Source organism: Paramisgurnus dabryanus, chromosome 3 (assembly GCF_030506205.2).
Source record: "Paramisgurnus dabryanus chromosome 3, PD_genome_1.1, whole genome shotgun sequence".
In the NCBI taxonomy this organism is placed as follows: domain Eukaryota; kingdom Metazoa; phylum Chordata; class Actinopteri; order Cypriniformes; family Cobitidae; genus Paramisgurnus; species Paramisgurnus dabryanus.
In genome coordinates this window covers 44634847-44706935 of record NC_133339.1, presented here as the reverse complement: position 1 = coordinate 44706935, position 72089 = coordinate 44634847, and the positions used below count along the sequence as shown (strand labels likewise).

The 72089-nt window shown below is 42.4% G+C and overlaps 1 long non-coding RNA gene across 1 annotated transcript; it reads left to right on the top strand.

Annotated features, from left to right (window-relative positions):
* The first annotated feature begins 36304 nt into the window (after positions 1–36304).
* LOC135745007 (uncharacterized) lies at positions 36305–68076 on the top strand. The gene is made up of 3 exons (XR_010530922.1): positions 36305–36374; positions 67750–67934; positions 68032–68076. It is a non-coding gene; the product is annotated as an uncharacterized lncRNA (long non-coding RNA).
* Positions 68077–72089: the final 4013 nt, after the last annotated feature.

Genomic DNA, 72089 nt, shown 5'->3' with positions numbered 1-72089 from the left:
AAATTGTATGTTCTGTGAGGGCCGGGTGAGGTCAGACCTTTATAGTTCTTTAAAATCAGGGAAGATACAGTTTAAAACAGAGCCAAGATAAAGTAAGACCACGCTAAGGCAAACATCTGTTGATGTTTACTGTTTGTGCAGAACGGCACACTACGCTGAGGTCATGGTGGAATGTTCATTATGCCAACGGTGGTATCATCCAAATTGTGTCCAAATACCAAAAAATGCTATTAACTAGGGCTGCACGATAAATCGCATTTGATTGTCACGCGCATCTCGTCAGTTATGCCGGTTCCTTGATTAGTATTAAATCGCCAACAGCTGCTTTCAAGTGGAGCGGCATTAACTGCACAGAGCCGTAGTTCACTGACAATCGGGGCAATTTCGCATTAATTATCGAGGATGTATCGCCTGCGATATGGCCCAAGCTTGTCAGGGAACTACAGCTCTGTGCAGTTAATGCCGCGCCATCTGAAAGCCGCTGTTGGCGATTTAATACTAATCAAGGAACCGGCATTACTGATGAGATGCGCGTGATATCGCATGCGATTTATCGTGCAGCCCTACTATTAACGGTGATGAATTGTAATAATTGTAATAAATTGTAATTGTAATAAATAAATGTACAATATACAATACATTGCTGTTTCTTACTTCTTATTCCTGTAGGCTCCTTATGGAGCATAGGGCTGCAACAATACCACGCCAACGCACTGTGTTGGGCTGTTTTCTTCAGCTGAGTCCATGTCACTCCGGCCTCCTTTATTTCGCACTCGACTGACATTCTCCATGTCTGTTTGGGCCGTCCCACTTTCCTTTTTCCTTGTGGTTTCCAGTCTAGTGCTTGCCTTGCAGAGGTGTAAAGAGTAGCTGAAAGCCATACTTGAGTAAAAGTACAAATTCCTTACTGTAAAAATTACTCCACTACAAGTTACAAGTCACCAATTTAAATACGACTTGAGTAAAAGTATTAAAGTAACCCAATTTAAAAGTACTCAAGTATTTTTACTCGTACTGAATGTTGGCTCAAAGATGCACTAGTCCTCAACACAAAGAGACATTGTAGGTCTGGGCAGTGAAAACTAAGAAAGTTTATTTATGTGGTTTTATTTCATAATATAGAAAAGAAATCAAACACCTCAAAATTTTGACCTGGCAGAACAAACACAGATTAAACATAGTCATAGTCTTCTTTTGACTAAAATTAAATTTAGTTTTAGTCATATTTTTGTCATCTGAATTGATTTAGTTTTAGTCTAATTTTATTCAACTAAATGCCATGAGATTTTAGTCTAGAAATCTACATTAAATTTAATTTAAACCCATTTCATTTTAGTCTAGTGTCATTGTGTACTTGAATGTGCCATGCTGAAAAATATATAGCCTAACGTTGTGATATAAATATATGGTAACAATTTCCAGTGGGGTTCATTGGTTAATATTGGTTGGCTACATTGGTTAACATGAACTAATAATGAACTGCACTTATACAGCATTTATTCATCTTTGTTAATGTTAATTTCAACAATTACTAAACATTAGTTAATGCACTCTGAACTAACATGAACAAACAATTAAAGCTTACATTTTTATTAACTAACATTAACAAAGATGAATAAATGATGTAACAAATGTATTGCTCATGGTTTGTTCAAGTTGTTTAATACATTAACTACTGTTAACTAATGAACCTTGTTGTAAAGTCTTACCAAATATTCTTATATAGGCCTATCCTAAAAAAGATATAATTTTAATATTTAAAAAATTCCAGTAAACTAAAATTACACTAACAGAAATATGATAATGCATATTAAAACGTGAAGTTGTTCATTTGAACGATTAATTGTAAACACATGTAGTACGTAACACCACTATCTCACATTAAGTGCACTACAATTCTTCCGTCATGCATCCCTCTTACAGTAAATACATTACAGCATACTTGATTAAATGTGAGGACAGTGAAATTGTACACTTATTATCAATCTTATAATGTACTTAAGTTACTCGGGCAATCAGTACAGGACCTCGCTGGTTTATTTTGGCTTATATAGTAAGTTATATCATGTTATGTACCAGCTCAGGTTAGCTGATAAGGTAGCATCAGAGTATATAAACATTTGTGCTTGCCTTTGAGTTGCGGGATGACCCTCCTGCAATCGCGCATCACTTTTGTTTTGATTGTAGCATCACATGTTTAACAAAGGGTCCCTTGACTGAAGCAAATGTGATATGCATCCATATGTTTGCTCTTTATCTCTTCTCTCAGACCAGACGCAAACTTTTCTCTACAGTTTATGACATACGCAGCACGCAGATGTCCCGCTACGGTGGCTTAACGCAAGCCATTCAGCGTTTGACATCAAAGTACCTCGAGACCAGACTTCTCCATATGCATTTGATTCGCTCTCGCAGTACTTTGATTTCATACGATTGCTCTGCGCAGAGCCAAATTAAGTCCCTCAGTTGTGTGTGCGTGTTACCTCTCAACCACAGATTCTATCCATCATCACCCTCTGACACTTTCGTCTCGTTTTTATTTGACGAATAAACAATGTAGCGAGTAACGTTAAGTGTAATTTCAAATGTAGTGGAGTAAAGAGTACAAATACCCAATCAAACATTTAATTGAGTAGAGAGTAAAAGTTGCCTATATTTTTGATACTCAGTACAAGTACAAAGTAGCCCAAAAAATACTTAAGTACAGTTAGTAAGTACATTTACTCGAGTACTTTACACCTCTGTTGCCTTGTGACGTTGTCAGTTGGTTTGCGAAGTGTGTGTCCTATCCACCTCCATTTTCTTTCCTTGATGTCCCTACCGATCGGGTTCTGGTTGGTTCTGCTCCGTAGTTCTATATTGGAAATCTTCTTTGGCCACCTGATGTTGAGGATGTGGCGCAAGCACTTATTGACAAATGTCTGTATCTTGTTGGTGATGGTGTTAGTAACCCGCCATGTTTCAGACCCATAGAGGAGGACTGCTTTCACGTTAGTGTTAAAGATGTGGACTTTGTTGCGCTGGGATAAGGCCTTGGAGTTCCAGATGGGCCGCAGGATATTGAACGCTACTCTTGCTTTGCTAATCCGACTCTTGACATCTTAATTTGCTTCGCCATCAATGTTGACCACGCTTACTAAGTACACAAAGCGATCGGTCTCCACCAGGGCTTCTCCCTGTAGTTGCAGTGGGTGATGTAATCGATTGTTCATTCGCATCATCATTGTTTTCTTGATGTTCATTTTCAGGCCAGTCTTCTCTGCCTCCTCCTCTAGCCATGTTAGCTTGGACTGTGCATGTAGCTGTTTGTGGGACAGGAGGCCGACGTCGTCCACAAAATCCAGTTCCTCTAGATCAGTAATTCTCAAAGTGTGGTCCGCCAAAAGATGACCTAAACTAGGCAAGTGTTTATACAATCGTCACTTATTTAAGTAGATTTTTAATGCACTTGCAAAACTGTGATATCAGTTCTTGCCATTCTGTTTTAATAACGTAAAAATTGATCGTTGGCTAAACCAAAGAGGAGTCAAAAGAAGGATCAAGCGTCAACTGAAAGCAGCTAAAATGCACAGATCTATTAGTTTTGTAATGTACTAGTTTTTGTTTCATGTGTAAAATCCCTGTAATTTCAGTGATTTTGGATGTCATTTTTTTAGCATTTTATTGTTACCATAGTTACAACCATAGACTTCATATACCCACCACCTCAGTTTTAAACTAAGGGCTCTTTGGAATGACATTAAGTGGAACCTAGGCTGTTATAGTATGTTTAATTGCAGTTTTTTTTTCATATGTGCAGTTTGTTGTTCATATTAAGCTGTAACTCATTTCACATTTACTTGTTCAAATGAAATAAAAATCATATAATAAAGCTCATAAAGCTGCTGAATGATGTTTATGAGCTTTTGCGGGATTCCGTAGTGCTGCATCAGCTTCCAGATAATCTCCCTGTCGACCGCTTTCTCAAAGTCAATGAAAGTCATGTACAAAGGAGTCTGCCATTTGATGGATTGCTCGATAATAATACGCAAAGTGTGGATATGGTCTATACATGAACGATCTTGTCTTAATCCTGCCTGTTCTACTCTCAGCCTCTTATCGAGAGCTTTCTTCAGTCTCTCTAGGATGATTCTGGTCAGCACCTTACTGGGGATGGACAGCAGCATGATTCCTCGCCAGTTGCAGCACTGGGAAAGGTTTTTTAATGCTTCTTGGGGGATGCCGTTAGGGCCTGGTGCCTTGTTGTTCTACAGGGACTTGATGGCTTTGATGGTCTCTCCCTTAGTTGGTGGATTTGTGTTCATACAGAGGGGTTCTTTTGTTGGTGGTATGTCAGGAACTGTTTGCAGTGGTGGTCTATTAAGAATATATTCAAAATGTTCCTTCCATATTTTTCTTGGCCCCTCATATCTTGTGATGGTTCTCCCATTCTTGTCCTTGACTGACTTGCTCGGGTTGAAGCTCCTCCTTGACAAGTTGTGTACAAATTGTCTTTTGTCCTGTCTTGCACTCTTCCTCACTTCCCAATTTACCTCCCAGTACTGTGTTCTGAGGTCTGTCTTCTGTGGTGATCGCAGCATTTGTTGATTTTCTGTTTTTTTGATTATCTGTCTTCCCATCAGGTGAAGTCCAAGTGGTCTTATGGAACCTTCTGTGATGGTAAATAGTGCCACCTATTACTAGGTCGTTGAAGGAGCAAAAGTCTATAAGCAGATATTCGTTCTCGTTACAGATACCGATGTCACAGGAGTGACGATCTTTTAGGCGGAACCAAAAATTGGGAAGTTTTGGTTCCGCCCGGATGTTTCCGCCCGGGCCGGTAAGAGCAAACACCGGACATCCGGCGGCGTCGCGAACGCTGTAATCAGCTAAACTACACACAGCTGGGAACTATTAAGGGGAGCGCCGGGTGATTGGAGGAGAACAACACCCAGGGGAGTATTTAAGGGCAAGGAAATCATAGTCTGGGCTGATGTTATCCACTGATGTGTTGGTGTGTATTGTGGTGCTGAGTTGAGCTCGCCAAATACGCTATATTCGGATCGTTGTATTGCTCTCTCTCCATGTGTGGATTATAGATCGATGGAAACGAGGACATCGAAGACCTTATAGGTGAAGTACTAGACGGACACTGACACTGGTTGAGAGAAACGGAACGAGAGGAAAACTTACCGCTGTGAGTATATATATCTGTGGGAAAAGTGGTGTTTGGGGCTGGAAAGCGCCCTGTCTAGATGCTTGAGTCACTATTTGCATGAAGACAACCTAGGACGAAGAAAGACAGAGATCGTGAGTAACCAAAACCCTTGAAGTGAGTGTTTATATATATATGTTGGATTGATTCATTGTTTGAGTGTTCTCAAGAGAGATCGAGTGGCCCTACCCCTGTACCAGCGTGGTGGGTGAGCCGAAGGCTTCCGTGGGAAAGCAGCTACAGCAACGATAACAAACAAACGCTAGGCCAGTTACCATCTCCCTATTCTCGCCCAGAGCGATGTGGAAGAGGACGGGTGTCTATTGTTGTGCACTGAGCGTGGTGGGGTGAGTCTTTTGGAAATTTTCACTTGAAGTGGTGCTGTGTATTGCCGTGTATTGCAGTGTGAGTGCTGTGTCCTGTTTGACGTAATCCCGTTTCCAGTCACTCGTCCCGGGACGGTGAAGAGGAAAGAACGGCGCTAGGAAAAACCTGTATAATACTGCTGTAGTGTGCTTTCAATTCCACAGAATTACAGAGTGGCGGCGGAGAACTGTGCGAGTAGCAGTGTGTGTGAGTACTGCATCCATCATTGTTATCTTACTCGTGTTCTTTCATCATCACAGAGTGAGGCAGGAGAGGTCCGCTGGCCCGAGGTCTCGACGAAAGGGCGCCCCGGTCCAGTTTTCGATTGACCAACGGGTCTCGAGGAACGGGCAGCGTTCGACCCGGTGTGCCGGCGTGGTTTTCCTTGCCCCTCTGTTCATCAACGAGTTCGCCGAGAGGGTCTTGGCCCCCGGCGTTTCCATTACAAACCATTGCAGAGTCATCTGTGGAGAGGAAGAGAGCCAACGTGAACGCTGAGATATTGAGTTGTGGAGAGAGCCATACCTACCTAGAAGCTGTAATCAGCGTAGAGGTGAGCAAACGTCTTGAGAACGATTCATTGTGTCCCTGTGTCCTAGCAGCCATCGGTGGAGAGAAAGAGAGCCAACGTGAACACTGAGATATTGAGTTGTGGAGAGAGCCATACCTACCTGGAAGCTGAAACCAGCGCAGAGTCATCTGTGGAGAGAAATAGAGCCAACGTGAACACTGAGATATTGAGTTGTGGAGAGAGCCATACCTACCTAGAAGCTGTAATCAGCGCAGAGGTGAGCAAACGTCTTGAGAACGATTCATTGTGTCCCTGTATCCTAGAGTCATCTGTGGAGAGAAAGAGAGCCAACGTGAACACTGAGATATTGAGTTGTGGAGAGAGCCATACCTACCTAGAGGCTGTAACCAGCGCAGAGTCATCTGTGGAGAGAAAGAGAGCCAACGTGAACACTGAGATATTGAGTTGTGGAGAGAGCCATACCTACCTAGAAGCTGTAATCAGCGCAGAGGTGGGCAAACGTCTTGAAAACGATTCATTGTGTCCCTGTATCCTAGCAGCCATCTGTGGAGAGAAAGAGAGCCAACGTGAACGCTGAGATATTGAGTTGTGGAGAGAGCCATACCTACCTAGAAGCTGTAATCAGCGCAGAGGTGAGCAAACGTCTTGAGAACGATTCATTGTGTCCCTGTATCCTAGCAGCCATCTGTGGAGAGAAAGAGAGCCAACGTGAACGCTGAGATATCGAGCTGTGGAGGGAGCCATACCTACCTAGAAGCTGTAACCAGCGTAGAGGTGAGCGAACGTCTTGAGAACGATTCACGGTGTCCTTGTATCCCGGCAGCCGTCTGGGGAGAGAAAGAGAGCCAACGTGAGCACCGAAATACTGAATTGTGGAGAGGGCCATACCCATCTAGAAGCTGTAACCAGCGCAGAGGCGAGTGAACGTCGGGGAGTCGACTCACTGTGCCCTCGTGTCCTAGTTGGAACCTGCGAAGAGAGAGAGAATAAGGAAGGCGAGTGAGTCAACGAGCAAGGACTTGTGGAAAGTAGGCGGTGCACCGCCGTGCGCCGAGTCAAGGTACACCAACAAAGAAAGACCCATACCAGCACTCATAGTGTTTTTATTCTGCCTCCAGGAAGGAAGAGGAGCGCGCCACGAGTAGAGGGAGCCCGAGGCAGGAGCCCGGTCCCCCACGTACGACCCCCCACCCTTAGTCATTCATTGGGCCGTGGCCCCCCTGGAGGACAGAACCCGAAATTAGTTTTAATTTCCCCTTTCCCAGTCCCCCCTATATTTTAATTATTTAATTCAATAAAGAACATTTTAAACTTACTTGTGCTCGTTGTTGTCTGGTCATTGGGTTGGTTTTGGGGACCTCCTCGAGGTGGACGTTTAGAAGGGGCGTGGTGCATAGCACTAGTAGCCAGCCCCTGGCTTGTGACAGATTTTGGCGTAGTCGGCAGGGCTCCACCTCGAGTTGAGTAACCAGACTAGCCCAATGACCGACAACGCAGGGCCCGCAGCCCAACCCCGTGCGGTGCCTGTCTTTATGGGCAGCCCTTGGGTCCAAAAGTATGGAGGAATAGAGTCGGGAATACGACTAACAGAATGGAAGGCCCAGTTGGAGTATTTAGCCGACCTGCAAAGCCTTAGTGTAGCCCAGCGGCTCCAGTTCGTGTTAAACTCCCTAGAGGGAGAAGCGCGGCGAGAAGTACAGGCCGCCCCTGAAGCTGTCCGAGCCAGTGCCCAAACTATATTTCAGTTCCTTACCGAGCAATATGGTGACCACACCCCCGTAGCTGTCCTCCGTTCCCAATTTTTCAACAGTAAACAAGGCCCCCGACAACCCATTAGAGCGTTTGCCCTGAGACTGCGAGAGCAGTTCACCCGGCTACAGGCCCGGCGCGATCATGGATTGGGAGATGGAGAGACTTTGCTGCGCGACCAATTCCTTCTGGGGATGAAAGAGGGCCCCGTGAGACAGAGTTTGAGGGTCCAGTTTCGCAGGGACCCCGACCTCACATTTGAAGATCTAAGGAAGGAGGCGTTAGCCTTGGAGGGCGACGAGGTCGAGGTGAGTGAGACCCCAGTATGTGCAGCGGTAAACGAAAGCGTGCCACCACCACCAGAGCGCACGGATTGGAAGCAGGCTATAAAAGTAGAACTGTTGAAGGATGTCCGGGAGCAGATGGCAGAATTATCCAAAACTCTTCTGGGAGAGCTGCGCCAAGGTAGGGCGCGGGAGGAGCCAAGGCCGGCACCCCGAGAGCGCGTATACTCGGAGAGGAGCCGAGAGCCGCCGGGACGCCCAAACCGTTATAATCGACCCCGTTTTGAATGGGATGACCAGGGACGACCAATTTGCAATCGTTGTGGTGAGCCCGGGCATTACAGTCGTCAGTGTGGGCCTCGCAGGGCATCTGAAGGGGGTTTTTAGGACGACCGGCCACAGTGGGTCGTGTGGCCGGGACCCCTCAAGAAGACCCGGGAAGAAGGAACGGTTCAAGGCAACAGATGATCGGGCATAGCCCGGTGGCAGAAGTCAAAGTGTGTGGCAAGTGGATTCAGTGCCTGGTAGATACGGGCTCGCAGGTAACGATGTTTGCAGAAAGCCTCTCCAAGGAGATATTCGGACAGGGAGGAGTACAAGGAGCGGAGGCCCCCTGGTTGACATTGAAGGGCGCTAATGGCCTGGAAATCCCCTACATTGGCTATCGCCTAACGGATCTAGAAGTGCAAGGGGTAGTCGTTCCCCAGAAAGGTGTGGTCATTGTGGAGGATAGGTGTTTAGGCACCCACAGAGCCCTATTGGGCATGAACGTCCTCTCTGAGTGCTGGGAGGAGATATTCCGGGCTAGGCCTGGTCCAAGGATCTCGCCTGCCGAGAGGCCCAAGTGGGAGCGCGTGGTGGCTGACTGCCGCCGGGTCCAAATGAATCAGGTGCGTAGAGACCGGGAGGAAGTGGGAAGAGTAATGTGTCGTTTTGCTTTGTCTATTCCCCCTAGGAGCGAAGCTATCGTCTGGGCAAGAGTGCCCCTTCGGGAAGCGAACCCCGAGGAGTGGGTGTTGGTAGAGCCACACACGGATTGTCCACAAGTGGAGGTAGCACGGGGACTAGCGGCGGTCTACCGGGGAAGGATCCCTGTGAGAGTGAGAAATGAGCACCCCTATGCAGTCCAACTATATCGACACCAACGACTGGCCCGATTAACGACGGTCACACCTCACCAGGTGAGAGAAGAAAGGGACGTCAGTTTTCGTCAGGTGTGCCCCACTGTGATCGAGGTGGCCCTGACCCAGATGGATGCCCCGGCGTGTAGCCAGGGGGGAGGTATGCCGAAACATCTGGCGGGTGAGTCACTGCGAGGGGATGACCTGGGACAGGTACAGACGCAGAAACTGCAGGCACTCCTTCGGAAGTGGCAACATGTGTTCGCAAGGCATGATGAGGACTATGGGTGCACCCGGGTGGTGGAACACCACATCCCCACTGGGGATGCGGGGCCAAGCAGGGAGAGGTATCGGCCGATCCCACCTACCTTATATGCGGAAGTACGTACACTTCTGCAGGGCATGTTGAGCCGGGGCATCGTTAGAGAGAGTAGCAGCCCCTGGGCGGCCCCCATCGTGCTCGTACAAAAGAAGACGGGAGCCTGGAGGTTCTGTGTGGACTATCGCAAGCTGAACCTGGTAACAAAGAAAGATGCTTTCCCTTTACCACGAATTGAAGACTCCCTCGCTAGCCTCACGCAGTCAGCCTGGTATTCCACCTTAGATCTGGCCAGTGGATATTGGCAGGTGCAGGTAGCCGAGGTGGACCGGGAGAAGACGGCCTTCACGACCCCATTCGGATTGTTCGAGTGGGACCGGATGCCTTTCGGACTCTGCAACGCTCCAGCCACCTTCCAACGCTTGATGCAACGCTGCCTGGGAGGTCAGTTGATGGAGTCGGTATTGGTATATTTGGATGATGTGATTGTGTATTCCCCAGATTTCGATTCCCACCTCCGGCACCTAGAGGAAGTCTTTCGAGCCATGGAAAGATACGGGCTGAAACTACAGCCGGACAAATGCCACCTGCTGCGGCGAGAAGTGAAGTTCCTGGGCCATGTGGTCAGTGCAGCGGGGGTGGCCGTGGACCCCGAGAAGGTCTCCGCCGTAAAGGAGTGGAATGCGCCTAAGACTGTGAGGCAAGTACGATCCTTTCTGGGGTTCGTGGGATATTACAGACGGTTTATTAAAGATTTCTCCAAGATTGCCAAGCCTCTTAACCAGTTGCTGGTTGGTACGGGACGAAGCCGGGGCCGTGGATCACCCTCTATTAACTGGGGTGATGATTGTGAGAGGGCTTTTCAGAGGCTGAAGCAGGAGTTGATGCAGGCCCCCATCTTGGCGTACGCTGACTTCTCTAAACCTTTTGTCTTGTATACAGACGCGAGCAACCTGGGACTGGGGGCGGTACTGGCCCAACGACAAGAAGGAACTGAGCGGGTGATCGCCTATGCGAGCCGAAGCCTCCATCCGGCAGAGAGGAATGATGCCAATTATAGTTCCTTTAAGCTGGAACTGCTGGCCCTGAAATGGGCCCTGAGCGAAAAGTTCAAGGACTACCTTTGGGGAGCTGAGGTAACGGTTGTTACAGATAATAACCCTTTAGTGCACTTACAGACGGCGAAGTTGGGGGCCGTGGAGCAGCGATGGGTGGCTCAGCTGGCCAATTTCAACTACAAGTTGCAGTATCGGCCCGGACGAGAACATACGAATGCGGACGTCCTTTCAAGATTGCCGGAGGCAGAGAGCCCTAGACGCCAGGGGTATCGAAGGGAGGATAGCCACGAGGAGGGCTACATGATAGGGGTCGTAGAAGCGCCCGGAGGCCAGAAGGAAGCCGTGCCGGGGAACTGGGGGTGGGACCCCCGCCGATGGATAGAGAGGCAAGCCCAGGACCGGGACGTGCGCCAGGTGAAGGTGTGGGTGGAGCAGGGCCAACGGCCCACGCCGGCGGAAAGATTAGCCCAGACGGAGACCGGGAAAAGGTTACTGGGACAGTGGGAAAAGCTGGAGTTACAGGAAGGGGTGCTTTGCCGGAAAATCCGCGACCCGAGAGTGGGAGAAGAGGTGTGCCAGATTGTGGTGCCCGCCGACCAGGTAAATGCATTGGTCTCAGTCTACCATGACCAGTTGGGACACCAGGGACAGGAGAGAACCGTATCCCTACTACGTAGATTCTTCTACTGGCCGGGGCTGGAGGCGTCTGTGCACAACCTAATCCAAGCTTGCCCCCGGTGCATGTTGTTCAAGTCTAGACGAGAGGCCCGAGCACCGATGGTACCCATCCATGCGAAAGCCCCCCTCCACATAATGGCCATGGATTTTCTGACGCTGGGCCGCCCTCAGGACCGTTATCAAAGCATCTTGGTCATCACCGATCTGTTTACTAAATACGCCTGGGCAGTTCCGACGCTTGATCAGACAGCCAATACCACCGCCACAGCCTTATGGCGCCATGTTTTTCAGACGTTTGGATGCCCCGAGTTCCTGCACTCCGACCAAGGGGCGAATTTTGAGTCCAAGGTAATCCGTGAGTTGTGCCAGTTGTATGGATGCACGAAGACCCACACAACGTCGTATCATCCCCAGGGAAACGGAGGCTGCGAGAGGTTTAATCAGACCCTATTGGGGTTACTGGGGACCTTAGACCAACAGCAGCAGAGAGATTGGGTGAGTGCTTTACCGAACCTTTTGCAAGCGTATAATAACAGTGTTCATAGCACAACGGGGTATGCCCCTACTTACCTGATGTTCGGCAGGCACGTGCGAATGCCCACTGACCTGGTCTTGGGGGTAGCAGCAGACCAGGAAGAAGTGAGTGTAACGGAGTGGGTGGGGCGCCATCACCAGCGCTTGCACTTCGCGTATGAACAGGTGTCGAGGAGAATACAGACGGTAGGAGAAAGGAACAAACGGCTGTATGATCGGACTGCCCGAGATGCCCCCCTGTTACCAGGTGAGAGGGTCCTGGCGAGGGATAACCGGCGGCAGGGGAAGGGTAAGCTAAGCGACCGCTGGGAGGCTATCCCGTATGTGGTCTGCAAACAGCAGAGGCCGGGACAACCGGTGTACACCATCCGACCCGAGGGAAAACCTGGCCCCGAACGTGTGGTACACCGGAATATGCTTCGCCCTTGTCCGAACTACCCTGAGGCCGCGATAGAAGGGCCCGCCGAACCAGTACGGGAGGCCCCCTGGATGGAAGGATGGGCTGTGGTACCGGGGAGACCCATGGTAACGTTACCCCCGGCCGCCCAGAGGCAGGCGGAGCTGGCACCCGAGCCAGTCGAACCCCCAGTGGCCCAGATGCAGCCTGAGCTGGCACCTGAGCCGGTTGAGCCCCCGGCGGCCCCGATGCAACCAGAGATAGTACCCGAGCCAGCCGAGCCCGATTCACCCGTAAGGCGCTCCCAACGAGAGAGTCGAGGACGCCCCCCTGCCCGGTACGGTGAGTGGACAACGCCGAGGCATTCTAGGGACTAGAATGTATTGGTGGGGGAGGATGTCACAGGAGTGACGATCTTTTAGGCGGAACCAAAAATTGGGAAGTTTTGGTTCCGCCCGGATGTTTCCGCCCGGGCCGGTAAGAGCAAACACCGGACATCCGGCGGCGTCGCGAACGCTGTAATCAGCTAAACTACACACAGCTGGGAACTATTAAGGGGAGCGCCGGGTGATTGGAGGAGAACAACACCCAGGGGAGTATTTAAGGGCAAGGAAATCATAGTCTGGGCTGATGTTATCCACTGATGTGTTGGTGTGTATTGTGGTGCTGAGTTGAGCTCGCCAAATACGCTATATTCGGATCGTTGTATTGCTCTCTCTCCATGTGTGGATTATAGATCGATGGAAACGAGGACATCGAAGACCTTATAGGTGAAGTACTAGACGGACACTGACACTGGTTGAGAGAAACGGAACGAGAGGAAAACTTACCGCTGTGAGTATATATATCTGTGGGAAAAGTGGTGTTTGGGGCTGGAAAGCGCCCTGTCTAGATGCTTGAGTCACTATTTGCATGAAGACAACCTAGGACGAAGAAAGACAGAGATCGTGAGTAACCAAAACCCTTGAAGTGAGTGTTTATATATATATGTTGGATTGATTCATTGTTTGAGTGTTCTCAAGAGAGATCGAGTGGCCCTACCCCTGTACCAGCGTGGTGGGTGAGCCGAAGGCTTCCGTGGGAAAGCAGCTACAGCAACGATAACAAACAAACGCTAGGCCAGTTACCATCTCCCTATTCTCGCCCAGAGCGATGTGGAAGAGGACGGGTGTCTATTGTTGTGCACTGAGCGTGGTGGGGTGAGTCTTTTGGAAATTTTCACTTGAAGTGGTGCTGTGTATTGCCGTGTATTGCAGTGTGAGTGCTGTGTCCTGTTTGACGTAATCCCGTTTCCAGTCACTCGTCCCGGGACGGTGAAGAGGAAAGAACGGCGCTAGGAAAAACCTGTATAATACTGCTGTAGTGTGCTTTCAATTCCACAGAATTACAGAGTGGCGGCGGAGAACTGTGCGAGTAGCAGTGTGTGTGAGTACTGCATCCATCATTGTTATCTTACTCGTGTTCTTTCATCATCACAGAGTGAGGCAGGAGAGGTCCGCTGGCCCGAGGTCTCGACGAAAGGGCGCCCCGGTCCAGTTTTCGATTGACCAACGGGTCTCGAGGAACGGGCAGCGTTCGACCCGGTGTGCCGGCGTGGTTTTCCTTGCCCCTCTGTTCATCAACGAGTTCGCCGAGAGGGTCTTGGCCCCCGGCGTTTCCATTACAAACCATTGCAGAGTCATCTGTGGAGAGGAAGAGAGCCAACGTGAACACTGAGATATTGAGTTGTGGAGAGAGCCATACCTACCTAGAAGCTGTAATCAGCGCAGAGGTGGGCAAACGTCTTGAAAACGATTCATTGTGTCCCTGTATCCTAGCAGCCATTTGTGGAGAGAAAGAGAGCCAACGTGAACGCTGAGATATTGAGTTGTGGAGAGAGCCATACCTACCTAGAAGCTGTAATCAGCGCAGAGGTGAGCAAACGTCTTGAGAACGATTCATTGTGTCCCTGTATCCTAGCAGCCATCTGTGGAGAGAAAGAGAGCCAACGTGAACGCTGAGATATCGAGCTGTGGAGGGAGCCATACCTACCTAGAAGCTGTAACCAGCGTAGAGGTGAGCGAACGTCTTGAGAACGATTCACGGTGTCCTTGTATCCCGGCAGCCGTCTGGGGAGAGAAAGAGAGCCAACGTGAGCACCGAAATACTGAATTGTGGAGAGGGCCATACCCATCTAGAAGCTGTAACCAGCGCAGAGGCGAGTGAACGTCGGGGAGTCGACTCACTGTGCCCTCGTGTCCTAGTTGGAACCTGCGAAGAGAGAGAGAATAAGGAAGGCGAGTGAGTCAACGAGCAAGGACTTGTGGAAAGTAGGCGGTGCACCGCCGTGCGCCGAGTCAAGGTACACCAACAAAGAAAGACCCATACCAGCACTCATAGTGTTTTTATTCTGCCTCCAGGAAGGAAGAGGAGCGCGCCACGAGTAGAGGGAGCCCGAGGCAGGAGCCCGGTCCCCCACGTACGACCCCCCACCCTTAGTCATTCATTGGGCCGTGGCCCCCCTGGAGGACAGAACCCGAAATTAGTTTTAATTTCCCCTTTCCCAGTCCCCCCTATATTTTAATTATTTAATTCAATAAAGAACATTTTAAACTTACTTGTGCTCGTTGTTGTCTGGTCATTGGGTTGGTTTTGGGGACCTCCTCGAGGTGGACGTTTAGAAGGGGCGTGGTGCATAGCACTAGTAGCCAGCCCCTGGCTTGTGACACCTACGCCATGTCTGCCCATGATGAGTTCCCTGTCTGTGTTGTTGTCACCCACCTTGGCGTTCAGTCGCCCATGACGATCTTTATGTCTCTGCGTGGAGTCCTGTCTCAAAGAGACTGTAAGGAACTGTAAAAGTCTTCCTTCTCTGCTTCATGCGCTGTGTTTGTAGGTGCATAGCAATGGATGATGGTGGTTTTCCTTCCCTTGGAGTTGAACCTGGCTGCCATAAGTCTTGGTGAGACAGGCTCCCATGCCATCAGCACTCTTGCAGCCTCTCGTGAGACTCCTTGGGTGGGATCGTGCTCCATGTCTACATGTCCGGAATAGATGATGTTTTTTTATGAAAACAATCTGGTTTGACCACGCCCATTCCATTGGGTCTCACATAGTTCGAGAACCTTGATGTTATATCTTTCCATCTCTCTGGCCACCTGTTTTGATTTGCCACTCTCGTGTAGGGTTCTGATGTTCCAGGTCCCTATCCTGGTCTTAGCCTTGGTTGTGAGAAGACTTGTCGGCGAGTTAGTTTCCTGAAGGCTTTTACCAGCACGCATCATGGGCCACACTAAAGAGAAGTCTTCCCATCCAGGCAATTGTTGGTATGTAGTTGTTTTCGTTGCAGTTTCTGTAGCTTTTTTACAGGGTGGGGTTGCTAGCCCCACACCCAACCCTTCTCCTTTTGCAGCCGGGCTTGGGACCAGCCTAAGCGGAGTTACATTGCTGTTTACCTTAATTTAAATCTATAGTCATAGTGCTATAGTGGATACAGGTGCATTATTGTTTGAGGCCATGCAATAGTGAGGTATAGAGTCATTTTGATTTAATGGCTTATTTTTATTTAATTTTAATATATTTCAATTCAATGTTCAATTTTGCCAATTGTTGGTCATGGAGAGCTTTTCGTTTTATGGAATGTTTCCAGACATTGGCACAACACCCCAATGGCTGTATTATTTATGCATGTGTGTGTGTATTTTACCTTATATTGTAACACCTTTATTCTTGTTGTGTACATTTTTTGTACTTTTAATGTATGACATTGATCTTGTTTTGTTAATTCAACATTTCGATTGAATAGTTTTCAAACTTATACATTTATATTTGTTCATTTTTAATTGTTGAGTATTTTAAATATTAAAATATGTTTGGATAAACATATTGGACTTAGGTTTATCGTTAACATTTCTTAAAAAGGAACACGTAAACTGCTCAAGAAGAATTTTAGGTCATTTACCCCTATTATTAATTTGAAGATAGTTTTATCCCAAATATCTTAGCATTTTTGTTTTTTGTCATTATAGTTCTATCAACTATAAAATGGATATGAAAGGATAAGTACTAAAATGTAGTGTTTCAACCCCAGTCCATCCATTTTACAACAAAGTTGAGCAGGGACGTGCACAGGATTTTTTAGGGGCAGTTGCTCTGACCTATATAAAGGGCACCCCCCCTAAATTTTTTTTTTTTAACCCACAGCCTATATGAAGGACTGAGAATAACAGGGTCTTTATTAAAATCAGCAAACATGTTTGCCTAATGCCTACCAAAAAAATTGTAGCCTAGGCTGCTTGTCTGCAAGCTATGATAGCTGCTGCTATCTGTCTGATTATTTAGGCTTGAACGTGGCAAACTCAGCCTAGATTCATGAATATTTTAACAGAGGTGGAAAGAGTAGCCAAAAACTTTACTCAAGTAAAAGTACAAGTAACTTAATAAATAATTACTCAAGTAGAAGCAAAAAGTATGCAATGAAAATAATACTCAAGTATCGAGTTACTAGTTACTCATGAAAAAATCAATCTAGATATACAAACACACACATGTTGGTGTATGTGGTTTACGGGGACGTCTCCATAGACGCAATGCATTTTATACTGTCCAAACTGTTATATTCTATTCCCCTAACCTACCCCAATCCCTAACCCCAATGTCACAAAAACCTGTTGCCAGTCTTTAATCTATGATAAACTACCATTTAGTATGTTTTTTTAGCTTTTCCGTTTATGAGGACACTCTCTGTGTCCCCGTAAACCACCTTTATAGCATAATAAACATGTCATTATACACTATTCATGTCCTCGTAAACCACATAGACCAACACACACACACACACACACACACACACACACACAATACAGTGCCCTCCATAAGTATCAGAACTGTAAAGACAAGATTTTTCTGTTTGCTGTGGAGACCAGAAATTGGTAAGATAAATATCAGTATGTCAGAAGTTTAGAATGTCACATTTTATTAACCTTTATTACACGGCTCTCTGGAATGCTTGATTCTGATTGGTCAGTTGAGACATTTGCAGGTTCGTTCTTTTCAAATAATAACCGCTCCAAAATAATAACGCATAGCCGGACTACTTGCACGAGTAAAATCGCTCCGCGCCAATAAAGATCAATAAAGATTACTGTCTGTTTGGCGCCATCTTGTGACAAACACTCGACAACCACGACAAGACACAGACAGCTTACTGAGACTGAACTTGACAAAATAGAGCATGACAGCTACGAAGCCAACACACAAAAAATACAGAATGGGGATTAAAACTTCTCAAAGACTGGCTAAAAGAGAAAAAAATGGAGACAGACAAGTATGAAGCAGAGGATCTTAATAAGGTATTACGATCATTTTATGCATCTGTGCAAAGTTTCGCGGAAGGATAAAAATGTTAATTTAAAACAAATATGCCAATAAAATGTTTCAAATTCATATTCATGTCCAGTTTTTTTTCTTATGTGGCAAGTAGCCGTGTAATAAGCGGGATAATGTAGAGGCAGCTGGTAGTTATTGGGAAATAAGCCCCTTCAGTGTGATACACACTGTCGGGGCTTATTTCCCAATAACTACCGGCTGCCTCTACATTATCCCTTACTTGTTTATGTTTCAACACATACATGCTTTAACAACAAAGAACAACAGCATTAAATGCTGACTTATGTATGTTGTACACAAATGCACATAAGTGAATCAAACTGATCCTACACATTTTATGCTTTTCATGTGTAAACGATCAGGACACAGCTAAGTGACCATAAAAAAAAATAATGTGACAGATTCTGTACTTTTGACTCATGTTCATCTTTTAATGTTTAGACATTTCTTGACTCCACAACAAACAGAAGAATACTTATGAAGGGCACTTCTACAGTATAAACTGCAACATACACAAACAGTACAGAAAAAAGAATACAAACACAGAATAGACAAGCATTTCAAATTAACAAATTAACTCTAGTCTCAATGTTGATGTAGCTTATAGCTGAAATATCAGACAAGTAAACTGACAACAGTTTTGCATAGGTATAAAGTTAGAAATCTCCTCAGATGGTCTGAGGACATTGACAGTTTACACTTACATAAAAATGATTTTAGACAAAACTCATGTTTTCTTACGTTGTCATGTCACGTGTGTTTTGTGAGAATCACTTACATCATACAGCACAGTATACAGCGAATCAGACGTCAATCATCGATGGATTTTCTTCAATCTGTGCTACAATGCTTCTGGAGGTTGCACGCGTTTAACTGTGTCTGACGATGGACGAACAGATCCCGTGTATGTTATGGCGGGTACATGTGTGAAGTTTTGCTTTTAGTTAAAAGATTTGTAAATTCATTTCCACGTCACCCAAACTTATATTCTGCGTGTTTCTACATAGGTTACGAGTAAAACAGCTTCGGACGATTCCGTTTTTGCAGCGATCTAAACAATTCATTTAAACTGATTCGCGAACCAATTTAAACGTTTGGCCCCTTCGCTTTGTAAAGAATCGACTCAAAAGACTCATTTATTTTCAACACTTTGTAAGGATTCGACTCAAACGAGTCATTAATTCGCGAATGCGCCAGAAACACAAGATAGCAAATTAAATAAAAAATACAAATTTCGTAATTAATTAAAATACAGTAACGAAGGAACGCTGCATAGTGTAAACTAAGTAAAAGTACAATTTATTTTTTTCCACCTCGGAAGGGCAACTTGAGTTGAGAAGGGCATATGGGCAGTTGCCCGGGCAACCTGAGCAACCCCCCTGTGCACGTCCCTGAAGTTGAGGCATTTTAGAATATGACTGGTTGTTGTAAACGTGTATGTAGTATGGGACGCACCCTAGAGGATATGACCGTCCATTTTTTCTACTTGTTAGAAATGTCATTTCTGTAGCCATTTAAAGCAAAAAATTGCTTATTTCTCAGTAATGCTGCAGTAATATTGGTCCATTTGAACTGTGTAGTAAGTATAGGACCCCCCTAAAGGATATGACCGTCCACTTTTTTCTACTTGTAAGAAATGTCATTTCTGAACTGACATAATACACAACATAAATGATAAATGATTGTACTGTTCCTTTAAAGGCTCTCTAAGCGAATCTGCGAGACGTTGGTTATTGTTGACGTTTGAAACTGTTTTCAAACAGACGGAGCGTAGCTAACTCCTCCCCCTCCCCCTTCCTTCCGTGGTTTCATGAACACGCCCAACCCCCACCCCCAAATCCTTTTTGTCGTTTATTGGCTTGAATACTTTGTTTTGTTTTGTGATGCTAGGTTTGGCCATTTGTTGATATTGCCGTTTGTGAAGCCTGGGCTGAGATCGCATTTTTTTACAGTTTGATCAGCGGACAGGCAGCAAGCAGATAGTGAGGAGATGTTTCCGGTATGTAACAAAAAATGTTTTATGGTCTAAAACGCTTCAATTCGCTTAGAGCACCTTTAAGTCTTTAAAAATGTAAATAAGCTCAAATGAAATAAATCAGGTTAAACTGAGTTTAACTTAAAGATGGAAGCATAATCTTCCTAGTTTAAAAAAATCACATTACATTTATGTTAACTTGCATACATTAATCTGACTGAGAACTTTAGTGGGAGAAATTGCTTTGTCCTTTCCAGCTAACATTTTAAATATTATTTTCCTCACTTCATGTCTTTCTTTTCCATCTAAAAATGTTTCACGCAGCATCCATGCACTATTTCCCCATCTGTAATGGGCTTGTTATGCTTTCCTAAAATCCACTGTATTTTCAGTGAACACTCATAGGCTCGTTTTTGGGTGGAAGTGAGTGAGGACCCGTGTGGGTCGCCCATACTGGGCTTTTAGTTCATTTATTTTTTGCACCCTTCCCTCGTACTGCTGAGGGTAAGTTTCTTCAAAGTGTCTATGTTTAGTTTCGTAATAGCGTTTAATGTTACCACTTTTGACAACCGCAACAGACTCCGAGCAAATGAGGAAGAATAAATGCGTATTTTTCCACCCACCTCAAAAAATAAGTTATCTATGAGAATGCCATTGTTTTTCACTCTCTGCTCTCTTCACTGCACATCTGTCTGTGATTGTTCGTGTCGGCGCGCGGGTAGGACCCAAATAGCGCTACTGAGCTGCCTTTAAGTGCCTGATATTAAAAGGATTTTATAATAACGTGAACAAGTATTTGCTTTTTATTTATTTCATTGCGTCAAAAGGATTTGCGGTCCGGATCGATGCATCTTGCGGTCCGGATTCGGACCGGGGTCCGCCATTTGGTGAACCCTGGCTTAGATCATTAAAATAAGGCCATAAGAGTTGAGACTTACACATGTGTGACTTACTCCCAACTTTGGTCAAATAAATACATTTTAAATCTCATGAATTACCTAACTCAAATGCAAGAAACATACGTGGCCACGCATACATACACATATTGGTATGTATTTGGGCTCCTGCTTGATGAAGGCTCTGCTGAACTGACATTGGCAAACTTTTTGACACATTTATCTTTGTATCTCACAGCAACGTTTAAAGGAAATAATTTAGTATTTACCCATTTCTCAATGTCCACCCCCATTCCAGGCCAGTAAAACCTAGCTGAAATGGCAAGCTTTGTTTTTTCAGTTCCACAGTGGGCTCCATAAGGGCTGTTGTGGATTTGGTTGGCGTCTTTTGTCCAACCACCAATTTTCTTTCAATTCCATCTGGTTACAGGATATGTGGGAAAGTGTGCCATCTATTGAAATACCTTTATTGTAAATCAATTTTAAACAAGCAACATGCAAGGGACGTTCTTAAGGCCCAAAGGACAGAATTGGCAAACTTAAACTGTAATTGGACAGCAAGTTATTTTTAGGTTTCAGTTTCATTAAAGTTAAAGTATAAGCACAGGCACTACACTTCTGAACAATGGTAAGCGCACACATAAAAATAGCAAACTCTTCTACACCTCCAACATAAATAAACGTTTAACACTTCTGAGTCTTTTTCTTTACTAAAAACCACAAAACTGTTAACCTAAATCTATGATAGATGTTGAATGAACTCAAAAAGAATTGTTAGCAAAACTTTTTGGCACATTTTGAGTACCAGGTTTTCATTATAAGTTAGTTATACTGTTTGGGTTTAATGTGGGTCATCACAATTTTAGTTTGATTGAATAATTATAAAGCCCCTAAGGGAACATGGAGCAAAAATTAAATCAAGTTTAGTTTTGCGTGTTCACATGAAACTTTAACGTGACCACGCAAAACTAAACTTTAAAAAAAATTCTGCACATGAAGTTTTCGAGTGAGCACATCAAAGTTTCACGTGAGCACATGAAACGTCTCGGTTACGGATGTAACCCTCGTTCCCTGAAGGAGGGAACGGAGACGTCACGTCGTGACCGACGAATTGGGAACTCGCTTAGAGAGACCAATCTGCTTCGAATACTACTAAAACGCCAATGAACTTGGCATTGAGATATTTGCATAATGCTGGCGCCGCCCCGCCAGGTGCGTATATAAGCAGCAGGTGCAAATAGGGAAATTAGCTTCTTTTTCGCTGAGAAAGCCGGAAAGTGTGACCGGCCGTAACAGCAGGTGGCAGCACCTGTGGCGACGGGACGTGACGTCTCCGTTCCCTCCTTCAGGGAACGAGGGTTACATCCGTAACCGAGACGTTCCCTTTCAGTCGGTCACTACGACGTCACGTCGTGACCGACGAATTGGGAATCCCTACCAAAACGCCACTAGGGGCTGACCTCTTCCAGTGTCTGCAGAAAAACCCTCCAAATCCCCTCAGGGAAATGGAGAAATAGGATAGGGCAGAAAGGCCGGGCACTAGATGTTCCTTTAACCCACAGAAGTGCCAGCGACTGGGAAGCGCCCTACCTGAGCGGGATAGGAACGCTGCGGAAGCCACCGCCCCTCTTAAGGGCTAATGGTGGACGATAAAAATAAAGACAGCCGTGGCTGTGTAAGCAAAGCAGTGCTCTGCTAAGGGAAACGTGGGCTGGTAGGATTAACCCCACGGAAAAATACTCACAAAGGAACCCGGTGGGACACAATGTGGAGCCCGAGCCAGACACGTAGGTTCGCGAGGATACAGCTAGTGAAAAGCTGACAGCCAATGCTCCGCAACAAAGGCTGCCAAGGCAGCGGAGGAAGAACAATTCAAACCATTACGCATTTTTGCTCTGAAGGCCTTCCATACTGACACAGTTATGAAGCATCAGTTGGAGGCTGCAAGCCGACCTGCGAGACTGCTCTCCGTGCTCCCCCTGGTGAGGAAAGAACACGAGAGGATACAGGCTCGATACGAACACTGTAGAATCTAATGAACGTATTAGGTGTCGCCCAACCAGCAGCTCTGCAGATGTCTGTTAGCGAGGAACCACGAGCGAGAGCCCAAGATGAGGCAACACTCCGTGTGGAGTGCGCTCTCAAATTAAAGGGGCAAGGAATACCCTGAAGATTATAAGCCAGGGCGATAGTATCAACTATCCAATGAGACATCCTCTGCTTGGTGACAGCCTTCCCTTTCTGCTGGCCACCATAACAAACAAAGAGCTGGTCTGAGGTCTTGTGAGGTCTCGCTGTATTGAGCGAGCCCGGAATGTGAATGGCACAAAGGGACATCAGATGCTTCTGACTCCAAAGGAGGAGATGACGAGCGAGATGCGACAGGTGACGGGAGCGCAAACCGCCTTGACGGTTGATATACGCAACGGTCGCAGTGTTGTCGGTGCGTACTAGTACATCCTTCCCTCGCAGCTCCGTAGCGAAGCGTACAAGTCCCAGATATACTGCCCACAACTCTCGGCAATTGATATGCCAGTGCAACTGGGGTGCTGTCCACACCCCTGAAGCTGTAAGCTCGTCGTACGTGGCACCCCAGCCCATGTCGGACGCATCTGTGTGTACAACAGCATGCCGAGAGATCTGTCTCATGGACACACCGGACCTGAGAAACGCGGGGTCCGACCACGGGGGGAATGTTAGGCGACACGCAGGTGTAATAGCTACACGATGGATGCTGGCATGCCACGCTCTCCTCTGGACTCGATCGTGAAGCCAACGCTGAAGCGGTCTCATATGGAGCAGTCCGAGCGGTGTCACGGCCGCTGCTGCTGCCATATGCCCCAGGAGCTTCTGAAATTGTTTCAGCGGGACCGCATTCTTCCCTCGAAAAGAACCGAGGCAAGTCAGAATTGACTGGACGCGCTCTTCTGTGGGGCAGAGTTTGCTCTTTTTCCAGTTGACCCGAAGACCCAAACGGGCGAGATGCCGAAGCGTTAAATCTCTGTGCTCGCAAAGCGTCCGCCGAGAATGCGCTATTATAAGCCAATCGTCGAGGTAAGCCAATATGCTAACACCGCTCTCTCTGAGGGGTTTTAACGCCGCCTCCACTACTTTCGTGAACACACGGGGAGAGAGAGACAGCCCGAACGGTAAAACTTTGTACTGGTATGCCTGTCCCTCGAATGCAAACCGGAGAAACGGTCTGTGACGAGGGAGAATGGACACATGGAAGTACGCGTCTTTCAGGTCTATTGCCGCAAACCAATCTTGGGGGCGAATTGAATTGAATATTTGCTTCGGTGTTATCATCCTGAAAGACCTCTGCAGAGATTTGTTCAGAACGCGCAAATCCAAGATCGGTCGCAGCCCACCGCCTTTTTTGGGTACTATGAAATACGGGCTGTAGAAACCCGACCTCATCTCGGTTGGAGGGACCGGCTCGATCGCGTCCTTCGCCAGCAGGACTCTGACCTCTGCACGCAGTACATGTGCATCGGACGCTTTCACCGTGGTGAAACGAATGCCCGAGAATTTGGGTGTGTGCCGGTTGAATTGTATTTCGTAACCGAGGCGGACAGTGCGTAAAACCCAACGAGACGGGTTGGGAAGCTGAAGCCAAGCCCCCAGGGACCGTACGAGGGGAATTAACGGCACTACCGGTGTACCCGCGGTGGGGCGGCGAAGCGAGACAGGCGGAACTGCCGGTACATCTGCTGTGACAGCATAAGTATCTACAGTATGTGTGTGTGTGACACTGACCTGAGCCCGCTGAGGGTGACGGTCGTCTGGTCTCCTCAGCGGAGAGCGCAGACTCCGATGAGGGTGCTGGTGGTCCAATCTCCTCAGCGGAGAGCTCGGACTCCTCAGGACACCCGCTGGCGATAGAGGAGAGGGAGGAAGAGCATGTGAATGCCCGCTCACATCTCTCTCGATCCTCTGGAGTTCTGGAGAAGAAATAGGAATGCACTCTTTTTGTGGTTTTGTGGGTGCCGGCTGAGAAGCCGGCGGAACAGAAACAAAAGGAAACCAAAGATTCTCCACACGGCCCTCTACCGGTGGAGGGAGCGATGCCATCACCGTCTCCCGTAGAGTGATCCCATCCAAATCCAGGTCGCCCGTCTCAGGGCCGCTTCGATTTCCGTTTACCACGGGAAGCGGGTGGGGCGGGCGGTTGCGGGCTGCCGACGGCTGGAGGGCGCCCTCGGCGAGGAGCAGACGGGGCAGCCGGCACTGGAGGGCGAGATGCAGGTCGCTTGCGCCGGGGCATGATCTGAGCAGTCGCCTCCGTCTGCTTCTGGGCGGCGGAGAACTGCTGGGCGAAAGACTCCACCGACTCACCGAATAGACCAGCCTGGGACACGGGAGCGTCTAAGAACTTGTTCTTCTCCGCATCCGACATGTCCGCCAGACATAGCCATAAGTGGCGTTCCTGGACCACAATCGTGGACATGGCACGACCAATCGCCTGCGCTGTCACCTTCGTAGCACGAAGAGCCAGATCAGTGGCAGCCCGGAGCTCCGAAAGGACAGGCGAGTCGTGTCCTCCCTCGTGCAGATCCCTCAAGGCCTTCGCTTGGTGAACCTGCAGCAACGCCATTGCGTGCAGGGCTGAAGCCGCCTCTCCACATGCCTGGTGGGCAGCGCCCGTTAAACCGGACGACTGTCTGCAAGCACGAGAGGGGAGGGTTGGGCGGTCCTTCCAGGAGGGAGCGGTGGCCGGACACAGCTGCATCGCGACCGCACGCTCCACGGGGGGATCCCCGTATAACCCTTAGCGGCTCCGCTGGTGAGGGAGGTGAGGGGGAGGGGTGAAACGGCCATAATCTGGTAGAAAACGGCGACTTCCAGGTTCTAGTCAGCTCCTCGTGCACCTCGGGGAAGAATGGTACCGGCGGAGAGGGTTGTGAAACCCGGGCAGCTCCAAAGAACCAATCATCCAGGCGGGACGGCTCGGGCTGAGGGGGGTTAACCCACTCTAACCCTACGGTCTCCGCCGTTCAAGCGAGCACGGCCACCATCTCTGGATCGAACTCCGGCGTCCCAACCCGACCAGAGGGAGGAAGGGCGTCGGGGTCCACGTCAGGGGGAGGAGGCCCACCCTCGGATGCTGCGGCTTCTGTGGATTCGGAGGGCGGCACAACAGATTCTAGAGACATCGTAGAACATGACGCTGAAGTCTCCATTGGAACATCAACCGGCTGTGGATGAGGAGGCTGAGAGCAGGAGGACGAATCCCCCGACCGGCTCAGCACAGTGATGCGGAGGTCGTCTTTTGAGAGCTTCACAGCCGCACCGTGGCGGCGCTCAGCACTCGCATGACGAGGGTTGCGTTTTTCCCGGAGGAAAGACAACCGTCTCCGCAAATCCACAAGGGACATATTCTCGCAGTGAGAACACTTACCCCCAGCAAACGCCGCCTCTGCGTGCTCGATGCCCAAGCACGAAAGACAACGCTCGTGACCGTCCTTCGGACCCATATACTTGCCGCACCCAAGATCGCACGGACGAAAAGCCACCCTGAAAAGGACGCTGATCTCCGGATATACGAGAGAGTGGCTGCCTTTAACAAGGCACAAAGCTCTCTCGTATCACTCTTTTAGGGAAATTCACTCAGATGCTCAGTTGATGATGCGCACAGGGAAGGGCAACGCACACACTAAACTCAAAACAAACAAACAGATGTAGAGCCGTGGAATAAGCGAAGCATCCACTGTGGTACTGCCAGTCCAACCAACTTCAGCAATCAAATCCCAACAGAGTAAAGTAGCTTCTCAGTAGCAGATACTGCCGGCTTTCGAAGCGATAAAAAGCTAATTTCCCTATTTGCACCTGCTGCTTATATACGCACCTGGCGGGGTGGCGCCAGCATTATGCAAATATCTCAATGCTAAGTTCATTGGCGTTTTAGTAGTATTCGAAGCAGATTGGTCTCTCTAAGCGAGTTCCCAATTTCGTCGGTCACGACGTGACGTCGTAGTGACCGACTGAAAGGGAACTAAACTTTCAATTTTTTTTACTCCAATGTCACCTTAGGGGCTCGGTAAATAATTGATTGGTTGCTTTATAATAATTGATTCATCTTGGAAGGACATAAAATGTGATAATTATGAAGTTAGTTATCTTTTTAAATAGTGACCATTTTTATCATATATTTAATTCACACCAATAATGTTGGGTTGAACATAAATTATATGTTACTATAGCACCTTTCCAACTCTAATTTGGTATCTGTACTCAGCCAGTTGGGTTATAAGTTACCAAGAAAAGAACAAAATTTACCTTTTCCACTTATGTCATTATTTTAATAAAAAAATTGCTTTCAAACTCTGATGTTTATTGAGGTACAATTTTTTTTAAAATACCAATTTAAATTACGAAACCATTAATGTAAGCAGTACATTTTAAAACAGCAAGACAAAACATGCTGTAAACACATTTTATACATTATAATTAATTATGTGTAAAAAGCACACGTACAGTCTACTAGAATGTCACAGCCCACTACTTATGACCTAATCTATAAAAAAAGAAACAAAACACAACTGAAAACAAAATAACACACACTCCAAATAACTGAAGACAGCTTTCTGTGACCGTATGCATATATAATACATAAAAAAGACATCACTATTTAAATGACCCAACCTGTAACCCAGTGAGGGTAACCCAACACTATTCATAAAGGAAAATTAACATGTAGTGTCAACAAAATATTTTTTATCTATCTGTCAGTAATATCAAGCACTTAATAATTAAATTCACAGAACATAAAATGAGCAGCGCTTAGTTCGCTTATGCCTCGGGCTGGCCCTGCCCTGTTGTTACTTCACTTGGCAACACACCTCCTGCCTCAGAGTGCCTTGCTACTGCTGCTTAATAGAATAATTAAAAATCCTCTTGGTTTGATAAACCCAAAACAAAAAAATAAATTAAAAAATCACATTTTAACCATCAAACACAGGTTTGAGCCAGCGAGAAATTATAAATGACCAAGATCAAACACTGAAGTCTGCTGGGCAAGTCTGGATCTCACTTCCAAATCTTTAAAAAAAAAATGTTTGAATAGGTGCTCTCTTTACTAATCAACTGCAGATTTGAATATTATACAAATAAATTCTTACCTGAAATCATCTTAAAACTATACTTTGTCCAAGAAACTTTAATGTTGAGAAACGGCTATTCCGTCTATTGAGTTATTAGGACATTGCTTAAATATATAGCTGAAATTGAGTAAACTTTTTTTTATAATTATTTTTTGGGCCATTTTTGCCTTTATTGATAGACAGTAGATTTGAGAGACGACAGGAAAGTAGAGGGGGGAGGGAGGGGTATGGAATTGGCAAAGGACCTTGAGCCGGGATTCGAACTCGGGTCGCCAGAAGTGCATTAGCACCATATGTCTGAGCGCCGCCCACTACACCATCGGCTCTGACAAATTGAGTAAACTTACCACACCTAAGAACCTCCTCGTTCACTTTCTTCCAAACAAGATCCTTTTAATTCCTGTTTCTTGTAAAAGTACGAAGATGTCGCTGTACGAGACGATGATTGTCCTCCATTGTTGTTTTGTATTTCTGCCTCTGCTCGCTATGTGTAATCACGTCACTACTATAGCAAGTTCCTGATTTTTCAACGCTTAATTTGCACCACGTCATTTGCACGTATCGTGCCACTGGATATTTACTCGCGTCTTTCCAGTATAACACAGTCTCACCCCATTTCGTCAATATTTGACGACACTTGACCATTCGTCATATGTTGACGTGAAGGGTATACCTTTCGCGTCATTTTTTGACGAACTGGGGACTTCAATACTATTATGTCCGTTGCATTCTCTTTCCTATTTTATTACCATTAGCGCGTCGGTTTAGGGTTAGATTACGCAAAATTAAACAGTGTACGCGAAATTAAACAGTTGTCACCTGGCGTTGGGGTTAGAAACAGTTGTCACCTGGCGTTGGGGTTAGAGTTAGGTTTGGGTAGGGATGTCATTATGTAAATCTAACCCTAAACCGACGCGCAAATGGTAATAAAATAGGAAAGAGAATGCAACGGACGTAATAGTATTGAAGTCCCCAGTTCGTCAAAAAATGACGCGAAAGGTATACCCTTCACGTCAACATATGACGAATGGTCAAGTGTCGTCAAATATTGACGAAATGGGGTGAGACTGGGTTGTCCAGTACCTTAATGCTTCTTCCAGATCTGGTGTGAATGCACTATGAGGATGTCTGTCCTTAAATGTAAACCGTACAGATGATAACAAGTAAACTTCACACATACACTTCTTGACAGTTACAGAAAACCCAGGATGATTAACTTTCCTTTTCCTTGAAGGATCACAGACAATGATGACAATGAAGATAACAGAACGAGACATACACTTTATATCTTGGAGAGGTGATTAAAGTCAGGTAAGTATAAACAGTACACATGGGAGAGTGCAGATCAGATCAATATCAGATGCTGAATAAATGACTGGAGTTTAAATAACGTGAGCTGGGTTATAAGGAACAGCTAGGGGATTTTCTGCAATTCTTAATTGCAAATCCTCTCAAGCTTGATCAAGCTGGATGAGGACAGCAGATGGACAGCTATTATATGGTCTCTACAGAATAGGCTTTGGCTGGGCAACACTAGGACATTTACTGTTTTGTCCAGAAACCTTCGGCCCAGTCTGAGGATATCTCTGTACTTTGCTCCATTCAGCTTTGCGTCAACCCTCCCAGTCTTCCAGTCCCTCCTGTTGAAAAACATCCCCACATCACTATGCTACCACAACCATTCTTCACTGTTGGGATGGTATTGGGCAGGTTGATGTGCCTGGTTTCCTCCAGGCATAATGTTTAAAATTGAGGCAACCTAAAAGTTTTACACTGGGCCTGTTTCGGTTTGATGTGGGCTGGCCCTAGCCCATTGTGCCCACAAAAAGCCAGCAGGGTCTCCGTATGTTTGCAGGGGAGGGCTGTCTGGGCCATCATGAGATTAATGAAGGCATTCTGCTAGAGTGGCCTGCTCACAGAGAGCCAGAAGTGAGCCCAAAGCTGCGTGCTTCACCTGGGCAAGCCCGCACTGAGCCTGTTTGGATTTGGTGTGGGCTGGCCCTAGCCCACTGTGCCCACAAAACGCCAGCAGGGTCCCTGTATGTTTGCAGGGGAGGGCTGTAGTGGTGGTTGTCCTTCTGGAACTTTATCCCATCTCCACACAGGATTTCTAGATCTCAGAGTGACTATTAGGTTCTTGGTCATCTCTCTTACCTCTCTTGTGCCAAACTTATTTCATTTGAGAATATTGGAGGCCACTGTGCTCTTGGGAACCTTCAGTTTGCTGCCCTCCCTGCATATGTGCTGCAACAATCCTGTCTCTCTAGATCCTTTGACCTCTTGTTTTTACTCTGATGCAATGTCAGCTGTGAGGCCTTTAATCAAGAGGTATGTAACTTTCCAAATCAATTCTGATCAATACATTTTATCAAAGGTGGACTCCAGTAATGGTGTAAAAACATCTCAGCAATGATCAAGAGAAATGGGAGGCATCTGAGCTACATTTCAACTGTTGTTGCCAAGGGACTGAATACTTATGGAAATGCAATAATTTCATATTTTTAATACATACAGACATTTCTAAATTTCTGTTTTTACTTTGTTATTATGGGGTAATGAAATGTGTATATTATTGAGAAACAAAATAAATGTAAATTATTTTTGTATCAGTCTGCAACACAAACTGACTGCTCTTCCGAGGGGGCGAATTCAAAATATGTGTTCGGAGTGTCGTGTGTTGCTCCTGTTTTCAACATATGTGTTTGTTGCATCATGTGAACCATGTGCATCATGTGACTTATCAAAAGATGTGTCTGCTGCACACGTTTATGATAAAAGAGACGCTCATGTTCACAAAATTCGATGCAATTCATCACACACATGACAGGCTAAATACATGTTGTGACGAGCTTCGCATCGTGAGCCCTCAAAAAAAAAGTCACAGGCTGCCACTGGGTCTGAATACTTTCTGAATTCACTCCACACATGAGGAAGAAGTCTCTCAGTGCTCAACAGCTTCAGTTCTGAAAAAGAGTTTGTGTTCACGAGTAAACAAACTGACACAATACCTTGAAACTGGAGAGTTCATCATTTTATCCAATGCATTGCATTGTAATTTCTCACAATAGTTATTTGTCTGTGCCTGCTGCACTTGGTGTAAAGAACAAACCTTTGGTGGTTTGTCGTACTTACTGGAACATCTTTATTTGTATTAAATATTTGTTTTTCAAGTACATGACCAGGAATGGATTAATTTAACATAACTTAACAAAGTAAATTTTTAACAGACTGCCTGCAGCTGCAATTAATCCATTAGGATATGAACATCTTTAATGATAATACCTTTCAATTACAAATGAGGATTTTCATAAAAAATAAGTGGTTTGTTGTAACTGGACACTGGTTACTTGCCCTGAGCAGGGACGTAGCAGGCATTTAAAAGTGGGGGGACAGCTGTATGGTGATGTGACTCAAAGTTGATGTTCATATAATAAATTCTAATTTGAATATCAATTGCCATTTTACAGCACCCTAGAGGCAATTTTGGGAACATGCCATGATAGCTTACAGGAACCTATTTTTTGTGAAATCACACTCATTATACTGCAGGACTTTGAGAGCATTGTGAGATCATCTATATTTAATTTTTTATAAAAAAATAAATATATTTTATGATATTTACAATATTTCAGTTACACAACATTTGAACTTTTCTTACGTCTTAACAGTTGAACAAAAACAAATAAAATAAAACCTAAATTAATGTATTTTCAAGTTTTTATTTTTTCAAGATCGAAGTGAGATCTTTAATCCTGTTGCTCCATTACTTTAAACTCTATTTTAAAACTCAGTTAGGAATTAACTTTAAACTTGCATATGGGGAGGTTTAAATACATGTTTTACAATTAAATGTGTGGCTAAATCATTAGAAACAGACACCGCGAGCATGGTGGCGCTATTCAAAGATGTGTTTATTATAACTTCTCAACAGACTGAGTTAGACGGCTCAAAAAGATTATTAACACTACTGGTGACAGCTACCGATGGTCGTATGTGCTTCTCCTCTGTCACGCGCACTCCAGTCAGAAACTGAAGGGCAGTGAATGAACAGACACACGGCAGCGCTTCATGACAAATGTGTCGGCACATCTTGTTCATTCAATATATATCACAATATAATATCTGAGCTTCGCAATATTTCCTGCCACATTGCTTCGTTAATCAATACAGATTGTTTTAAAAGATTGTCAAATGTTTTTATTTGAATAAGATCTTTAGATTACCGATAGTGATTTATAATCCAAAAAATACATTACCTTTGCCTGTATAAACTGTGTATTTTCTTTTTGAATGACAACACATTGTTTCTGTTTAATATTTATGTGTTAAATGTATTTTAAACTGCATTTTAATGTGTGAATCTCAGCTGATAAGGCTGATCATTACTTCTTGGGGCGGTTTCCCGGACAGGGATTTGACTAGTCCTAGACTAAAATAAATGTAAGAGCTGTCCAAACTGAAAACAACTTGCACTGACATTTCTTAAAATACATCAGTAACATTTGTTTTGCCTCAAAATGCACACAAGTAATGTTTTAAGGAAGGAATGTTTGTTAAAATTAGTTATATTTCCTCATTAAACTAAGACCTAGTCCTGGCTTAAGATAATCCCTGTCCGGGAAACTGACCCCTTAATTCATAGCGTTGGTTTCCCGGACGGGGATTAGCTTTAGACAGGACTAGACCTTAGTTAAATTAGGATATTTAAGTGATTTTTTAAAAGCATAATTTATAAATAAACATTACTGGTGTGCATCTTAAGACACAACACTCACAATGATATATTTTAATGTATGACAAAAAAAGTTGTTTTCGGTAAAGACCACACTAACATTTAAGTTAGTCTGGAACAGTGATGGTAATAACGGCGTTATAAATAAACAGCGTTACTAACGGCCGTTATTTTTTTCAGTAACGAAAAAAAAAAATTACTGTTTCCCCCGTTGTAACGCCATTACCGTTACTGAACGCAGTGCTTCCATTGGAAACAATTGAAAACATGCACCGGCCGCGGGTGTTAAAAGCTTTGGTGTGTCCAGCCCCTAATAAGCCAACCAGAGGCAGGCAGAGTTCAAACACAACACTGCACTGCTGCTCGGACTGTGCATGTCAACTTGGTGACTTTGTCGCTAGATTTAGCAACTTTCTAAACCCCTTTAGCGACTTTAAAAAAGCGACTAGGACAAATTTAGCGATCTTTTCTTACGTGGTTGGAGACTGACACGGCGGCACGTATCGCTCTCCAAACCGCCAAAACCACACACACACCCGAAACTACAGAGCGATTGCAAGTACAAGAGCTCAAAGGTAGTTGTCGTAAACACAAAGTATAATAAGCACTACTTTTATACAATAATGTTATGTAAGAAAGGCAAGAATGTTTATGTAACGTGCAACTTATGCCGAGTAAGAAAGAGTCTCTCCACGTCTGTAATTCTGATAAAGCACCTCAAAACTTCACATGCTGCTGTAACGGTGCCACCCCGAACTTATTATAATTAGAATAAGAATTGAAATTTATTTATTTTGGGCACCAGACTTGGAAAAAGTGCCAAGTCAAAATATTTATAAAGTTATTAATGTGGTTAGTTTACGGATAAACTCAGAAAGTGCCTGCGAAACACAATAAAGTATTCGTTAAAGTCATGACAAAAAAAAATGGATTCACATTTTTTATATTAAAGAAAACTCATGAAAGAGCAAACAATGAATAAACCCATACAAATAATAAACATTTTACACTTTAAAACAATTGTTCATTAATGTCCGAAGGCATCAACAACCGTGTTGCCCTGCAATTCTTTCTTTACAAAAATGACCATTCAAAAGGAATTTGTGTTGGAAAAGCAAAGAAAGAGTTGTCCACCAGTTCATACTGTGAGCAAATTAAACACTCTCGAACTCAATTAAAAACAGTTTATAAATGTTGCAAAGTTCAATTTAAAAGTGCAGGTCGGGAACCTGACCAATGAGTATTGCCATTACTCGTAATACTTCGTTTTCATCACTTCCGCATTTAGTGGCAAAAAAAGTATACATTTTATGTAAGGGATAATGTAGAGGCAGTCGGTAGTTATCGAAAATAAGCCCCGACAGTGTGATCAGGACCCGACGCGAAGCGGAGGGTCTTGTATCACACTGAAGGGGCTTATTTCCCGATAACTACCGGCTGCCTCTACATTATCCCGCTTATTACATGGCTACTTGCCACATAAGAAAAAAAACGGACATGAATATGAATTTGAAACATTTTATTGGCATATTTGTTTTAAATTAACATTTTTATCCTTCCGCGAAACTTTGCACAGATGCATAAAATGATCGTAATACCTTATTAAGATCCTCTGCTTCATACTTGTCTGTCTCCATTTTTTTCTCTTTTAGCCAGTCTTTGAGAAGTTTTAATGCCCATTCTGTATTTTTTTGTGTGTTGGCTTCGTAGCTGTCATGCTCTATTTTGTCAAGTTCAGTCTCAGTAAGCTGTCTGTGTCTTGTCGTGGTTGTCCAGTGTTTGTCACAAGATGGCGCCAAACAGTAATCTTTATTGATCTTTATTTGCGCGGAGCGATTTTACTCGTACAAGTAGTACCGGCTATGCGTTATTACTTTGGAGCGGTTATTATTTGAAAAGAACGAACCTGCAAATGTCTCAACTGACCAATCAGAATCAAGCATTCCAGAGAGCGGTGTAATAAATATATATATGTGTACAGCTTCCGTTTAAAATTAATATTGGGGGCATTCAAGTTATTTGAAATATTTAAACTTTTTAAAGTAATGCAATAGTTACTTTCCCTGGTAATTAGTTACTTTTTTAACAATGTAACGCAATTACTAACTCAGTTACTATTTTTGAGAAGTAACTAGTAACTATAACTAAATACTTTTTTAAAGTGCCCATCTTATGACTGCTTTTCCACAAGTTATATAGGTGTATGAGTTCCACAAAGCATGTTTCAAAAGTTGTTTGCTCGAAATAGCTTGTAGGAAAAGATTGTTACCCATCTCTAGTAGCCTCTGTTTCAGGGCAGTTCAGATTGTGCCGTTTTGAGCTAGTCTTACATATTTATGAGCTACTGCTCCTTTGATCACGCCCCACTACTAACGTCATGTGCCCGTGCGTGTGCTCAGTGGTATCGTGAGCAGTACAGACCATACTTTGTTATTATTTTATATATTATTATTATTAACGGTTTATGTTGCCAACAGACAAATCATGCAGAAAAGTATCACTAATAAGTAACGTTACACTACAGGAGAAGAAACTCATGACACACAATGATTCCAGAGTAAATTGTGATGTTACGTTAGCAGTCACAACAATAAACTTGTTTTCCCAGGACAATGCTAACATATTCCCATTATAAAACATTTTCAAACGCATTATTTTCGCAAATTACAGAAATTAAGACGCGGCGGGGGATGTATACTGCTTGTGGAACGCGTGCTAATTGGTAGAAGCTAGCGGGAGGTCTGGACCGTTACAGTTATTAGAGGCTCGGGGGTTAGCCTCGTCAGAAAAGCCGGGGCGGTAAGGCCCGGTCTCGGTGTGTCAAACTCATCATGACACACAAAGATTCCAGCGTAAATTGTGATGTAGCAGTCTGAACAATACACTCGTTTTCCCTGGACAATACTAACATATTCCCGTTATAAACATTTTTAAACGCATTATTTTCGCAAATTACAGAAATTAAGACCCGACGGGGGATGTATACTGCTTGTGGACCGCGTGCTAATTGCTAGAAGCTAGCGGGAGGTCTAGACCGTGTATGTATCTATGCGGACCGTAAAGTTATTAGAGGCTCGCCTCGTCAGAAAAGCCGGGGCGTACGGTCTCGGTTAGTTTGGCAAAACGCTTTTAGCTCTAGCATCATAAATGTAGTATTTTGTGACAGAAGATGACAACATGCAAAATACAACGTGACTTCTTACCTTTTGTGATGAAACAACGCGATCGCGAATCGAATCCAGTCTGTTTCTGATGTGTGAATGATCCATGAAAGTCCAATAAAATACATCCAATTACCATTTTTGTCCACAAATGCTTATAATCCTTGAAATATAGATACATAGTCTGTTGTTTACATCAGATTTCGCATGAAGGTCTTATCGCCTACAATCTGAGGACTGTTTGCGTCGTAACACACTGTATATAAGATTACTCCGAGTTCCAATAACCACGCGTTAAAACTTTGTTTTTAAAAGTAGGTGGGAGTATAATCCATAATATCCAAATAGCGCTGTTATTTCCGTGAGAGATGATAACAGCACAGAGGGTCTCATTCAAGTGACTGCTCTATGCTCTCTAGCTACCTGGTGGGTGGAGACCTGCGAGTGGCGTGGTGGGCGGGAAAATTCAAACTGAATGTGACGAAACGGTTTGTTACGTCACAACGGAGCTGAGTTTTAACTGGCGCAATCTGAGACTCAAGGCAGAGGACATTCAGAAACCTGTATCTCACTCAAAACAGCATGGATGGATTTTTTTCCAAGTTTGTATGCGTGTGGGAGCATCAGAGACACAAAATAACACCCCAAAACCCAGAAAAAGTGAGTTTTTCATAATACGGGCACTTTAAAGTAAAGTTGCCAACACTGGTCTGGAACTACGCTTAGGCCCTGTCTGGGAAACTGCCCAACAGAGATGACTGTAGACAGGAGGTGGAGCGTTGTTTCTCACTCAGTGTATAAATATGAGCAAATGACAGTAATGTGTTTCAAAGTGAATCGTCATCCTACACATCTCTGACTGCCAGCCATGTACCTACACCTGCTATTTCTTTGTCTTGCATCAGTCTGTAAGTCTCATTTTTAGCTACACTGTAAAACATATTTTTGCACTTCAATTTTAAAGTTGAATGAATTAGGATTTCCAAGTCATTTTAACTATCTATAAGTGATGAGTTGCTGTAACTTTTTTAATCAAGTTGAATTTGCTATTGTTGTGTCAATTTTATTTTATAATTTACAGCAACTAATCACTAGTCAATACAGTTAAACTGACTCCAAGTTGATTAAACTTTAAATAATAATAATAACAATAATAATAATTACAATGTATGTGTTTGTACACTCTAAATAAATGTTGGGTTAAAATTAACCCAAATTGGGTTGTTTTGTAACTCCTCATTGGGTTAAAAATGGACCAACCCAATGCTGGCTTATTTTAACCCAAAAAGTTGGGTTGTTGGGCTGATATTTATAACACATCTGTTAGAACTAACTAACTTTTTGTTGGGTTGAAACAAGTCAATGTTTGGTTGATGTGTTTAAAGTTGTACAAAATGTTTTAAAGTATCTTCTTATTTTTGTGAAATTCTGGTGGTTTAAATTGCTTTCATACCTTTCATTGTGGTGTCTATAAATAACAAATCATAAATTTCATTGAGAAAGCATATTTATTGCCCATGAACAATAAAAGAGTACTTAGCCCTACACAAACAATCAAATTTCTGATAAAAAATATATTACATTTCATATCTCATAATCTATAATGACAGATTCCCAGTTAACATTACAATTAGATCAAGTAAAAAGTTGTAAAGGATAATGTATTGGCAGCAGGTCATCACAGAAAAAAGCCCCAACAGTTTCCTCAGGACAAATGTCACAAACACATTGGTTTAATCATTTGTAAATTTAAAGGACAAGTTTGGTATTTTAGACTTAAAACCCTGTTTTCAGATTGTTTATGATGAAATAGAACGCTTTTGACTAAAATTTGGATATATGATGCTGGCCCGAGAATTTTGTGGTGTTTGTGTTTCACCTCCCACCTTTACAATGGGTTTAATGGTGCACTGGAACAATCCTTCCTAAAATGCATTAAACTTTCGTTTACAAAGACGTGAAACTCACCGAGTGGTCAGGGGTGTTCACTGATATGCTCACACAAAAATCGCTGCAAAATACGCATTCCAACAGGTTTTATTGTAGTTTTTGCCAACTCCATTGACTAGTATTAGATGTGCTGTGAGGTACGGTATTACTCCACGCCGAGAACTTTGTTTCTATTCTTGCAATTGGCAAAGGCGGATTAGCGCCACCACCTGGGCTGGAGTGTCTAAAATTCAAGCTCTAAGCGGAAGAATGTACGGGTGTGAGGCGTTTGGAAAAATAGGTCCACAAGTTAACAACGAATGCTAAAACAGCTGTTGGAAAGCATCTTTTGCAGCGATTTTTGTGTGAGCATATCAGTGAACACCCCTGACCACTCGGTGAGTTTCACGTATTTGTAAACGAAAGTTTAATGCATTTTAGGAAGGATTGTTCCAGTGCACCATTAAACCCATTGTAGAGGTGTGAGGTGAAACACAAACACGCGAAAATTCTCAGGGCAGCCGCATATGTCGACATTTCAGTCAAAACCGTTCTATTTCACCATAAACAATCTGAAAACAGGGCTTTAAGTCTAAAATACCGAACTTGTCCTTTAATGTTGAATATTTTATTAATAGACATTGATATTTCATTTTTGTATAATATTAAATTGTACCTGTCAAAATGATTTGCAGCATCTTTTAGTTTTTAGCCGTAGAAAAATGTCACGACTGGCCAATCAGAATCTAGCATTTGAACCGTGTAATAAGAAATGGTTAATGTAACAAATAAGATCAACAAATAGTTGCAACATATGATATTTTGGGTAGTTATATAGTTTTTGCAGACATTTTTTTAATTTTATTTGCCACAGAAAGTTTTAAAGTCACCTTAAGAGCACCTATTGTCCGATTCTTGTTTTTAAATTTCCTTTGGAGTGTAAGTGTGTATTAGTACATGTTAACCATATGGAAAAGGTACAAACCCCAAAGTAAACGATGACGCAAGTTATCGTCTCCAATGTAAATCTCTTTTCTTGGACTACAACAAACACACAGATTGCAGGCAACAGTTTACTTCCTGGGTTTGGTGATGTTGACTAGACCGACATTATCATAATTCCTCCTGCTTCGGACTCACAGCCTGTAAGATAACCTTCCTCAGCAAACGAATCTTTCAAACATGTATGGAACGTCACATTTCCGCCTGACGTCAGAGGTATTCAGACCAATCACAACATACACATTCAGTGTTTCCCACAGATCTGAAATTTACTTGTGGTGGTAGCTGGTGAAAAGGGCAATCATTATTATCCACCGACAAAAAATGGTCTACTATACATGTAACAAAGAACTAATAATGTGTGACACAACACAATACTTTGATTTATAAAACATTCATATTAATTTCACATTATAGTTCATTAATCTAACCACCCCAAACTTTTTTTGCCATAAACAAAGCTGACACTGTTTGTCAAAGCACCACGAAAACACTTTATGTTTTTGCACTAATATATGAAGCAATTTGATGACCCCTTTTATCAAACTCAATTATATACAATACTATGTATACTATAGCCTATATAGACAGTGCAGGTCTATAGATTATAAATGTGACTGATGTTATAATGGTAATAATTTCTATTAGATAGGCACTTTTACTGCTTCTGCTTTCTATTTCTCTTTTGCCGATTAAAAAAAGCTTAATCCACTAATTATTTCAGATTTAAAAGTCTACTTGCTGTCCCGATGACAGACTTTACATTACAGCTTTGCGTTTTTTATATCCTGAGTCAGCTAGAGCTTTGCTCATTCAGTATTAGCACTGCTTTTTGCTACAATCTCTGTGCAAACTGTTTAGATTTTAGTAAAGATATTGTCTATTAATAGTATGATTATAAAAAAATGGGATAAAGAAAATGAAGCGGCGCGTGGTCGTGACAAGAGCCAGTTGCTATCGCCATAGAAACCGGAGGCACGCTAAAACAGCACTCGAGCTTTAGCGCGGTAGCGCTCACGGCTGTTCTCCGATCGACTCGGGTTTTACACACAATATTAATCAGACTTGGGACCCGAAGTAATGAACTAGGACCGACCCGGACCCATCTGACCATTTAAAATATAAACCCGGAACCGTACGGGTCCGGCGTCCTCAGTGAAGAAAGACCTCTAATGGTAAAACTCTGCTTAAGTTCAGAAACATGAAAGGATACTATGTGACACTGAGCTTGCTTCGCGTCGCGCCCAATTCATTGAGAAACAGAGAGCACGTGAACGGACACTCAACCGGAGAGACACAACGTGCTTGCACGCAAAATGAAGCCAACTTAGATGCTATAAACACATATGCACATAAGCATATGCGACCATTTTGGTCGCAGTGTGTTCCCTGGCTGCTCCGTATGTGCTGCTGCAGTTGATCCAGTTGCCGCGCTGGATGATGAGTTTATGACGCGTGCATCATCTTCACGGTCACCCGACCCCCACCTCTCTCTCGCACTCTCTCTCTCGCGCTCTCTCTCTCGCGCGCTCTCTCTCTCTCTCTCTCTCTCTCCAAAACACGGGTCATCCAGTCGAGTTCAGAAAATACGGAAATTCGTAAAGTGATTTTTTTTACCTGGGCGGGTTGCAATTTACCTGGGCGCAGCGCCCAAGTAGAGCCTATGTATGGGAAACACTGACATTATTAGCTGGCCAATCAGGGACACAAAGCTTTTCAAATCTGTTTTTTTCCTGTGTTTCAGGAAGAGAGTTAATCTGGAGCTAAAAAAATGTACAGTACAGTATGTGGAAAATAATTAGTTTTTTAACCATAAACCAGGGGTGTCCACTCCTGCCTGGAGGGCCGGTGTCTCTGCAGAGTTTTATTCCAACCCTAATCAAGCACACCTGATCCAGCTAATCAAGGTCTTACCAGGCAGACTAGATACTTTGAAGCAGGTGTGTTGAGGGAAGTTTTAGCTAAACTCTGCAGGACACAGGCCCTCCAGGACCGACTTTGGACACCCCTGCCATAAACCATGTGAACACATTGTATTATACCAAATAGACAAAACAACATTGTTTTTTAGCAATGAAATAGGTGAAAAAGGTATAAATAATAATAAAATAGTAGTTGTAATACATGGGTTATTAGCTGTGTCCCAATTCGAAGGCTGCAACCTTCTAAGGACGTGGCCTCAGAGGGCGAGCAATCAGTCTTTAAAGGGAAACCAGGCAAGTCTGGTTATTATTACTTTACGAGCTCCCCCTAGTGTCTGGAAGTAAATGCTTTCAAGCACACTGTCGTAAAAACGAACTGTTGTTCCTCCCCCCTTCCAACACAGTTTATCAGCTTATTTCCAATCCAGTTATGCCTATCTAAGTTAGGTAAATTATATTTTCTTTCCAACTGTTATTTTTATTGTGTTGTCATGCATAATAGTATTTTAACCGTGAACGACCGATATGAACAAGGCAAACTACTGCTTTCGTGTTTTATTGGGAGAGTGGGCATGAGAATAATATAATTATAAATAAATAAATAAATAAATATATATATAGACAAGCAAAGGGAAAACATAATTCATCCAGATGAACTTATATAGACCTTACTAATATAACTTTAGAAAAATATTATCCTTCTACATCTATCTATCCATCTATCTATCCGTCTATCTATATATATATACATATATGCGTGCCGTTCTTCCCGGGCGCGTCCTGGCCGGGGTTTCGGTGCGTCTTCTGGAGGTCGTATTTGTTGACAGCATACGCCATTCAGTTAAAAACATAAGACATGCAATGGTAGTTTCATTCTTACCTTAACACTCTGGGGTCGACTGTGGTCAGTGGTGTCAAAAGTATTCATATTCATTACTCAAGTAGAAGTATAGATACTAGGGTTTAAAAATACTTTTTTAGAAGTTGAAGTATCAACTCAAGCTTTTTACTCAAGTAAAAGTGAAAAAGTACTGGTTTCAAAACTACTTAAAGTATAAAAGTAAAAGTAATGTAAGGAAAAAAATGTCATTAGAGAAAAAAGCCTAGGCCGCACCACAGGGGCCTTATGTGCACTACCCTATCTCCTCTAAAAAACGTTTCTAAAGGCCATAATAACTATAGTGTTATATTAAAATGTTGATGATAAAATTTTTTGGGATGCACTAGGGCCAGGGGTAGGCAACGTCGATGTCCTGCAGATTTTAGCTCCAACCCTTATAAAACCTTGCTTACCTGTAGTTTCAGGTGACTTTATAAACCTTTATGAGTTTGTTCAGGTCTGCTTGATTAGACCTGGAGCTAAACACTGCAGGAGTTGCCTACCCCTGCACTAGGCTATCTGTTTCAACCACATACGGTATATGCCCATTAAAAATGAACGCATTTTTGTACAATGCAAACAAATACATTAAAGCAGTGGTTCTCAAACTGGGGACCGCGAGATGGTGCCAGAGCCCCCAGTTTTATAATATTTTATGAAATACATTACTTTATTATAAATTCTGTGTAATTAAACCTCAGAAAAATAAGGCTACTAAACAAAAGCATTTTGTTTAATTCAAATTTTAAGTTTTAGAATGTTTATGTCATACATTTTATTTGGGGGGCCGCAAAGGAATCCACTGTACACAAGGGAGGCCGCAAAAAAAAAGGTTTGATAACCACTGCATTAAAAAACCATATATGTGTACTACTGAGCATTAACATGTGTTCCATAGAGAGCGAGATATGATGACTAGTTGCCTATAAATATTGTAATGGTGCAAAAAGTCAAAACTTCAGAGCAGGGCCGCTGCTGGCAAAACTTTTACAGTGGTGCCCTCTTTAGTTAAAAAACAACAAAATCACACACAACTATAGTATGCGTGAGAATAGAAATATGCTATTGTTATCATTTATAATTGTATTTTGAAAGCAACACAAACTACAATTATACAAATATGCAATTATATTATAGCCTATATTTCTGCATCTGTACTTGTGTAGCTAATGGACTTTAGCTTAATCTAATGTGACAAAGCTGATCTTACATGTCAGTATAAATCCAAGCAATTTTGGAGAATTATGTCTTTCTTGTAAGTAAATTAAAAATCAGGTTTAAGGAAACAGCTGATGTCTATTAACAAAAGCAAAAGTTGGTATGTATGGTTATGTGTTTTGATTGATTTAACACTCAAGCATTCAGCTAAGTAGGTTTTGTTAATGCAAAAAAAATTAGGGCAGTTATTAGCATATACAAAACAACAATGTCTTTAGCATAGATATCTTTGCCATGGCTCAAAACGCAACGCAGCACAATGTCATTTAAGTTGAACAACTGAAGTTACATGATATAAATTGGTATTGTTACACTATTTAAATCACACAGATGAGTTGGTGTCAGCAGCCAGCTATACATTTACACAGGCTTGTGACCTGAAAGTGATGCGCGGGTTTTATATCGTACTTTTCCATTTGAAGACAGAATGCCGCGTTCTGTTACTGTACAGACGGATGGCGGATGATATCAAAGCAACGTGAGAGAAAACTGGTCCGCATGCTTTCTAATCGCTCTCGCAGTTCTTTATGTTTATCTTTGCAGCACTATCGATTCCGAACAAACTTTTGATCATCTGCTGTCAGCTGGGGGCGGGGATTGTGTACAAACCAATAGGGTGTCGGAATGGTGTATGTTTATACTTCTCATCCAACCACAATCACATTCATCCGGATGATGCAATTTATCAAGATAGGTTTTTTTAACGATGAGAAGCCGGAATGTAAAAAAAAGAAAACAAGCCGAAATTAATAGAAGTAACGAGGCGATTTTTAAAACGTAATGAGTAGAAAGTACAGATAATTGCGTGAAAATGTAAGGAGTAGAAGTAAAAAGTAGTCTAAAAAATAATTACTCCAGTACAGTATAGATACCCAAAATATCTACTTAAGTAAGGTAACGAAGTATTTGTACTTCGTTACTTGACACCTCTGGTCTGACTCCGGCTTAAATTGATACGGTTGAACCAACGTGTTTTCAAAGCCTCCCGCTGCCATACTTTCACCAGAGCAAGTGTTTTGTGTTGACACACAGGACGGAAGGGAGGGTGGGGTGAGCGGTCACTCATTATCATTTAAAGAGAAATACACCAAAACGGGTTGCTTTGAACTTGGCGGGGTTTAATATAGCCAGGAAGTGTATTTTTTACAAAACTAAAAAGGAATTTTTAACAAAGTATGATACAGAGATTTCACGAAGGCACTAGTAAAGCATACTAATTTGTTTAAAACTGCCATCCGATGACCCCTTTAACTCCAAAAGTCCAGTCTGTCATTCGTATAATGGCAGTGGATGATAACAAAATCTCAGAGAAAAAAACATGCACAGACAAATCCAAATTAAACCCTGCGGCTTGTGACGACACTTTGATGTCCTAAGACACAAAAGGATTGGTTTGTGCTAGAAACCGAACCGTATTTATATCATTTTTTACCTCTTATACAACACTATCCCCAAAGCAATATGCACGTACACATCACCATCTTATTCTTTTAATGTTTAATGGTGTACCACCTACTGTATCGAGTGCACGGCATGAGGGTGCATATACAACCTAACCCTAACGCAAATTAAACTTTGCTAGAAATTTTATTTTAAGATGAACTATTGCTTTAACACAGGTTTTAAATGTTTGTTTTAAAATATTCAGACATTATACTTAGATATTCATTTTAGCTGATACAGGTGCACAATGAAACTCAGGATAGCCTAGGTTGTGAAGGATCCATTCGTTCTAATGAATTGGGACAGCCTTACTGGCCTGACTGGCAGTCGCGCTGCTGTGGCGCAATCCATCTTAAAATGCAGCCTTCGGAGGTCGCAGTATTCATGTTTGTAGTCCTTTGTAGTTCTGTTATTTTATTGTTTCTTGTCTGATGGTCTTCCCATGTGTGTCTTGTTATCTTTGTAGCAGAATGAGGAATATTTGGGTTGATTATTGGCCAGTGTCATGTGAAAACCTTGAACCTATCAGCAGTCGGCTGGCAGGGTATAAAATGAGGACGCGTTTGTTGCCTGGGATGCGTCGTCATTTGTACCGCCCCTTTACGGAAGTTGCCATTTATGAATGGGAGAGTTCTGAAGTGCCGTCTCGCTGTTTTGCTGCTGTGTGTAGGCTTCCCCTGGCTTTGAGTTTGTCAACAAACAATCCACTGCATGTAATGGTACGGAGATTGGGCATAGTATTATATTACTACAGAAGTTGCCATTTATGAATGGGAGTGTTTCGGAAGTGCCGTCTTTCTGTTCTGCTGCTGTGCGGGGGCTGCCCTTGGCTTTGAGCTCGTCAACAAACAATCCACTGCATGTTATGGTCCGAGACCGTGCATAGTACCGCATTATGAACATCATCTGATGGACTGAAAGGCTCAAGGGTTTCATCTTTATATTATGGGACGAGATGCGCGTTTGCTAATGACTGCACTGCTGCCTTGTCTGTACTGATTTTGTCGTTTCCTTATTTGAGCGAATTTAAACTTTCATTCTAGCAAACCTGGACGTGGCTGTCTCTCGCTGGTTTGCCCTGCTCTTTGAATGTGTCGTCGATTGTAGTTTGTTTTGCTTTGTCTCATTTTGTTTCCAATCATAAATGAGATTTGTTTTCTTTTGTTTTGCGTTCACTTGTGTATTTTGCAATTTAATTTATTTTCTTTGTTTAGTTTAGTTCCCAAAACGAGAGTGACATTAATATTGTTTTTGTTTATTATTTCTTTTTTTTGTTGTGAACTGATTTTCTTCCCTTTGGGGGGCTGGCTTTTGCCAGTTAATATTTATTGTGTGTCTTTTGCGCTTTATATATCGCGTGACGAAGAGGGTTTATAGAGGAGGGGTTTAGCCGCTATTTAACGGGTTCACACTGAGTGCAGTGCATTGAGTGACTTGATTTCACCAGCGTGGGTGTGTGTGGATATTAAGTGTGTCATGTACGGATATTAAGCGTGTGGTGTGTATTGAGGGTCATAGCAGGCCATCACCCTACCCCTTAAGCCTTCTGGTGTTTCTGTTTCTTTCTGTGTTAATTTTCTTTTTTGTAAAGTGTTGCATTTTGTTTTTGAGATGTGGCTATTGAGCCTATGATGTCAATGTGTTGGGTTTTTAACTTTTGTATTTGAATAAAGCTGCTTATCTTTGGTACTCCCTGGCCTATGTCTCTTTGCTCACCCATTTCTTTTGGTTACGAACCTGTGTGTCCCTTGTTTTTGGGGCTGAGTTCCCGGTGTATATACCGGGTGGCGTAGTCGACCACTATATAATTTTATACAGTTTCCTCCAGTATCTGACGCCATTGGCCACATCTTGTTATGCCATGTGTATATATTGCCCTAGTGTTTCAGTTGTTCATTCTGCCTTGTCTTGAGTTTATTTAATAAAACACTGTTTTTGGATCTGCTGCAACTGCCTGCCTCCCTAGCATTACAGAATGACTGAACAAGGACCATCCAAACATTAAGGCAATATATACACATGGAGGCGGATGGAGCAGACGAGGGCGCTTGGCAATCGTTAGCTGAGCTGCTGGCTAACAACACTGATGTTGATTACTATTGTTAGCTTAAACTGCTAGCTAAAAACGGGGATGTAGCATTGCGCGGTTGTTTGTAAATCTGGAAATAAAAGTTGCAGTAGTTCGCTTAATCTTTCCTATTAATGATATCAGGCAGTGAACCAGGAAGTGATTGACAGCTTTTTAAATCTAATTGCGTTGGGCATACTCAGATTGACGGCAACCTAACCCAATGGTGTTTAGGGGAATTATATTTAAAAAAATATCCGGTGCCTCGGCCCTCCTCGCATAAGTAACTTATTTTACTGAGTGTTTCAGGGTATATTTAGGTTTATTTACATCATGCGATTGGATTAGCTGCAAGGGAAATACAGCGTATACCTGCGTATACCTTCACTAAATCACCGTTTAGAAGTGGGTATACGCAAATCCGACTGAAAAAGAAGTAGGTATACGCCGTATAGCTGCGTATACCCAGGACTACAGCACTAACGTGAACCTTATGTCACAGGTAGGGGTGGACCCAGATGTTAATAAGGTCACGCCCCTTTTTCCACCTTGAGGAGGTTCCCAAAGCCACCCCAATGACCAGACACACAAGGTAAGCATAATATTAAAATGCACTTTATTTAAATACTTAAAATAATAAATAGGGGGGACTTCCGGGAGGCGCCATGTGAGAGCAGACGCACGTGAAGGCAGCTCCGCAACTTTTTAGGTAATATACGTGAGCAGAACTAAATAATATTATACTTTCACATCCGCAAGTGTGACCACACATTCAAGATGCCAAACAAACATAAAAAAAACGACAGAAACCCCGAGGGACACCCCGGACGGCGTTAGCGGTGAAGGTAGCACCGATGCTAACAAGGCAGTGCTGGATGGCATAGCTGCTTTACAGACAAATTTCCAGTTATTTAAGTCGGAGATAGTAGATGCTATAGACAAGAGACTAGACCAGTTCTCAATCTCCATCAGAGCTGAACTAACTGCTTTAAAAAAAGAAACGGATGTTACAATCTCATCCATGAAAAGCAGGATGGACGACCAAGCTAAAACAATGGCGGAGCTCGAACGCGGCGCAACTTTTACTTCTGACACGGTATTTCAGCTACAAAAAGAGGTGGAAACGCTAACTAGCAGCATCACCAAACTCACGGAGAAATGTATAGATCTGGAAAGCCGCAGTCGAAGGCAAAACCTGCGCATTTTGAACATTAAAGAAGGCGAGGAAACTGGGCGCAAGACTACGGATTTTATTGCGCACCTGTTGAAGGATGCCCTCTCTATGGGAACTTTACCTCTGATCGACCGTGCACACAGATCACTGAGAAAACGATCCGACAACACTTCATACCCCCGAGCCTTCATTGTTAAGATGCACTACTATCACGACTGGCAGGACATTATCCGAAAAGCATCTCAGCTCAAATCCATCACACACAACGGTGAGAAGCTTCTGATATTTCCAGACCTTCCGGCTGCCATATTGAAACAACGCGCTCGTTTTAATCGAGCGAAAGACCTCCTGCGGGATAAACCAGGCGTCCGCTTCGGATTTTTGTACCCAGCGAAGTTACGAGTCACACATAGCGGAGAAGAAAGGTACTTCATAGATCCCGTAAAGGCGATCGCTTATGCAGAACAGCATTTCGGAGGGAGCAGCGTGTCAACCTCATAATCTCCCCCTAGACTGATACCAGAACAGGGATATTAAACTAATGTGAAGTGCCAACTGCATATTTACAATTATGCATTTGCTGCCTTATCCTTCTGGGCTTGATCTGACTAGGTTTATACACAGTGTCTATTATATGCTCACATCTTGAATCTGTAAAGCTGACCTGCCTATGTGCATGAGAACATTATAACACTCACAGGAACTGCTCACTAACTCCTGTTAGCCAGCTAATGCGAATTAGGCTGTTTATTTTACCGTCAAGGTAATTGTTTCAGGAAAATTGTAATTTGATGCTTAACCTCACCTGGTTTTTCAGGTATGTTCTTATTTTGTTTTTTGTTAGTTTTGTTCTGATAAAGTTTGGTGGGAGGGGATGTTTAATAGGGTTCCGTCTGTGGGTGCGCTCTGTTGTGGGGGGTTACAATAAATGCAATAACTGGGATGGCTGCTACTCAAATTAATACACCTGATAAGGGGGCGGGAGCTTTGACTTTTGCCTCTTGGAACGTTAAAGGCTTAAATCATCCCGTTAAACGTGGATTGTGCTGTCTCATTTAAAATCCATGAATGCTGACATTATATTTCTACAAGAAACACACTTTAAAAATGACTTTCATTCTAAACTAAGAGTCAGGTGGATAGGCCAGTCATTCTTCTCTTCCTTTTCATCTAAGGCCAGGGGTACTGCTATCTTAATAAAAAAGGGGGTTCCTTTTAAACATAGGTCTACAACTACAGATAAAGAGGGACGTTTTATCATAGTTGCGGGAGAAATATTTTCAATGCCGATAACTCTTCTTAATATTTACGGGCCGAATTTTGATGATCCACACTTTTTTCAAAAAGTATTTTCTCGGGTTCCTGATATTTCACAAACTAATCTAATTATTGGGGGAGACTTCAATTGCGTTTTAGACTCATATTTAGACAGATCATCTACTCAGCGTGCTCCCCCCTCAAAAACTAGGGATTTCCTTAATATGTATATTAAAAACTCTAATATTGGTGATGTATGGAGGCTAGCTAATCCAACAGGGAGAGACTACTCTTTCCATTCACAGGTCCATAACATATATAGTCGTATAGATTATTTTCTAGTTGACTCAAAGTTAATTCCTTTTACCCTCAACATTTCCTATCATAATATTGTGATCTCAGATCATAGTCCAGTAACATTTGCTTTAAAAATACCACAAATGGTAAAAACTCCACCAGTGTGGCGTGCAGACCCCTACTTATTAAAAGATAAAAAAAATTGTGAGTATTTGCGATCACAACTTGAGTTGTTTTTTGAAACTAACAACCAACCCAACACATCACCCTCGCTCTTGTGGGATACGTTTAAAGCCTATCTAAGGGGCTGTTTTATCTCTTTTAAAGGAGCAAAAAATAAACAGAATATAGCTGCTTTACTAGAACTAGAAAAACAGCTTAGTAAACTAGATGAGGAAAACGCTACAACCCCCTCACTGGATCTGCTCAAGAGGATATTAGCTCTCAGATATCAATACAACAAGATAACATTTGAAAAGTTTTCAAGATCTTTAATGTTTATGAATCAAAGGTACTTTGAGCTTGGCGATAAACCACATAAATTGTTATCTAGACAGCTACGAAAGCTTGAAAGTGACCGTACAATTCATCGGATTAAATCAAAATCTGGGACTCCTATATTATCTCCTAAAGGAATTAATGATCATTTTAAACAGTATTATGAAACTCTGTACGCTAGTAATACAAATGAAGATTCTGCTAATATACTGACTTTTTTAAATAGCTGCAATCTACCAACGCTAGATCGAGAGGATAGAGAACTACTTGGTGCAGACTTAACATTAGATGAATTAAAAGACACTATAAAGTCTATTAAAGGAGGCAAATCCCCTGGACCGGACGGAATCCCTAGTGAGGTATATAAAACCTTTCATAATTTATTGGCACCCTATATGCTCACAATGTTTGTCCAAGCCTTGGGGGAGGGACGATTGCCTCAGTCATTTAATGAAGCAATAATCACCGTCCTACCCAAGAAAGGCAAGGATCCAGAGGAGGTTGGGGGATATAGGCCAATCTCCCTCATCAATGTGGATCAAAAAATTTTGTCCAAGATATTAGCCAATAGACTCAGTACATTGTTGGGAAAACTGGTGAAACCTGATCAAACTGGCTTTGTTTCGGGTCGCAGTTCTTTTAACAATCTTCGTCGTCTATTTGACATTCTATACTCTTCTCAGAATGATCAGTCTGACCTGGTGATCTTGTCTCTAGATGCCGAAAAGGCATTTGATCAGGTAGAATGGCCCTATCTTTTTACTCTGCTACAGAAATTCCAGTTAGGGGAAAGATTTATTTCCTGGCTTAAAATTCTATATAAAAACCCCAGAGCGCGAATACTCACAAATAAAATTATATCACCTCCCTTTGACTTATTTAGGGGTACGCCTCAAGGCTGCCCGCTCTCCCCTCTTCTTTTTGCACTAGCCATTGAACCTCTGGCAGAAGCCATTCGCTCAGATGAGAGAATTCAAGGGCTTTGCACCAAATCCACTGTAAATAAAATTTCTCTCTATGCAGATGATGTCCTTTTATATGTGACTAAACCTGCAACTAGTATTCCCGCAATATTAGAAATTATAGAAAAATGTGGCTCATTTTCAGGTTATAGAATTAATCTAAATAAAAGTGAACTCATTCCAATTGGCCTTAAGGATCTCTCACAAATTTACCCAATCCGATTTAAAATCGCTAAAGATAGATTTACTTATCTAGGAATTGTTATAACCAGAAAGTTTAGCTCTTTAAGAGAAGCTAACTACACCCCTCTTTTAGAAAAATTAAAAAAAAATATTCAATTCTGGAAAACTCTCCCCATTTCACTAATAGGCAGATTTAATGCCATTAAGATGTTTTTTCTCCCGCAACTATTATATCTTTTTCAAAATACTCCCTTATTCCTATCCAAGTCTTTTTTTAAGCAACTCGACAAAATCATCTTACCATTTATCTGGAACTATAAAAACCATAGAATTAAACAACAGCACCTTTCCAAAACAAGAAGCGAGGGAGGTCTTGCCTTCCCAAACTTCAGCTGCTATTATTGGGCCGCCAACCTCAGAATTATGTCAATAATATTAAATGACAAAAGTGGTAGACTAGACTGGCTCAGACTAGAACAGGATGAATGTGCCCCCCACGATCTTGGCGCTGTAATAATTTCACCAGCACGCTGTAAAAAAGAAATCTACAGAAGCAGTCCTGTCATTAGTAGCTCTATTTGTATTTGGAAACAAATGAGAACTCATTTTGGGGTAGAGTTGCTACCTCTATCAATTCCCATTGCTGGCAACCCTTCTTTCATACCTTCCATTTTAGATAAAGGTTTTTACCAATGGAGAGATGTAGGAATCTACACAATAAGAGACCTTTCTCAGGATGGAACTTTTGGTTCTTTTGAAAAAATTCAGGAAAAATATAAACTTCATAAAAGTAATTTTTTTAGGTTCTTGCAAGTCAGGAACTACGTACAATCACATTTAAAGAGGCTTGCAACAATTACTCCTTCATGTCTTGATACTTGCTTGGAAGTCAGTTTTGGGAAGGTGAAAAATATTTCTTGTATCTACAGTATACTCCAGGCTTGCCAATTACCTGATACCTCATCAATTAAAAAGGTATGGGAAGAAGAACTAGGATCAGAGATTTCAGATGAGTTATGGGCAGATTGTCTGGAAGAAATTAACAGGTGTTCTATAAATTCCAGACACTGTCTTATTCAATTCAAAATCTTAAATAGACTACATTACTCTAAAACAAAACTAGCCAGAATATTTCCAGGAGCTTCTCCAAAATGCGATAAATGCAATACAACTGAGGCAACCCTACTTCACAGTTATGCATTATGCCCTAGTCTGCAAGACTTTTGGTGTAAGATTTTCAGCGTCATCTCTGAAATCTCTGAATGAGTTTCTAATTGTATTTGGGGTCTCAAGAGGTGAGCTTGGTTTGTCCAAGCCTCAACAGCAGTTCCTTTCCTACGGACTCCTAACAGCCAAAAAGCTTATTTTATTATTTTGGAAAAATAAACTGCCTCCCTCTTTTCAGCTTTGGCTTAACGAACTTACAAAGACAGTTCACCTGGAACGTATACGGCTTCTTTTAGGGAATAAGAGACAACAGTTTGCTAAAACATGGGAGCCCTTTATAGGATATTTAGAGGGAGAAGGCAGAAAAGACTTGGAAGAAATGGATGATTTAAGTTGAGTTGGATCTTATCTGTAGCAGTCTTCCTCTTACAGTGTGTACCAAGCAGACGGGAAAGCGGGTGGGAAATGGGCGGGGAACTGTTCTATGTTCTTATTAAAATATTTTGGGTTGTAGTATATATGCATATATGTGTATTTGATTGAAAGTATACTAGATGGTAAGCTCGCATAGTGGGCTAATTGTCTAATTGGGTTGCAAATGTGTATATATTGTGTATGTGAATATGTATGTACTGTACCTAACTATGCAGGCGACAGTATACCTTATCTTGCTTTATATATATATATAAATATATGCATACAGAAATATGGAGGATTTTTGTTTCTTCTTGTAAAATTATCTGTACTTTATTGTTTCTCCAATAAAAACAAACAAAAAAAAAACACAGGCTTCACAGGCTGGATTTCACACAGTTCCTTTTCGTGTCGCTCACTCTCTCTCTCTCTCTTTCTCCACCGGCGACGGCTGGGACACAAGAGGCACAGTTACTTGGACTTGGTTTGCTCTCACCTCTCTGCTGGGCACAGCGTACAGTAAGTACGGGTTTCACACAGTTCCTTTCCGTGGCGTTCTACTCGTTCCAACTTTACACAGCACGTTCCTTGTTCCTAACAAACAGATCCCAGAATATATTAATTTTGGTTACACAGGGTGGCGGACTTACGACACTGATGTCTTCGATGCGTAAGCGGTTTTCATGTGGCGTCGGGGACAAACCCTCTCGACAAGCTCGGCGGTTGCGGGGAGGGGGAAACGTCGTACTGTCTCACCGGGCCGAGCGCTGCCCTTCCTTCACCCTCCTTAGGCGTTCGAATACAGGACAGGGGCGCCCTTTCGACGAGACCTCGGGACAGACGGGATTTTCCACTCTTCTCTCTTCTGCAACGGTAAGTAGCACACAGATGACAATATCCACAATAGTGACTCGTAATCGTACTCACACAACCGTACTACTCCAGCACTTCACCGCCACTCCTAGACCCACTCCAATGTCAGGAATCGAGCTCGTTCTGGACACCACACTGTTACTCTCTACCTGGGACATGCTTACAACATATAATTAATGGCCACACTGAGACCGACAGCCTCTTCGTTTTCCCTCGACGAGGCGTACAAAGGCGGGGGTTTGGTCTGACAAGACACACAGCAATGCACAGCACCACGTCAAAAGTGAAAGTTCCACAGCACAAAGACTCACCCACCACAATCCAGTGTACACTCAAGATGCCCGCCTTTCTCCACTTCGTCGGGGTCTGTTCGGCGATGGTATTCGCAGCCCAGTCAGCAGATACGTCGCCGTGGCTAGCCCCAGCCAAATGTTCTTTAGGCTCTCCCACCACGCTAATTTAGGGGTAGGGCCTTCCTCCTTCACTCAGAGATTAATCGGTACAACAAATTATCCACACAATGTGTAATCAGCTCAGTGTGTTATACTCACGGATACTATCAACTTTAGTTCCAACTGTCCTTTGTTCTAATTCCCCCGGCGATCGCTTCGGTCACACACACAGGACGTCTCTCCTCCTAGCAGAGTTACACAGCAATATCATACATCTCAATGTTCTCCATGCAGAAATACACTCACACTTTCTCTACTTCCTCTTCGTTATTACGTTTCCAATGTTTCCAATCTTGCTTCAACCCTTAAGGTGTCCAAAGTCCACGCAGTCATATAAACTCCAGCGAGAGAGAGAGATCAACAGCCCACGGCCAACGTACTAGAGGGTACAAACGCAGCGCTTCACACTGCACACAACAACACACTGCTCTCTTCGGGGTGCTCCTTTAATCAATTCACGTCCTGCCTTTCTTTCGCCTCTTGTGGCTCCTGTCCTCTCTCCGCGCGCTTCCCAGCGCAGCCCGGATCAACAGAGCCTGCGGGCTCTTCAAAAGCTTTCCCCGTGTCGATCGCCTCTCGTGTCAGTCGTGCCTCCGTGTCAATCGCTGCAGAGCCTTTTATACCTCTCGTCCTCACACCGCCTTCAATCATAATTTACTTTTTTCATTTGTTTCACCTGTGGCTCGTCAGGTCCCGGTTACGTTACCCTGGAAACCAGGAAGTGAAGGAGTGTGTCCTCGAATGTGGCCTGGGCGGAAACCATCTTCGAGCGGAACCAAGTTTCGCCAATTTTGGTTCCGCTCTATAAAAGTCACCCTGTGACACTTTGAATGCTAACTAAAAGTCCACAACACACAGAATTTTAAAATAAGACACAGGACCAGGGAAACGCAATTATGGGGCGGTTTCCTGGACATGGTTAAGATTAATCCAGGACTAGGCCTTAGATGTATTAGGACATTTAAAGAAAAGTGCTATAATTGGGTGCACCAGTGCTTGTATCAACCTAGAAAATGTGAAAATCAACAACCTAGTTACTTAGTTTTGGTAAACCATTCTCTGCAAGCATGTGAAAAAAATAGGTTATTGAATTTTGACTTCCCTTGTGATGTCAGAAGAGGATAATGCCGCACTTCCATTTAGTGCAGAGATCAGCTCATTTGCATTTAAAGGGACACACCCAAAATGCCACATTTTTCTCACATCTACTGTAGAAAGTGACAATTTTAACATGTTATAATAAATTATCTATATGATATTTTGAGTTAGATCTTCACGTACATACTCTGGGGACACCAAAGATTTATTTGACATCTTAAAAAAGTCTTGTGAAATGTCCCTTTTAAATTTTTACAAACAAACCTTACAAAAAACAATACAGATTTGCATCTTAATACAAAACAATGGCACCGATTTATGATAAGATTTGTAAGCTTATGGTGTTTTTAAATTAATGCAGCTTAAATATGCAATTTAGTCATATTTCCGCAAATTCTGAACTTAACCAGTTAACAGCTTATATTAATAATTATGATTAGTTTTATTTTAAACTTTAGTATCAAAGCGTACATTTTTTTGTTTTGTTGTTGTTTCTTTAGTGTGTGTGGCCAAAAGAGCACATATTACATTGCTAAAAACAATGTTATTTTATGTATTTGCTGTAACCATTGTTTGTGCTAAAAAAACCCACATTATTTTCCACATACCGTACAATATTGTTGCTCCTCTATGCCCTTGCCTCCAATGCTTTGATTTTCTACAAAGCTTATTGATCTGAAAAGCACAGTGTCCACTGATTGGCCAGCTAATCTGTACATTGTGATTGGTCTTAATACCTCTGACGTCAGCCAGAAATGTGACATGCCTTACCGTATTTGAAAGATTAGCTCCCAATGCAATACTGACAGGAGTTAATATAGTCTTACTACCTTATCAATACAAGATGAATCTGATCCAGATAAAGCAGATGAGTCACATGAGAAGCTTTGCCAGCATGGCTTGAGCAGGATGTAACAAATTGGTAAGGTAAGGCTCAGTGGTGACTGGTCAATAGGGGGTCAATTAGTTGTATTATTTCTCTGTTAGTCATGTTATCATTTATTAAAAAATAAAAACTGAGTTGTGTGTCATGTATGGAAGAAAAATAATGACAAAAGTTTTTGAATTAAAATAGCCTGTTGAATTGTACTACCTGAAAAAAATGCATTGTATTAACCGTGCTTGAATTTTAATGCATTGTATTTTTAGGTTTTGCATTTTTAAGGGCTGAAATTCAACATGCGTGTATATTTTCTGTATTAAAAATTCAATAGTCCACATTCACCTTTTAGATTTCACTTTAAAATATTCGGTCTGTTTAAAAATACAACGTAAAATATTCAGCAGGCAATTTTCAGTCCATTTAAATTCGCGTCCAAAAATTCAAGTCCAAAAATTCAGTCGTACAGATTTCAACATTTAACATCCGGGAACTGCAGGAAAAGCAGTAGAGTACCGAGTATAATCTCATCTGCTGTTAATCGATCTGACCAGCAGGTGGTGCACGTGTTCGCTAAGACTTTGTACATGTAAGATGATTTATCCACTGCAGCAGTGATGAATGTTGGCTTTTATGTTTAGTTTTAGTAAAACAACTGTAATACACTCATACAGAGAGTGTATTGTTTGGTTATGTTATTGACAGGATACTAAACGGTTTTTAAATGCCATATAGATTAAATAGGGCCTTACTACCTGCTATTGGCTTTGTTTCTCAAAAGCTAAGTTGATTGTAGATTTTATTGGTGGCAATCTACCTTCTTCTTATGCCTACGAGAAACGAACATGGTTTTGTAATTCGTCACCTCAGTTTATAAACCATACTCAGATTATTAAACTGTTCAATTTACAAATCGTGCGCGCGGATTAATAAACCATACGCACAATTAAACAATCAGTGCGCTCAGATTTGCAATCTGTATCCACAAATTCATAAACAATTAATAATCAGTGCACACGCTTTCGCAATGGTTTTGCAAACTGAGTCCACTAACGCAGAGGTCCCCAACCACCGGGTCGTGGACAAGTTGCCACCGGTCGCAAGAACATCCTGAAAAAATTTGTATAATAGCTACGTTATAGTTTAATCAGGTGTTTTGTCCTTTACGAGCCGACTTCAAATGACATATCAATCCACTTCTATACAGGGTCGCGCTCCCTCTTTTTCTTTGTCTCTCTCTCTCTCTCTCTCTCTCTACCAGCACATCAGCGATCACATTGCTGTCATTAGAGTTCAAGCATACAGTACTTCTAAAACACAATCGATCAAAGAATTGCAAAGGTATGACTTTATGAATAAAATGAAGATGTTCATTTGATATCGCAAATGAAACTAATTGCAGGCTTCTGAAAAACTTAAAAATTACCCTTAAACTCTTAATTAATTATACTTAAACTCTTTTACTGCAGTAATACTATTTTAACAGATACACTTTTAATGTAGGTTTGAGAGGAACCTAAACAGTCATGTGTCAAACATCAAAAAGCATAAACGCGAGTCCCGTGCCTCCGCGCCCAACCGCAATGCTTCTGGCATCTCTCCTCCTCATCTCCTCCTTCACTGCACATTGTTTTCCTTCTGTTCTGTTACTTGAACTTGGGGCTCGAGCCAGACCAAGATTCGAGCTGCCTTCGAGAACAGCAAGCCAAGTTCGTTTACCGTTATTTATAAAGACTAAATGGGCAGGCAAACTCGTGAAAAAATGAAAGTAAAGAACAGTGGCGGATGCAGAACGTGACATATGGGTGGGCATGGATTAAGTCCGGGTGGGGCTGAATCTATGGGTGTCACTTTTGAATAAGAAACTATAACAAGTCTATAAACTTCGTCAAAACTTCAGGAATCACAAGCGTATTGGTGAGAACACTAATTTAAACAGCATACACACACACCCGAACTGCACGTCACATTTTTGACATTGATACTTTAAATTGTAATGCAACATGACATTAATTAAGCCTTTTTGGTAAAAAAAAATTGGGCTGTCATAGCCTACAAAAAAGAACCTGCACACAGTGACAAGAAATATAAATGAACAAAAAAAACTAATACTTTTTAAAATAGCATATTTAAATAAATTAAGCTACTAAATGCTTAAAATTAAGCTTCTTACATCATATTCTCTTCATGCAAATCACTAAAAAATATTTTCGTTCTCACATATTTAAGTTAACTTACTAAGTAAAGAAAGAAAAAGGGAATTGCTAGAATAATGTTAGACTCTGAGGTAAAATGAAATGACAAATAAATAAACATTTAATATACTTTTTGATGAGCATAAGAGCAAGCGGGTAGCCTACTCGTGAAGAGCGGAGCCGAGGAGCGCGCATATCAGACGTGAACACGAAAGGAGTAATGGGCTGATTATGCTTTCACTTCATTTCCTGACAGTTTCACTTGTTAGTAGGGATAGTAATGACTAACAAGATGACACCAAATTACATACATTATAATTACCTAACTAAATCTGAGAGAATGCAAACACATTACAATATTTTTTTCTCCGCCCGACGGGCAGGGCGCAGATACATTTTTGTAGCCCGACAGGAATTCGCCATAGCCCCGGGACGTCGGGGTAGCGATTTTGCGAGCCCTGCATAGGTTTGTTTTGTAGAAAGACTTTCTTTAAAGTGAATTTCGTTTTGTATAAATGGTATCTTAATATTAATCAATGTTTAATCAAACAATTGCCTCGATTTAATAAATAAGAAGCAAACCAAGAACGTCTGTGGTGTGGATTGAAGTGAACCCACTATATTTCCGCAGCCTACGTCTTTCTGCTTTTAATACATTTCTTAAATTAATATCTCAATTACATAGTAGGCTTATAGGTTGTTATGATAGGCTATTTGTTGCTTAAAAGCAATAGGCTATATTGTATAAAGTGTAGCAATAAACGTGGCGTGACTTATAGTGCTGATTTAGAGAGCTGGTAGGCTATATCAAACAACATCACTGTGATCAGATGCTTTCTTTCTATTTTTTTACCCCACTGTCATATTTGTTGTGTGTTCATGTTATTGAGAAGAAAGCGCACAGCACATATTTATAACGTGTTGTTATTCAAAATACGTTTTCCACTTGCTTGCAAAAAAAGTTATCGGGAATATTTTTCTCATTATAGAACCATAATGTAACGCAACATTCAACTTCTTTATTATAGTTTTTAAATAGTTATCAGGCTTACTTATAATTTTACTGTTTATAACATAAATGCAATAGATAAAATACACCATATGAAGTAGTATCCATGTCTAACTATACAGAGTAGTATTTTTTTTTACATTTCTGATTGGGCGGGCCAGCTGTCAATGTAAATAACTTTCCAGTTAGGAAAGTACAAGCTTAACACGGTATAAACTTCATTAATTCCTGAAAGCATGAATAAAAGCATGGAAGAACAAAGACAAAGAAAAAGAGGGAGCGCGACCCTGTATAGAAGTGGATTGATATGTTATTTGAAGTCGGCTCGTAAAGGACAAAACACCTGATTAAACTATAGGACCCCCTCTTTTGTGGCTCAAACATATATGTGTTCGGCTGGTATTTTCACACATCAATGTTTTTATAACATTTCCCCACATGTAATGACGGGGAATGAAGCCGTCCAATCATAGCAGTGGGTGTTTACGTTTAGGTCTTCAATGCGGCCCGCCCCTTCAAACAAAGCTTTTCTCCAGAGAGCCACTAATCCATGTTACAAAATAGCCTATTACTTATTGTTTTTGATGTTTTTGAATGTAAAAACCACGCGAACATCATAAGTAGACCTCAGACAACAGTATAAAACACTAAAATCGACAAATTCACCGCCCCTTTAATTTCTGTACCTAATGCTAATTTTAGACCCTACTTAATGTGCAACTTTGTTCTTTTTTATAAATGTTTGTCATTTCTTTATTTGTTATTAGAGTTTTATTTGTTACAACGAGACTTGAGACTTGACTTGGAGTCGAGCCCAGATACTTGAGACTTGACTTGGACTCAAGCTCAAAGACTTTAGACTTGACTTGGACTCGAGCTCAGAGACTTGTGAGCATCTCTGATACCTAAATAATATTACTAAATAATACTGTAAAAGATGTGTAAGAAATGGATATTACTGTACTAGTTCAGTGTTTCCCATAGATCTGAAATGTACTTGTGGTGGTAGCTGGTGAAAAGGGCAATCATTATCCACCAACAAAAATGGTCTACTATACATGTGACAAAGAACTAATAATGTGTGACACAACACAATACTTTGATTTATTAAACATTAATATTAATTTCACATTATAGTTCATTAATCTAACCACCCCAAACTTTCTTTGCCATAAACAAAGCTGACACTGTTTGTCAAAGCACCACGAAAACACAATGTTTTTGCACTGATATATGTAGTAATTTGATGACCCCTTTTATCAAACTCGATATATACACAATACTATTTTAATTATAAGATTATAAATGTGACTGATGTTATAATGGTAATAATTTCTATTAGATAGACACTTTTACTGCTTCTGCTTTCTATTTCTCTTTTGCCGATTAAAAAAAGCTTAATTCACTAATTATTTCAGATTTAAAAGTCTACTTGCTGTCCCGATGACAGACTTTACATTACAGCTTTGTGTTTTTTATATCCTGAGTCAGCTAGAGCTTTGCTCGTTCAGTATTAGCACTGCTTTTTGCTACAATCTCTGTGCAAACTGTTTAGATTTTAGTAAAGATATGGTCTATTAATAGTAAGATTATAAAAAATGGGATAAAGAAAATGAAGCGGCGCGTGGTCTGAAACAGCACTCGAGCTTTAACGCGGTAGTGCTCGCGGCCGTTCTCCGATGGACTCGGGTTTCAGACTTGGGACCCGAAGTAATGAACTAGGACCGACCCAGACTCGACTGACCATTTAAAATATAAACCCGGAACCGTATGGGTCCCGTGTCCTAAGTGAAGAAAGACCTCTAATGGTAAAACTCTGCTCAAGTTCAGAAATATGAAAGGATACTATGTGACACTGAGGTTGCTTCACGTCGCACCCAAATTCATTGAGAAACAGAGAGCACGTGAACAGACACTCAACGGGAGAGACACAATGTGCTTGCATGCAAAATGAAGCCAACTTGGATGCTATAAACACATATGCACATAAGCATGCAACCATTTTGGTCGCAGTGTAGTTCCCTGGCTGCTCCGTATGTGCTGCAGTTGATCCAGTTTGCCGCGCTGGATGATGAGTTTATGACCTGTACATCATCTTCACGGTCACCCGACCTACACCTCTCTCTCTCTCTCTCTTTCTCTCTCTCTCTCTCTCTCTCTCTCTCAACAAAACACGGGTCGAGTTCAGAAAATACGGAAATTCGTAAGTGATTTTTGTGATTTTTTTTCCCTGGGCGGGTCGCAATTTACCTGGGCACACCGCCCAAGTAGAGCCTATGTATGGGAAACACTGTAGTTGGAAGCAGTGTCAGATATGTTATTTTGAGAATTATAAAAACCCTTAGAAGGTTAAACTACTGAATCAATCTCTGATATCATGAATTGATCTATAAATCTCATCATGTAATGACATGAAATGCGCGGAAGCAAATGCAGGTGAAAAGATGACAATGTTTATTAAAATATAAACAAAGAGAGAGAACACAGAGTCAATGAGAGGCAAATAATATCCGGTGTTGGTGGCAATGGTGGCGAAGACTACGGTGGTAGTTGGTGGAGATGAATATTGAGTGCGGCGTTGGTGGAGTGGTGAGCAGTGGTGATAATCCAAACTGTACACGGGAACATCCACACGAAGATGACGACGACAATAAACAATCCAACTGGAACACGTAATCCACACAGAGCGACACGATAACCACACAACATGGGAGCGAAACAAAGAGTGAGAATCTGGCAGGGAACAGAAAGTCATGTGAGTATTTATGGAGGAGATGTAATGATGATCAGCTGGAGCGAGACAATCAACACACAGGTGAGCGGCATCTGCCTAATGAGTACATGGCAGAGCAGTGAGTAAACAAACACACACACACACACATGACACAGAGGAAACAATGGATTTCCTACCGTGACAGTACCCCCTCCCCTAGGACGTCAGATGATCCTGGATCCTTGATCCAATCCTCCTGTACACCGGAGGGAGATTAAGGCGGACTGTTACCGGATTAATGATTTTGGTAACAGCAAACGGGCCAATAAATTTAGGAGCAAGTTTATTCGAAACAGAACGCATCGGAATGTTCTGAGTAGAAAGCCACACTTTTTGACAGACAACGTGGACGGGTGGCCTTGAGCGGTGGCGATTGGCCCTAGCCTTGGTGCATGACCTTACCTGGAGCAGGTGCGGTGACACCTCTGGACTACTGCGTGTGCGGAGGGGACCAAGACCTTGGATTCCAGACTGGAAAAATTAGGTGGTTGGTAACCAAAACTTGAACCTAGTTCTACGAACCCCTGGGTGACAAGCAACACTGGAGCAATGACCCCACTCGAGAACGTCTGACCGTAACTTCTCCGGCACAAATAGTCAGTTCGGTGGGCAACGAGCCGGGGGCGTTACCACTTCTAAGGCTGTCAAAACCTTCGATTCGACCTGCCATCTGAGCGTGGAGATAATGATGGTCACCGGTAAAATGTGCTCGGGAGTAGCAGTACGATCGGAACGCTCAAAAAGACGGGATAAAGCATCGGGTTTGATGTTTTTGGAACCCGGCCGGTAAGAGAGTGTAAAATCGACACAACCAAAAAATAGAGCCCACCGAGCCTGCCTGGAGTTAAGTCTTTTGGCAGTTCTAATGTATTAAAGTTTCCTATGGTCCGTCCATACAATGAAGGGTACCCCCGACCCTTCAAGCCAGTGACGCCATTCATCCAGTGCTAGTTTGACTGCCAACAACTCTCGATTGCCAATGTCATAGTTAACTTCCGCAGAAGATAACAATGAGAATAATACCCGCAAGGATGAACCTTTCCGTCTGAGGATGCGCGCTGGGAAAGCACTGCTCCTTCCCCCACCTCTGACGCATCGACCTCCACTATGAATTGACGTGAGCGATCAGGGGTGACGAGAATGGGAGCTGAAACGAAGCAGCTTTTCAGTTTGGCAAACGCAGCCTCTGCTGCGTCTGACCACCTGAACGTCAAACTAGAGGAGGTCAAGGCGGTCAGAGGTGCGGCTAGTTGGCTGAAATTGCGAATGAAATGCCGGTAAAAATTGGCGAACCCCAGAAATCTCTGCAGGGCCTTGCAAGACTCTGGGGATGGCCAATCAACCACAGCCTTAACTTTATCAGGATCCATGCGAACACCCTCAGTCAAAATGATGTGTCCTAGAAAAGAAACAGACTGTGCATGAAAAACGCATTTTTCCGCCTTGACAAAAAGCCCATTCTCTAGCAACTGCAGAAGGACTCGTCGTACGTGTTGCAAATGTTCCTGGAGAGACGAAGAAAAAATCAATATGTCATCCAGGTAAACATATATGAACTGATCTACCATGTCTCGCAACACGTCATTAACGAGTGCTTGGAAGACCGCTGGCGAGTTCGTGAGCCCGAAAGGCATGACGCAATACTTAAAATGGCCTCTAGGGGTGTTAAACGCAGTCTTCCATTCATACCCACAAAAAAGAACCCCGCCCCCGCTGGAGAAGAGGAAGGACGAATGAACCCCGTTGCTAGAGAATCAGAAATGTATTTCTCCATGGCCTTCATCTCTGGAACAGATAGAGAGTAAAGCTTGCCCTTAGGTGGAAACGTACCTGGCAATAAGTCTATAGCACAGTCATAGGGACGATGCGGAGGGAGAGAATCAGCCCGAGACTTACTGAACACCTCCTTCAGGTCGAGGTACTCTGCGGGCACATTAGACAAATCCACTGCTTTCCCCTGAAACACAGACTCAGAAACAGTTAGACAGGCAGAGACAAGACAGGACTTATGACACTCCTCGCTCCAGCTGGTAACAGAACCCAGTTTCCAGTCAATTTTGGGATTATGAGAATGGAGCCAGGGATGTCCGAGAACGATGGGTGAGAGTGAAGTGTCAGTGATGAAAAATGAAATGGTCTCCGTGTGGTTGCCAGAGGTGATGAGCGTGACTGGAGCAGTGGTGTGCTTGATAGTGGGTAGCTGTAGTCCATTGAGGGCGAAGGAAGCGATCTGATGAGTGAGTGTGATGAAAGGGATCTAGAGCTTATGTGCAAGTGCGCTGTCGATGAAGTTTCCCTCCGCCCCAGAGTCCAGTAGTGCATACCCAGTGTGTGTCTTGGTGGACCACCGTAGTCTCACTGGAAGGAGAGTAGATGTTGTCGAGGTCTTGTGAGCAAAGATCCCACCTGATAGTAGCCTCCGTCTTACTACCGGGCTAGGTCCTTTTACCGGGCACCTCTGGCAGTGATGACCCGGCTCACCACAGTACAAACACAGTCCTTGGGATCTCCGCAGGTTCTTCTCCTCCCGGGACAGCCGAGCTCGACCCACCTGCATGGGCTCCAGATCTGAGAGAACACTGGCGGAGACATCGCTGGGAGGGCTGATCGATTCCGGTCTGCGCTGGAACGTGGTGGTGGTTTTCCTTCTGGCAGCCAGGGTTAATCTCGCATCAACCTGGATCACCAAATCGACCAGCCCGTTGAGAGAAGTGGGTAACTCCGCCGTGACGATCTCTCGCTGGATCTGATCGGCAAGCCCATGCAGGAAATGATTACACTGTGCCTCCTCGTTCCACCTGCACTCCGCCGCCAGGGTCCGGAACTCGATGGCATAGTCGGATACCGAACAATCCTCCTGTTGGAGCTCGGTGAGGAGTTGGGCGGCTTCTTTCCCGGCGACGGAGCGGTCGAAAACCCTCTTCATCTCTTCGGATAGCAGGTAGAACGAGGAGCAGCAGATGTCTCTATTCTCCCACAACGCCGTCCCCCAGAGGGCAGCCTTGCCGTCAACAGAGAGAGGGTGAACGCTACCTTAGTTTCCATGCTGGCCAGATTCTTCTGTAATGACACGAAATGCGCGGAAGCAAATGCAGGTGAAAAGATGACAACGTTTATTAAAATATAAACAAAGAGAGAGAACACAGAGTTAATGAGAGGCAAATAATGTCCGGTGTTGGTGGCAATGGTGGGGAAGACTACGGTGGTAGTTGGTGGAGATGAATATTGAGTGTGGCGTTGGTGTAGTGGGCAGCAGTGGTGATAATCCAAACTGTACACGGGAACATCCACACGAAGATGACGACGACAATAAACAATCCAACTGGAACACGTAATCCACACAGAGCGACACGATAACCACACACGGGAGCGAAACAAAGAGTGAGAATCTGGCAGGGAACAGAAAGTCATGTGAGTATTTATGGAGGAGATGTAATGATGATCAGCTTTCATCATCATCAGCCTTATGAGCACATGGCAGAGCAGTGAGTAAACAAACACATACACACACGACACAGAGGAAACAATGGATTTCCTACCGTGACACATCAATGGTGACGATTAACAAAAGAAAGCTTCATGCTGCAATGCATGCTGGGCATTATCATAATACTAAACTAATTTATGACTCCCAACATACATTGCAGTTGATCGTTTTATATGAATTTGTTTGATGATTGTCACCATTGTTGAGATTTGTAGGATGAGTAATGATGTCTGAATGTTCAGTTCAGTCTTGTCACCATGGAATTACAAACCAGAACAATAATAATGGTCAAAAATGGATTAACAGCATCATGTAACGCAGCTTAATTTTATATAATCTTAAAATCATTTCAACCTAACTTTGAGACACATCTTTCATTACCAATGCACATGTGTTTCTACATAAACACATACAATCACAAAAAAGAAAGATTTAACTTATTTAAAGTGAATGTCAAGAGTCAAGGGCCCAACTAAAGAAAACACTGATCACGATAATGGTGGTTTGTTGAAATTTCAATATTTTTTCAATATTAATGGAGGGTGCAAACCTGATATTGATTCAATGGTATTAACATTGACAAATCAACAATTTTCAACATTGTTTCAATGGTTGCATGCTATCTGAGTATGGCAAATGGAGTTGGCTAGATGGATACGATGTAAGTCATGCCTTTTATTGTTTATCCCCTTTTTGCTGTTTTAAAGTCTGAATGCTTGATAGACTGCATAAAATTTGTGGCGTGTTTGAGTTGGCATTGCATAGACATAATGAGAGCGAGAGGTCAGATGATCCAGTATATTCCATGGCTAGGTGGACTTTGTTGATTATAGAGTTTAAAAAAGCCCCATGAGAAAACCATTGTGTTTAAGGGAACTTTACGGACCACGCAGAACGAGCTGTTGGACTGCATGTTGTGAGGGAAAACCTGTGCTTGTGCTATTAAAGCAAAAATAAACGTACTGGCCTATGATTTGGCAACTTTAGTGTGCATGTGTGTAAGAAAGATACTGTCTTAAGACACTCGCTTAACAGTAAACTGATTACACATGAGATTAAATAAGTATTGAAAGTTAGTTTAACTACAAAAAACTGTTATCCAATCATAGCAGTGGGCGTTTACTTCCAAGTCGTCAATGTGGCTGGCCCATCAAAACGGATCATTTCTCAAACCAGCCTTAAAACCTGGGTACAAAATGGCCTATTACTTTTTTCAGTATAAAAACAAAGCAAACGTCATGAGTAGACAACAGTATTAAACCATAAAAACGACAGAGGAAGGGCACCTTTAAGTTCAATTAGAATTTTTACTTGTTTGTGGATATTTTAATCACAATAGTATTTTGTGATTTGATTTGTTAATATTTGCCTGTTCAGTATAAAGTTTGCATGTTTTATTGCCTCCGCTGCAACTTTGAGATAAACGCATTCACATTCATTTGCTTGATGTGATGATAAACATGTAACGTTAAGATGCACTGTCTCTGTTCATCTGTTCTCTTCACAAATAAATAAACACATTTTGACTTGTATGCTCGTCTTGTAAGTTCATGATTAGAAATGACCATGTGAATGAAAACATGGAGTTCATGCCTTAGACCGGCACACTTCAGTTCACAACTGACTATATAAAAATAATATAATTAAATCCAGTGTTGTGCCTGAACGAGTTCATGAACAATGAACTCGTTCATATTTTGGGCGAACGTGAACTGAACGTACTGTATTACTGCCTGATGAACGTTATGTGAACTCGTTCATTCTGGTGCTTATGAACAGCACGCTTTCTCAGTTTAACGTTGTTCAATAGGGTGCCAAATTTCTATAGAGTCTTCCAGGCGAAAACCTGGCTAAAACACACTGTAAACAGGCCTTAATGTGTAGCAGAAAAAACACCCAATCTGGCAAAACACAGCCACCAGTCAGCATTTCACGTTGCATGCGTCATCAAAACAACACTGACTCTGGACGCTGCTGAAATCCCTGCCGCGCCACTCACATAGTTTAACATTAAATAACATAATATTTTTCCTAAATCGTTAATGATTAACATAGGCTGCTAACTCATATTCTGGATCTTGAAATAGACTCTGACTAAGCTCACGCTATTTAACGTACACGTGCGGTGTTCAATACCTGTGAGTTGTCCTACACGCGACACCTCGCAGCGCTTCTTGTCCGATGTACGACCCCCTTTGAAGCACCCGGCTAGCCTTTCAAGGTATGTGCAAGCAAATACAAAAATTTAGACAGTCAATGCTAATGTAAACCCTGGTTGGATAAGGATTTAAAGTTGGATATGAAGATGAAATCTGACGCAATTAGCTTCAGTGTTAAAACTGATCAAATAATTGCTGTCTGTGGTTCTATATGGGCTATAATAGCAATAATTTTTAAAAAATAATATGGGAAAAAAGAACTGTAAATTAGTTCATTTTTGGAACTGTGAACTAGTTCAAAATTTTGAAATATGAATGAGCTGAACTAGTTAATTTTAAAATTTGTGAACTGAACTAGTTCATGTAGAAAGTGAACTTTCCCAACACTGATTAAATCCTCAATAGCCATAAGTCTGCAATAGTGTACTGTTCTCTGCAGCCTTATAAATTCATTGTATTTTTCAAATATATCATTTGCAATTCAGTGCAAATTCAGTAGCCTTAACAATTATGATTTTTGCCATAATTGTGCAGCCCTACCTTATAAGGTATTTTAATATTATTCAAGTAAACTTATTAAAAAAATACTGAAAGAGAACAGATGTAAACAGATGTTTTTGCGATACTTGATTACTAAAATAATCAATAGCTGCAGCCCTAGTCGGGCCGAGGAAGTCAACTGTTGCCTACAATCCGTGTTTGTGGTAATCCACGAGAAGAGATTTCGTTGGAAATGATAACTCGTCATCTTTTTTTCCTTTTGCAAATCGTACTAACACACACTTTCACACCAAAGAAAATGTAAAATCGTGATTCAGATAATCGGTGTTCTTTATGAGTATGTTAAATGTTGAATTTTTTTTAATGAAATTTCTCAGATGTTTTTTTTATGATTTTGAGCTATTTTAAATGATATGTGTTTAATAAAGTGTTATTTCTGCAGGGTTGGTATCTGCTGATGAAGAATGGTGCAGTCCTACAAAATATCGTACAACTTATGATGCACTTTTGGAAGAGCTTGGCTTGTTGAATAATAGCAATGCAGTTTACCGCATGCAGCCTCTGACTTTAAGTGATAAAGCCATTTATGTTTATGTGTACTTGTTTGTGAACGCCATCAAAGATGTGGTATGACTTTAGCAGGATTTACTCTTTTCATGTGGCTCATTACAGTATGAATCTAAGAGCAGTTGTAGGTTCACTAAACATTTGCTTTAAATCACAGGATGAAAATGCCCAGACCCTGTCAACACAATTAGAAGTTGTCACTGTAAGTATTTCAAAACTCTTTTGTTAGTCCACACAGTTTTACTCAATTTGCAGAACTTTGTAATGAATCATGTCATAGCAGTATAACGTTTTATTAATCTTAAATTTTAAACACTTTGCAGTTTTGGTACCAAGGAGAAAAAGACACACTGTGGGACCCCACATATCATTGTAACATTAAGACACTTCTAATTCAAAAAGATTATTTTTGGACTCCAGACATTAGCATCTATGAAAGGTAAGAACATTTTAATGTGCTTTTTGACCTTGCCCCATTTTGAATAGTAAGAATCATACAGCACTGTACTGTATGTGTTGATTTATGTTTCTGCCAGTGGGTGCTCATCCTCCATCAACACCCATCAATTAAAATCATCAAACATTATCCAAAATTTATTTTATTTGTTTTAGGATTTTAGATGTTAAAATTCACATCAAGTAATGAACGAAAGAAGTGATAATAAAGAAGTAATGATCATGGAAGGAAATGCCTGATTCCATTTACACATCTAGAGGTTTAACCCATCAGATCACAGGTGTAAATGAAATACAGGCCATTTGTCAAAAAGAAGGCCGCAGCCTCGAAAAGTCGCATATGCAGGCTGCATGCGTCATCAAGCTTTTTTGTCAAGCTTTGTTTTTTTTAGTTAACTGAGCTTTACATTCGCAAGTGATAAGCATATTACAACAATTTGTGATTAACTAGGAATAATAGTCAACTTTATAATTATTATTCTGAAATAATTATTATTCTTGAGGACGCATGTACAAATTCAACCTCCGGTGGGCAGCAAACCAAAATCAGGAATCAAGTTGTTTTCTGTTTGCCAGAAAATAAGAAAACGTTTAGGTTACTCACATAACCATGGTTCCCTGAAATAGCGGGAATGAACATTGCGTCAGTTTGCTGACGCTATGGCTGTTAACTCCGTGATTGAAGCCTATTTAACGTCTGTAAAAATTACAGACCAATGGTGTTCGAAACCGAAAAAGGGCGGGGCTAACGCTCTATATAACGCAGGTTAGAACATCATTTCGCTTACCTCATTCGACTGAAGCGCGAGCCAAATAAAGTTCGCTGTGACAAATGCATAGCATGGCCAGCAACGCAATGCTCGTTCCCGTTATTTCAGGGAACCATGGTTACATGGGTAACCTAAACATTCCCTTTCAATATGGTTCACTTCGCATTTCGTCAGTTTGCTGACGGTATGGGGGAACATAATCCCATCACGCCGTGCATATACAATGGTTTAACCCTCTGGGGTCTAAGGGGTTTTTAGGGCCCTTGGGAAGTTTTGACATGCACTGACATTTGTGCTTTTTTCAGTTGCTTAAAAACATATTAATGGCAAAAGTCTCATAACACTGTGTTCATCACAAACTGGGCTACAATATCATATAATCAACATGTATGTACATGTTTGTATTTTTGAGAGAAAAATGTTTATGCGTGGTTTTTGAAAAAGCAAAATTTTTAAGTCACTGATATAACTCCACAAAACTCATTCTAAACATGTTTTCCCAAGACTTTCCAAACTGGATCTAGTAGTCTAGAGTTTTTTCTTCAAAATGATGTGAAAATCATATGGCCTACTCAATCACATAAAGCAAGATATTGATTTACAATTTCTAAGACACTTTTGCTTGGGAAAGGCTGTATGCATGGAGGCGGGAAAGCTCCTGAATAATCAGTGATTGACAGCTGAGAGACAAAAGAGTTGAATAATGAGCCACTAATGAGCCTTGTGTGGATGTTCAACAGGAATAACTTTCTCTGTAGTAACCATGATAAGGTTTACTTTTCAATATAATGTAAATACACACACACACACATTATATATATTTATATATATTTCTATTGAAATATTTTCTATTAATTTCACAAGTATAAGTTACCTTTTAAAAACCATAGTAGCTTAATCATGGTAAAGATACTGTTTGGCCATCTTAACATGAACACACTTCAACCCAGGGTTAGTGTTTGGTTGGCCAGCGAGAGGTTTACTTTTGTGCAGTAAAAAGCTCAAAAGAACAACTGCCTATCGTTGTCTGGACTCTTATTTGTGTATTTGTAATCATTATAGTAGAAACACAACAAGGGACACGCGTGGTAAACGTATCAATGTTTGTTTACAACCGCCGCCATTACCTCACGTGTTGATCATGAAAGCAGTGAATGTGTGCACACGCGAGTGATCCTGTGTTTAATAAACTTGCTGTGCGGAGATATGCGCTTAGACGCAACTAAATAAGGATTGTACTGTTTGGAATCGCGCATTATATAAGAATACCAAAAAGCGCGTCGAGTTTCCTGACTCGCGTGTTTGTGTATGTGTGTTCCAATCGCGTGAACTGTTTGACGGAAGAACAAAGAAAACACTCGCGTCTGGAGATACTGACACACATACGCAAGGAAATAAGGATTTATGTCATGTTTGGTGCAATCGGATGGAACAACAAGGAATGGAGAGACTGGATTGTGGATTGCATATCCATTGACTGCAGGAGGCACGAGTCATGCATATGGATGTTTCTGCTCATTCACTTCAATGGCGCGGGGGTGTGGCGATCCGATCTCATTACAGATAATGAGGTAACTGGCGAAATACGGTACTTCTCCTCCTTCTCATACAGTTTACACCGAATGACAATATCTGTTTTCAATTTCACTTATATCATTTAAAAGGAGACATTCCAAGCATTATGTAGACATTTATCTTTTGTTTCTACACCAAGTATTCGTTAAGTTACAGTTTATTTTTCTGACGCGTTTCTGAAAGGACTTCACTGAGGGAGAGAGAACAGAACGTGCATCATGTTTATTTTCTTAATTTTGCGAAAAGCACAACATTCTGTTTTTATTGGGAGTGGACAGAAAAAAACTAGACACTTTAACGTTTGAAATGATGTATAAATCATATCTGTATGTCAAAAATCAGCAGAGTAATTTAAGTCTCTTTGCGGAGTGATTGAAAAATAAAGAGTTTGCGGCGCCCGCGCCACCGTCGACCCCAGAGTGTTAAAGTGCCCTACTGGAGAGACGCCGAAGGGGGCCCGGTTACCAGTCTAAACATGGCTTCACTGAAGCCTGAGTAAAGCACCATAAAAACATAATAACACACATACTGGTGGATCCTTTAACGCACCGTGATGCGATATAAGTTATAGTAATTTACAAGCCGGCGGGTTGGCAGAGCACGCCACATATGTGTACGTGTAAGAGAGGGTAAGACGTCGAGTTAACTAAACGCGCCGTGCAGTGTAATATAATAGAGAGTATGACGGTATAACAATATGTTGGCTTTTTCAAGCCAACATAATGATATTAAACCCATGATTTACTCACCCCCAATCCGTCCGAGATGCATACAGTATGTCCATCATTTTTCAGACAAACACATTTTCAGTTATTAAATTTGGAGAAGCCTATCAGGGACTTGATAGGATATTGATAGGATATTGATGTAGGGATTTTCATGACTTAAGTCATGTTTTTCTGTGTTTTTATTAGTAGTAGTTAAGGTGATTGAGTGCTGTATTTCAGTGTTTTACTTCTTTGTGTATATATATTTTAATAAAGACTCTGTTATTCTCAGTCCTTCATATAGCCCATGAGGTTTTTTAGGGGGGGTGCCCTTTTTTTTTAGGTCAGAACAACACCCCTCAAAATTCCTGTGAACGTCTCTGTGGATGAATGTGATTGTGGTTGGATGAGTAGTATAAACATACACCATTCCGACACCCTATTGGTTTGTACGCAATCCATCGCACATTACCCTAATCACGTCACACTCCTGCAAGAAGGATAACCAGTGTTGGGGTACGTTTTAAAAAAATATATCTTTTGTTCGATTGGCTCTGCGCTGAGTGACCCATAATAAACATAAAAGTAGAGCGAGAGCGATTAGAAAACATGCGGAGCTGTCTACTCTCGTGATACTTCGATATCATCCGCCATCTGTTTGCACTTGATGGACAGCTATCCCCGGGAAGACACCACATTCTATCTTC